Source organism: Schistocerca cancellata, chromosome 2, assembly GCF_023864275.1.
Source record: "Schistocerca cancellata isolate TAMUIC-IGC-003103 chromosome 2, iqSchCanc2.1, whole genome shotgun sequence".
Taxonomy (NCBI): domain Eukaryota; kingdom Metazoa; phylum Arthropoda; class Insecta; order Orthoptera; family Acrididae; genus Schistocerca; species Schistocerca cancellata.
The window spans coordinates 961,137,693-961,209,781 of record NC_064627.1 but is presented as its reverse complement, the minus strand read 5'-3'; positions in this window follow the sequence as shown (position 1 = coordinate 961,209,781).

Below are 72,089 nucleotides of genomic sequence, written 5' to 3'. Positions count from 1 at the left end.
TTCCATGTATACAACCTTCTATCATTTGTAGAAAATAGAAATATTCCTTTTAATGGTTTTTATTCTTTAGTTAGAAAAACATTACAAATATCATACATTGACACTGTGTCCATGGATTTTCTCAACAATCAGGTTTATAGTTTTTAACAATATTTGTATTATCTTGTTCAGGTATATAAATATTAACAATATTTCCATAATTTTTACATTCATCAGTTACATCATTTCAATGATTTTAACTTATTTTAGACGTTTTACTTTTTGGAATATTTGTAATATTTCCAGATGTATTATTTTCACTTACTATAGGTATATTATTTCTAACAATATTTGGAAGATTACTAACAATTATTGAATGATTACTAATAATAAGAGTAATTAAATCAGCTTTACATAAACTTGAATATCCTCCTTAATTATTTATTCTACAAAATTCATGAAGTTTAGCAACATTTAATTTTTGGATTGATAGTTAATAATAAAGAATTATTATATTTAGTTAAAGCTTTCAAATTATAAATATATTCAACATTACATTTCTTATGTTTATTATTATGTTTATCTTTATGTATTGGATTTATAGAAAGACAATTAAAATCTTTAAGTTCTTGACAAAATCTTATATTTATTTTTTCTTCAGTTACAACTTCTTCATTATTCTTTGTAGATTCTTCTTCCATATATTTATGGTCTTCACTTGGATTTCGTATTAAATGTTCTTTAAAACATATTTAACAACACTTTTTCCACATACCTAAGGAATTGGATTTTTATTCTAATTTTTTACATGACATATTATTAAATATGGCCAACACATAATACTATAACCATCTTTTGTGTATTTTTGTATAGTAAAATTATCAATTGACTTCTCTGTAATACAAGTTTTACAAATTATAGTCTTTACAGGACAATCTTGTTGAACTTGCTCCATTTATATACAAAAAATATTATAATTGTAAAACAGTAAATTAATAATCATTACGATCACCATAAAATCAAACATAATATAAAGCATCAAATTTAGCATTAATATTAATTGTTTCTTATTTTTCTGGTAATTTTTTACAATAACAGTTCCACAAATTGGATAACTTTCCATTTTTAACCATTCATCAATACATTCTCTACTAAAATATAATTGCAATTTTGTTTTAACAAATTGATTATTATGTTCCTCACTTCAACCACTAGAAAAATCAATATATATTCACATCCCTCAATTAGTACATAAAGATCTTGCATTTCATTTTTGTTTCTGTTTTATAAGAAACAATTTTCATTATTTTTATGAAAAAGTTAATTTCAATTAAAATTATATTATACATACAAAATTTAAATTAATCATAAGTACAACCACAAATTTCACCTAATGTTTATTTCTTTCAGAACTAAAAAATAATGTTTCTCTTAAAAGAAACATTGTAATTGTCATCAACTACAAGCTTACTTACAACAATAAGCAAGTGTTTACGATTATTGTAGAAAAGAACAATCCATGGTTTTATGCAAATAAAGTTGCTGAACTTTTAGTATATAATCGACCTAGAGATGCAATTAAAGATCATGTTAAACAAAAACTAGGTAAAACATATGAGAATTTCTATAGCAGTATTCCACTGCTATTAGAAAATATTCACATCCACATACAAAATTCATCAATGAACTTAGTCTTTATTCTCTAGTTATGAAATCCAAAATGCCTTTTGCAGAAGAGTTTCAAGATTAGGGTTATGAAAAAGTTTTACCTCCAATTAGAAGACATTGAGAGTATAACATTAAAATTTTTACAAAGTTCAAGTAAAACATTTAATATAATTGTAAACAACAACTAAAAACATTAACTAAATTAAACACAGAAATAATTCAAATAAGAAATGGTCAAACTCAAAACTTGATAGAAACAGTTCATAGTGTTTCAGAATAATAGGTAAAAGAAATGAAGAAATAAATAGTTTGTTACCACATGTAGTTCCTAAAACAATTGATGACAGTTTAAGACCAACATTCTTTCTTTTAAAACTATTTGATATTGAATGTGAATATAACATTTATGTCATTAGAACACAACAAAAATTTTCAGAAACCACTATATAAAATCGAAGATAGTCATCCAAATTTTGAAGAAATGTTAAGATTGAATTATGATCCTAATTCTATAAATCTGTATCAAAGAACGACAGAAAATTTTAGGATTGTCAGTCATTAGAGCTATTTCAAAGTTTTGAATAACTGTACCAAAAAAATTGATTAATGATATAATTAGCCTTCATCAAATAGAACATTTATAAAATTACTTTATCTTTTTTCACCCAACTGTTATGTGAATTATTAAAACCTAACCATTTAACATAAGCTTTATCACCTTTCTTTCTTAAAACATTTTCAACTATGTATACATCAGATATTTTGTTTTTTCTAGTTCTTGTTCATAAAAATATCTTGTTCATAAAAATATCTTATAATTTATAAGTAATTTGATTAGCCTGAATAACATTTTCAATATAAAATATTTATTTTGACCAATTACCTTTATATCCTTTTTCCAAAAAGACCTTTAAGTTTACTAATTCTAACTTTATCACCTTTTATATATTTAGGAATTTCATTAGATGTAATACTTTTTTTTTTGAATTTTTTCAATTTCCTCTATTGGTTTTATTTTTTGTAAAATGTTTAGTATTATTATATTCATCAATTAGATCTTTAACTGAGTTTAATCATTTATAATTTCCTTGAAAAGCAAATTTCTTCCAAATTTTTTCTTAAAGTTTTCTTTTAAATTTTTCAACAATATATACTTTTAATTCTGAAAAATTTGAATAATGATTACTGATTTATTTCTTCAATAATTCTTTAATTCTTTGTTAGAGAATTCATTACCATTATTTTTGTAAATTAATTGTAAATTTTTTTTGAAAAGCATGAACTACATTCTTACTTGTTTTATCTTTGATAGTAACAGCAAATGCATATTTTGAAAAAACATCAATTATTGTTCATAAATATATATTTACCTTCGTTTTCTTTAGCAATTCCTCTTAAATTTCCAGATCCATCTCTACTAAATCAGATTGCCATAAATCACCTATACTAAAAGAAACTACAACCCATCTTTTAGAATTCTTTTTAATAGGTTTATGTAATTCATTAATTATTTCTTCACGAAAATTATTTTCATGAATATTATTTAGATCTTGACCAAAACTTACAAATTTATTAAAATGATTTTGTGCTTTTTAGATTTACGAATTGTACAAAAACCTTCAATTCTTTGTCATCGATTTTTAGTGGTTTCTGTATGTGGCTTATGTGTATTAGTAAACTATTAACACTTTAGACAATAAATATGATAGTTATGTGAAGTATGATTATCTGTATAAACAGATAAAAAATTTAAAATTTAAAATTTTATATTATATCACCAAAAACAATTATATTTACATCTACAGGAACAGTTTTAACAGAATTCTTTAATATTACAGTTATAAAATTTTATTTCTGTACCATTATTGATTGATTATTTATTATTATTATTCATTTGATATAGCTTATTAGCTACTCTTACTGTTATATCAATATCATCAAAGTTTAAATCTCTATTTATATTTTTACCAACCATAACAATCCCTATCAGTATGAAATCAATATATTACTTTACTTCATTCACCACATATCATAAAAGTAAAATCCTTTTTTTGTTTATTATAAACTGTTTCTGTAAGATTACTTAACTGTTTTAAGTATGGAGTTAAATCTGTTTTTAAAAAATAATCTGAAAAAGCCCTTTCTATTTCTTTCTTCATAACACAGTTATAAATTGAGTTAAAATGCTTGTGTATTCTGGTTTTGTACAATATTATTTATATAGTATTTATATTTTGTGAATTACATCTTTTGTATCAATTGGATCATTTACATTAGCAATTCTACTGCCTTTGAAACTAATATAACCTTGAGTTACTTAAAAAATAACATTAAATTCCTTCTGAAATTGATAATTCCATTAGTAAGCTTCAGATCAAATTGTTTAATCGTATTTTCTATATTATCCAAATCGTATGTAGATGTATTAACTATTTGTTCAGTTTGTTTAAATAAATGTATCTTATTTCCCAAAAAATTCACTTAATAAAATTATAATTTTCACAAAGCAATTTTAAAACAAGTAAACATAGATGGCACATATTACTTCATTAAAATTCTGTATTCTCTCTGTAGTGTAGTATAGTTCATTTCTTCCTAAATAGTTAATTATTGTTTTGGTATATTTTCACCAATGAATCAAATACAAATCTTTTTAATTATTTTTATAGCAACAAATCCAATTGTGTACCAGGATTATCAGATATATCTAAATTTACTATCCACATTCAACTTTAAATGGTTTATTTCGTAATTCATTAACCATATGGACACCATGAATGGTTTTAATTTTTAATTGTTTACTAAGTTCTTCCATATCAAAATACTTTATGCATTGGGTTATTTATCTATTTCTTTTTGGAAACTTTTTGTTTCCTTTAGTCCAGTTCCTGCTTTTTTCTCCATTTCTAAGTGATGTTTTATTTGCTCTTCTAATTCTTTATCAGCTTTCTTCTTGTTTATAGATGCAGGTGCAGTTGCCATAGATCCTCCAGCTAAGGAACCAATTGTTGCTAAATAAGGTAACACAGCTAATAATAATGTTAAAATCCGCCTTCATTTTATATTAGCCCCTCACCATCTTTCTTTTTTGTTAGAGATTCAATAATTTTTTTCATGACAGAATTGTAATAACTAAATTACCACCAACTTTCTTTTCATTTTTCATTTTTTGGACATCTGTTACAAAAGGTTCAATTGTATTGAATTGTTCATTATTTAACTTTAATTTAATTGACTTTGGTTTTGTTTTGCCACTAGGTAACAAAGTATAATCAATTGTAAAGTTATTCCTTTATATAGTTCTAAATTTAATAAAGATTTTTCAAACTTCAATTCTACATAACTCCATAAAAGCTTCATTCAGCAGCTTTTCTTAACTTCGTTTTATTTGCATTTATTTCTATTTTTTTTCATTTTTGCACCATCCTGGATCTTGCAAATGTTTATGATACTAATCTTTCCTAACTTTCCATTTTTTGTCTTGGTCTCTTGTTTTTTCGCGATTTTAAGAATATTCTAAAAGTATATTCAATAAAATTGACTTAGCATATTTCTATATTTCATTCTGCTCTTCAATTCTGAGTTCTTTTCTTGATGAAACTACAACTGTTTTTACATAAGCAATTCGAGAATTTTCAATTTCTAAATTTCTCATATGAATTGAAATATGTTATGGATGTCCATTTCTTGAATCACATCGGTGCCCTGTCATTTTGTAAACATAATTTTGCTGTTGTGCTACCAATGTATATTTTATTATCAATGCTGTATGTAATGTAGAAAACTGTACTTTGTAGCACTTTCATTTAAATACAGGAAATTTTATTGGAGAAAAATAACAACAAACGTTTCACAAACCCCAAACATTTTCAACAACATCAATTCCCATACCTAGTTTCCTTCTACAATACATAATACCTCTCACTGTTGTTGCTGCAATTTTCTCTTTCAAACTAGCATCACTTGCATGCATTCTTTCTTTTGTGTCTAAATTGTAAATCTTTATGATCTCCATATGCAATGTCATGTTGTTTGCAAGCTTCATCTAATGGATTAATTCCTGGATCACCAAATGAAAGTCTTTCTCAAGTTCAGTTAAGCGTCCACAGTAATTAAATCCTCGTAGATGCGTCTCAGGCATTTGAACATTATTCAAAACCCGATTTAGTAACCCTTTTCCATATCTATCACTTTTCCAAAATATATGTGGAAAATTATTCAAAAATCGAGTTACATATGGAATTCCTTTCGTATTATCGATTATGAAATCACTATATTTATTGGTTAACATTTGTGCAACACTAAGTTTTTCAGCTAATTCTTCACAATGCATTACTGCTTGTCTATCAATTCATTGTCTAACTTCATTCATCCAGACATATTAAATTACTTTATCTGTATATTTCTTAACTAATCCTTCACCTATTTTTTCGGGAGAACTAATATCTGAAGAATGTATAGTCGATTTTCTTCTTACATTTGTGGTAGAATCTTTAACAATTCGATTTATTGAATATAAATATTTATTAACTTTATTTGTTTTTATTTTATTTGGATAAGTATCAGAGTAGAATACTCCTGAATTTAATGAGATATTTGTATAATTTGTAAAAAATCTACACTACCAAACATTGTATTTAAATCATCTATAGTAATATGTTTTTCAACTAAAAATCTTCAACAGCTAATTTACCAACATTTTTAAACTTACAAACAGGTTTTAAACCAAGTACTTTATCTTCACTTTGATTAATATATTTTAAAATTCATTCAGTATTACTAATTTTTTAGTTATATTTATCTTTTTACTTCCTTTTTCTTCTTGATTTTCATTAAATGTATCTTTCATTTCTGATTCTCATAATGTATAATCATATTTTCCAGTAATATCAGCAGACCAATCTGCTAATTTTTTAATTGGTGATAAATCTTCAAAATCTTCTATATGTCGCTACAGAATCATTTGTTTTTCAACTTCTCTATTTTCTTCAACTGCTTTTAAAACATTATTACCTATATCTTCAATACCTTGTTTAACTTTTTCAATAGAATCAGTAACCATTTGATCTTCCTTTTCATATTTCTCATATTTTGCTCTTGGTAGCTTTTTCTGTAGCTTAAATTGCTCTCTTAATTCTTCAGCTTTCTTTTTATTTTTGTTAGCTTGTTTAACCAATTTTTCATTATACTTTGCAAAGGAAGAAAAAACTTTAGTTATGTTTAACATTTATGTTTATATTTATATTTATGTTTAATGTTTATTTTTATGTTAACATTTATGTTTATATTTAACATTTATGTTTATGTTTATGTCTATATTTTTAAGAAATTTTGTATTTTATTTCTAAACATGTTTAATTTTCAAGACATATCTATTGTGAAATATCCATGCTCATCATCCCAACATTTACTACACATTTCTTTAAAATCAACAAAATTTAAATCTCCATCCACAAATTCATGATAAATATCATTTAAATTAGAATCAACTTGTCAAAAGATATATAAAAAGTTTAGTTTATCTCTGGCTAACTGTTTTGGTATTTTTGAATAAGTTTGAGCTAAATAAAAGCAGTCCATACCTTTCTGTCTGCCTCTACTAAAATATTCTGTTACAATATCTAGAATTTCTAGAATGAAATCATCAAAAGCAGCAATTGAATTTGTTGCACATTCAGCTAAAGGAATAATTTCTTCATTGTTTTCTATAAAACTACCAATTTCTTTATTAATTTCATCCTCAATTTTCTTACATTGTTTTATAAATTCTTGATATTTTTGTAGATCTAAACTTTTTCAATAAACATTCATATGTTTAATTTTATTTCAGTTCATCCATCCTGGAGATAAAATATAATTATCAATCATTAATGTTGTTTGTCCACATCCACTTGGTCTAATTATGGTACATCTAATAATATTTGGTAAAAATTTACCATGTTTAGCTCATTTTCTGGAATTCTTACTTTTGGTTTCCAATCTGTTCCGTTTATTTAGTAATTTTTCAGAAGTAAAGGGGAAGATTATTTCATCCTAGTGATGAATATTCAATACTTAGCAAAAGATTAACTGTTCCAATACATCATAGTTATTATAAATTAGTTGGTTATTATTCAACTTTTTTAAATCCAAATATTACAACAAAAAGTAATAAACTTTATTGTGATGGAGAAACGATAGAAATTCCTATATGTCAATATATTTTAAAAATTTTAAAATCATTATGTATTCTAAAATGCCTAATATACATATTAAAGCACATGAAATTTTAAACAGAATTATTATTGAAAGTATAAGGTTATAATAATTTTTTTGGAAATTTACTTGTTTTTAGTAATCAAGTTGTTGAAATTACTGAAAAAGTTATAGCTAAAAATGTTCCCAAAATAATTCCTTTTTATTTAATCAATATAAATATTAATCCAGCTGATTGAATGTTAGTAAAACATAATTGTGATTGTCATAAAGAGACTAATAATATTGCTTCATTTAAACATAATGGAGACTTTGGTAGACCAATAATTTATGAACCAAAATATCCTGTAAATGTTCCTATTTTTGATACAATACTAGATTTATTTGTTACTATAACTGATGAAATTGATAATTTAATTGACTTTGGTGGACCAATAATTTATGAACCAAAATATCCTGTAAATGTTCCTAATTTTGATACAATTCAAGTTTCAGTAGTTAGTATAAAATATGAAAATGATGATATACTTGACTTTAATGGTGTTACGGTAACAGCTATTTTAGAAATATGTTAATATCTTACTAAATTTTTTCCTTAATAAATAACTAATTGCTAAAACACTCTTTAATAAAATTGAAAGTTATTAGTATTTCTTATTTCTAGTCAATGACAAAACAGAACATAATTTAAATGTTCCTAACAAAGATACATACAGAAATTGAATTAAATACTGGTGATGGTTGGCTTCATCCAAAACATGCACAATTGAAAATGTATTTTAGTATAATGGCAAATGATAGTATAGATTATCCAACTTATGATGGAAAATTAAAAAAAATTTTATTGATAATTTTGTAACAAAATTGTTTGACTTTGTAACAATAAGGAAAGGAAATAATATTCCACCTAGAATTGAACATCATTTTATTTCATCAACAGTTTTCTTATATTTAACTTCACCTGTCATTGTCGAAATAAGTTTGGAGAGACATATAATTAATACAGGAAAAACAAATAATAAAAGAAATAAAGTAATTTACCCATTGTCATTACTTGGGGGATTTATGTTTGAAGGAGACTTAAATGTAATTTTTACATGTAGTTCATCTTCTGGAGACATAATTCTTCGTTGGGCTGATAAAAATGATGCTGGAATTGAAAAAAAGATACTCTTCCTAAAGAAGGTAAAATTGTTATAGGATCTATGGCAATTTGTGGACCTGTTGTTAAATATGAACCAAATTATGAATTCGAACAATGTGAAAATATTCTTAAAAATCTGAAAATACCTATTTCTTTTTATGAACTTCAAACAGAAGCAGTTTTGAAACGTCCCCCCTAGAACAATTTATACAGGACTATGCTTAAACTGACACACAATATTTTTAGTGCAACGCAATCTGACTTTCAAAAATCCCTACAAAAGAATGGCCCTGACTAACATTAACCTATACCTTTCACAAATCACTTACCTCACCAAAAATCTTCGTTCCTCGAACTACTGCAATACAGCGAGCGCCACCACTGCTAGCTAAATAAAAGATTCAAGCTGCTCAACACTACAATGGCAGACAACAATGCTAACTAGCCACAAACTGCACACAGCACAGCCTGTGATTTTCATACAGAGCGCTACGTAACGTTGCCAATAAGAAAACATAAACAGCCTACTTACAGTTTGTAGTTTATCTAATAAAAACAGTTTTTAACTAGATATTACAAATTACTGTAACACAAGATAATTTCATATGAGATATTTTGTATTAGTTGTATTTCAAACATATCATAAAAATGATCAATTAGTTGATTCACCATTATTTGATTATGTTAAACTACAGAATATTTATTTAAAAATGGTAAAATTGAAGTTTTTTCTCAAGAAATGTGGAATATTAATCCGCAAATTAATTTCCTAAGAGCATATGATGTATTTTTAGATTTTATGCGAATTACGTTACTGAAATCAGGTACTGAAATACTTCTTTCAGTTTTATAAATAATTATGCACTTTATGTAATTAATAATGGAAAGAATGTTGTAACTACACAGAAAGCAACTATGAAACTTAGTGCAACTTTTAATGATAAAATTCCAAATTATACACTTGCTTATGTAATTATGTATCAAAAAAAGAATCTTACATATGATGCACAACACAGATTACTAACTGACAATTTTTAATTATTAATATTTTCTACCATATAAATGAATGAAAAACTTTAAAAAATTATAAAAGTATTAACTTCATGCTTATACACATTTCTGAAACATTTTAAGAGAGATAAGGAAAATAAAAACCGAAAATTTTAGTATTTTACTTGTTAAATGATTTCTGATTTTATTCATTATATTTTTGGGATAGCTCTTTTAATGTACATTGTATTAGCACTTTGAATTTTTAAAATCGGTTAGTATTTGACTGAGAAATCGTCACTTAATCTAAGGTCAAAAAGTGCTGAGTCAAGAAAATCGACTTTTTTGTTATAAAGTTATTTTCAGTAAATTCAAATTATTTCCTACTGTAGTTTCTGGTTGAATGTATTTAAAGAAAAACTTCTGTGTTTTTGCATTTTATAACGAAAAATTGGGTTTGTGGCATTTTATATGTTTCAAGCTATCCACTTGTTGCATTTTATATGTTTCAAGCTGTACTTTCAGAACAGTATAGACATCTATGATTGCTAGTGTGAATTAACTAGCTCCTGACTTCTGTCAACAGATGTCACTGAGGTAAGTTCCATTTACTTTAATGTGGGAACTTACTTTATACATAATTTTCTCTATTCCTGATTATAATTTTGTTGCTTAAAATCACGTTCATCAATTGTTCACGTTTGTTCTCCAATTTTAAAATAGAATAATGTAAATAAAATTCTGAATTTTAGGCTGAAATAAATTTATGAACAAGTTTTTAAAACATACTTTGTCAGTAGAACTCCAACTATATATACATTCTTCAGCCTCCTTTACTTCAGTCAAACTTCACACAATCGTTGACTAATGAGAGTGCACATATCAAAGGTCATTATAACGTATTTGTGTGAAGAGTGCTAGCCATTTAGCTACAACATCCAACACACTCGCCTATGTACTTAATAACAGCCTGAATAAAAGAAGCAGTTCTGTTAATTCAGAACTTAGTCTTCGTATAGTGCTGTGTACATAGGATCAGAGGAGTCAGAAACACAGAAAAATGTGTGTACGACATTGTGGGGTTGTTTTGCAGTTTTTTTTAAAATCAATAACATTTACTTTTATTAAGTAATACATTTTAATTATTTTCTTATGCTCACAATATGATGTTTTGGGGTAGCATAATGTGAGGCTAACGTACACCACGGGTGGTCATGGAAGGTGACGTCAGGGCTGTATGACATGTGAATGCCATCCTCTGACCGATAGTGCAACCATATCGGCAGCATATTGGCGGGGCATTCGTCTTCATGGACGACAATTGGCACCCTAATCGTGCACATCTTGTGAATGACTTCCTTCAGGATAATGACATCGCTCAACTATAATGGCCAGCATGCTCTCCAGACATGAACCCTATTGAACATGGCTGGAATAGATTGGAAATATTCGTTTATGGATGACGTGACCCACCAAAACCTCTGAGGGATCCAAACCGAATCGCCATTGGGGAATGGGACCATCTGGACCAACAGTGGCTTGCTGAACTTGTGGATAGTATGCCACGACGAACACAGGCATGCCTCAGTTCAAGAGGAGATGGTACAGGGTATCAGACTTACTGGTGTGTATGGCAATCTCGACCCGATGACGTGCTACTCGGTATTAGAGGTACCGGTGTGAACAGCAATGTAGACCACCAACTCTGAAGGTCTTGCTGTTTGATGGTACAATATGCAAGGGCGTAAAGGGTGTTTATGTTCATCTCTAGTCCAATTTCTTTACAAGTTCCGGAACTCTGGGAATCGAGGTGATGCAAAACATTTTTGATTGTGTAGAATCTTCTTAATCTGCAGTTCTCGTTTTTCTTTCGACTCAGAAGTGCGGGCCATGTCCAGTTGTGAGGACGATACAAAAATTATGAGTTTTATCGACATTCCGTGAGCAACTTTGGCCTTCTCAGCTTTCTCGGCAAGTTGCTGGTATGATTCAAGTACGACCTCGAAGTCCAGACGACAGGTATCCTTCATTCCAATGTACATCACTGTCTGTTGTTGGCTACACTTCGATCCCTCAGTTGCTGTCGGAACAGTCTCTCTAAAATGTTGAACGTTGATTAAGGCTTTACAATCCACATGTAAGAGGAGTTCATTCGCACCCCGTGCTGTGATTATTCACCGGACGTTTGAACTGCCTATGATTCAACACACCTGTTCCTCTGTGTTTGCCTGCATCTGACACAGAACTCAGAGTGGATCATAAGAAGTGAGGTGTGTGTCTCTCTGGCTCAGCTACAGGACTTCTTGACTATAGGGATGGGTGTGAGACAATTGTGACGGACATTATCTCTCACACAGAGCGTAAAATCTTGCATCCATAATGAAAAATTGTTATATGAGTCCAGATGAATGTATGTTATAATTTTTTCCTTCCTGGGAAGAATGGTGTAAACTGGAGTGGAGAACAGAGGCCCTGAACCACTGGAAGCATTTTTTTTCTTTCTTCTTTATTTTTAGTTCACAGGTGAACAGAACGAAGAAGTTGCCAGAAGCCTAGCTTGGAAGCATTGTTGCAATGAGTCACCTAATTTTAAGAAGAGAGCCAAGATTTGAAATCCTCATTGGAGAAGAGTAGGAGCAAGGGATAATATACAAATGAAAAGGCGGAGGAACCTTAGATGCAAGAAGAAGATCAACACACAAAGACAAAAGGAGACTGAAAAGAAAGTCAAGACATTGGAAGAATCAGAAATGTACGTAGTTTTCATCACTAAACGTGAGTGTTTGGTGCTTCAGTAGAGATTTTGTATGAAGTAGATTAAATTTCAAGGCGAAAGGATATCAGCGTTAAGATTCGCTGAATACATTGCTATCCTCAGCAAAAAAGAAGAGGATTTACAGAATGTAATGAATGGAATTAGCAGTCTAATGACTAATGTGTATGGACTGAGAATAAACTGAAGAAAGACGAAAGTAATGAGAAGTAGCAGAAATAAGAGGAGTGAGAAACTTAACACCATAACTGATGATCATGAAGTAGATGAAGTTAAAGAGTTCTGCTACATAGGCAGCAAAAAACCCATGACACAGAAGCAAGTAGGACATATTTCTTGATGGATAAAAATTTTATGAAACACAAATGTAGGTTATAACTAATAATTTACTAAAATATGTTCTTTGCAGCACTCAACATTGGACAAACACAGGGTGCACTCAGCCTCGTGATGCCAATGAGGATCTACTTGAGTGAGGAGTAGCAGCTGTAAGTTTAAGGAAGCCGATAACGGCCGAGGAGCGGTAAGCTTACCCTTTAACACAACAAAACAGCACCAAATAAATTTATTGCGTAATTAATTCGGTAACAATAATGTAACTGTGACATAATTTCTGTCATATGTACCTTTACTATTTTATTGTTGTCATCTAATAAAATTCCAAGAATTAATTCGAATGAATTAACTAAAAGAGGAAATTGTAATTATGTTTCAGTAGAAACACTGGCGTACTCAGGGAAACTTGCTACTGTATAGGGCCAAAGAATACGAGTATGTAAGGAACATTATCGCTGGGCGTGTAAGTGCGGAGTCGGGCAGACGTAGTTGACAGAAAGGAGTAGCCAGCGACAATTGGCCAAGTCCAAATTCAGTGCGCATAAAAGTGAGGAAAAAACTGAATATTTTTAATATATGGGCAGGGAAATCACATGGTTGTAAACGGACACAGTAAATTGTCAGCAAGAGAAGTTAATATTCAAGGACAGTACTTCGAGCCCAGACTTGTTATATGGAGTGATGATAAACAATAGCATATTGGGGGAGGAGATTAGTTTTTAGCGTCCTGTAGACAATGGGTTCATTAGAGACGTTTTTTGGACAACATGGTTGTGGAGTGAAGCAGCGTTTAGTATGATTAATCAATAATTCATAAACAGTCTTAATCTATGTCAGGTTGAAACCGGTTGGCGGTATAATAGTAATAATGAATGCAATTAAGACTGTTTATGAATTATTTATTTATTCATTAGGGACGGTTCCGAGAATATCACCAGTGAAAGAATAGGCAAACACTGAAAATGATAAGCTTAATTTATTTCGGTAACGAAGATAGAGGAGTCAAATTAACAAAACTCAAAACTATACAAAACTCTAATTTAACAGAAGTGAACTTCGTTGCTTTGTAGAACAATTAGTTAAGGAATAATTCCTAAGAGTAAAAGAGTAAAAACATAATTGAAATAAATATTGACAAAATAGTACTTCACAATAAAACATTTCATATGTTTTGTCTGCGTCGTGAACTCTGCTCAGTTTTGAAAAACACGTAACAGTGTATTATGAAATTACTCATACTTCGCTAAACGAAACATCATGAACTTTCCAGAAATAATTTGCTATAACAGAAAATTAGCATTTATGAACCTGCGCATTTCTAAAATCAGTAACAGTTAACATTACAGTGAGCAACGCAAATCTGTTTATTAAGAGAACTGTTTTGCGAACAGTTAACTTTTACGTGCATGTGTTCAACACAAATTATTGTGCTGGTTTTCTGATTAAATTTAATTCACGCTGCTAGCTGTGTTTTTACGTTTTAGCTCGAGTCAGTGCCTTTGGTTCCGTTCTCGCCTGATTACAATTCAATAATAAGTTCGTAATCACAGTTTATAAACAATCAATAATCATATAATAATTTTTGCTCACACAGTGAGCTGTTGACGGTTCCTAAGTAGTTAGCAAACTAAATTTGTAACAGAATCGGTTTATTTATTCCAAATTTTACTAACTTTTTTATTTTTACCTTTTTTCAAAATTTCTTTGGATCGTTATCGTGCGAAAATAGTCACCCGATAACGATTCAGTTGTAACTGCATCTGCACTTATTGGAATTTTCATTATTCTTCAGAACAGATGCCTTTCCAAAAAAAAAAAGAAAAAACTGGAAGTTTAGGTCTCCACATCCCTCCATACCACATCCCATGACGCCACTGACAGAGGATGACACGGCTGTCGGTCGGTCCCGATGGATCCACCAGGGGTAGAATGCGGAGCTTTGATGGTTTGTTTTTATGAGTCAGATTTCATAAATTTTAACTTAATGCTGAAGGCTGATTACTTGAATGATTCAGTACATGTAGATGACATTCGGAATCCCTCACAAACTGACAGTTTTGTATAAGTGCAAACCACGTTTATAAGATACAGATTGAACCAGTTTGCAATGCATACAGAAACAAAAGCAACTAGTGAAATACCAAAATTAAAAATGAAATAGAATTTTACTGCGGCGTATTTCAAACAATTCCATGTGGTCACTGGATTATGAGATTGAAACTGGATTTCATCTAACCAAGTATTATGAAATTTTCTCTATTGTTATTTTAATTAATTAATAATTAATAAAACATCCCTGTAAAAGAATCGAGGAATTATGACACTGAGCTTATGTTAGATTGAAATACATTATGGCCTTCAGGAAAAGTGTCAAAATAACATGAGCACTGCTCTCATCGAGCTTTGCTGGATTTGTTCACAAAAGTTATCTCCCACAACACCTATTATGACAAAGCGAATAAGATACTTTTCTGACTTCTAATAGATATTAGTAAAGCTTGAAAGATTGAAAGGCCTTTGGGATGCCTTTCTTGAACTTAATTATTGAATTCATAAAGACATATACAATTAGGATAGTCCTATCGAGTTCTGATGAACTGTGATCGATATAATGCTTATCTAGGAGGGCTGACAGTGTTTATGTACTACGTTCACTAGTAGCTTAATGCAGAGAGTAATTAGATGTGTAGGGTTTATATTCAGGTGGACAATTATGGCTGCGGTTAGGCGAAGAAAAGTTCACTACGTGTAGATGGCGAAAAACGCAGCTTTAATGATGTCATTTCGTGGAACAAGGAGGGGCACGGACGCAGGTATGTCGGATGGAATTGCCGCTTTCACGCAGTACAACTCGTGCTGGCGGGCACGGGCCATGCAGCCTCAGGGAGGGATGTGCTCTTAGCGGTCCACAAAGTGCAATGTCCCAGAGGCTTTTTAGCTGAGCTGAAGTAGCGCAGCCCATTGGTTGCTGGCCAGTGAGAGAACATTCTTCTGAGTCTCCAGGTGTGCGCCTGATCTTTCCTGTAGTTCTTCCTGCCGAGATGCATATTGTAACATTCTAATGAACCCCAAAACTCAATTAGGAAAAACCATCGTGATGTAAAGTAGGGAAAAGTTATCCTGACAGGTACGACAACTTCGCCGATGATATAACACCAGAAAGTCTTGATAAACACCAACATTAAGCATTACAGAGTGTGTTTTGGTAGAAAGGAAGAAGAAAGAAAGGTCATCATTAGTTATTTGCCAAACATCTAAGTAATAATTGCAAATTAATACCATAGAAGTTAAGTCCTAAGAAATGTCGGTCAGAGATAACTTTTATGTGGAAGAGAGTAGTAAACGCAACGAAGAAATTCAGTGTGTCACAATACTCATTCACGGAAAAAGTAAGTCGCTTCCTAGCTAACGGGATGTCAAGTCATACGAGAGCAGCTCTTGCCATAGTTGAGCGAACGGAGCGCGACGAGATTGTTTCACTTTCACTAGTCGTTGTTGCGTGACGTAGACGCAAGGATTTTGTGAACTCATATTCGGACTAGAGACTTGAACCGGGATAGTATGCTGACTGTGTATACCGAGTTGTTGGATTTTGTTAACGGAAGTAGGCAATATTGGACTCAACATTCATATAAGTGAACTTATAGGAAGGAATGGACAAAGTTTTAAAAGACTATAACAAATGTTTAGTCTCGAGTAGGAGACATTGACACGAATGCATGAAGAAGATACAATTACGCCGAGGGTTAAAGCTGTCGTAATTGTCACGATACTTGAAACTAACAGAACTGCCAGTGCTAATTAACCGTGTGAGCGTGTGGCGTGATGTTTATAAAGTATTTAACGAAAAGAAACAATAAAATTGTTCATAAAACATGGAAATTCAACGTGTCGCCTCCATCATTCTATGATTATTTGGTAACTGCTCATCAAAAGTTAATGAACAGTGACTATTTAACTTGGAAGTAAATTCGTGGACTGTTAGTTGTGACAAGGAGGGTTTGGACATACATAATATTACGACGCAAGATAATTAAGACATTGTTAAAGAGTATCTGTGGATCTCGCGTCATACAGAGCGAACAATTTTATTTATCAACGAACAAACAACGACCAGTACTATCTGCAATTGAACTTTTTCCTCGCTTTTGGTGATGTGGACGATGCGCATGAGGGAACATTCATCAATTACTGCACTAACAATCAGAGTGCGCAGTTCGCATTAATAAGGAAACTGTGCGGACTCGCAATCAAACTTTAATCATTACGCGAGGAACGATTTCTTAAGAGCTTTTCAGATCTTGTCTCTCGTTAACCGACGGAGACATTCATTATCACGCATCGCGTGTCGACTCCACCGACCGAGTTGTAGAAGTAACAGCTCCACGGCATCGACAACACCAGCACGCGGCGGAGAGGGGCTGTCACAATATCCGCTAGGATCGTCAAATATATTTCTCCATAGTGGCTGAAATGGGCCGGCATGGCAGGACGCCCGTCACAATGTCACCAGGACAGCTCTCCCGTTTTTAGAGTTATGAAGCTACCCTCGTCAAACTGCTCACCACATGCGCAGAGAAACAGTTTCTTGATTGAGACGACGACTATGACGCCAGAGGACGTGCCTGTGGTTGCCTGTTACTCGTCATGTACGGTGAAAGGATTGGAGGAAGAGAATTCGTCTGTCTTCAGGAGGGAGACTGAATTCGAGCGGGAAACTTGGGAATTTGGAAATTTGTGGTAAGGTCTTATGGCACCAAACTGCTGAGGTCATCGGTCCTTAAGCCTAAACACTACTTAAACACACCCATGCCCGAGGGAGGGCTCAAACCTCAGACGGGGAGAGCGGCATGGACCATGACAAGGTGCCCGAGACCGCGCGGCTACCCCACGCGGCGGGAAACTTGTCCATTGGTGTATTGGTCGTTTTACACTGAAGAGCTAAAGAAACTGGCACACCTGCCTAATATCGTGTAGGGCTCGGCGAGCACACAGAAGTGCCACAACACGTCGTGACATGGACTCGACTAATGACTGACGTAGTGCCGGAGGGAACTGACACCTTGAATCCTGCAGGGCTGTCCATAAATCCGTACGTATATGAGGGGTGGATATATCTCCTGAACAGCAAGATGCAAGGCATCCCAGATATGCTCAATGGGGAGTCAGTGGCCATCGGAAGTGCGTAAACTCAGAAGAGCCAATCTGTAGCAATTAAGGAAATGAGGAGTGTCGCATTGTGTTGCTGGAATTGCCGAAGTCCTTCGGGATGCACAATGGACATGAATGGATGCAGGTAATCAGACAGGATGCTTAAGTGTGTGTCAACTGCCAGAGGCATATCTAGATGTATCAGGAGCCCCATATCACTTCAATTGCACACGCCCCACACCCTTACAGAGCCTCCATCAGCTTGAACAGTCCTATGCTGACATACAGGGTCCTTGGATTCATGAGGCTGTCTCCATGCCTGTACACATCTATCCGCTCAATGTTTGATACAATTTGAAACGAGACTCGTCCGAACAGGCAACATATTTGAAGTCATCAATAGTCCAACGTCAGTTTTGACGGGCCCCGGCGAGGCGTAAAGCCTTGTGTCGTGCACTAATCAATGGTACACAAGTGAGCCTTCGGCTCCAAACGCCCATATCGGTGATGTTTCGTTGAATGTTCCGCACGCTGACACTTGTTGATGGCCCAGCATTAAAATCTGCAGCAATTTGAAGGATTGCACTCCTGTCACGTTAAACGATTCACTTCAGTCGTCGTCGGTCTCGTATTTGCAGGATTTTTTTCCGGCCGTAGCGGTGTCGAAGATTTGATGTTTTACCGGATTCCTGATATTTACGGTACACTCTTGAAGTGGTCGTACAGGAAAATCCCCACTTCATCACTGCCTCGGAGATGCTGTGTGCCATCGCTCTTGCGCCGACTATAGCACCACATTCTAACTCACTCAAATCTTGATAATCTGCCATTGTAGCAGCAGTAACCGATATAACAAATGTGCCAGACGTTGTCGTACAATGGCGTTGCCGACCACAGCCTGTTTAAATATCTCTGTATTTGAATACACATGTCAATACAAGCTTCTTTGGCGCTTCAGTGTAGGTTTTTGAGAGCACTCTGTGTGTTAGTAAATCATAGTGAGGGGTGGGTTATTCAGGTGGAACTATGGTACGAGTAAGATTCAGGCCTGTGCATGGGGCCTCCCAGTCAACAATGTCATACGATCATTTCATTTCATTTCACCATAATGGGCGTTAGAGCAAGGTTTCGGGACTTTGAGACGGAGAACAAGACGGAGTTCCGCTGTTCGAATCGACACAGAGGTGCGATGTTCTCCACATTGCTGACTACAGGTGCTGCATTGTGAGCATTCCGCAGCTTCGGCACATTAGGAATTTTTAAGGTGAATCTTCATCGTTCATGACGAGCACTTTAAAACAGCAACAGTTGCTTTCAAATTTGTGTTCCGTGGTAGCTGGCAGCTTTGCAGTTCACAATCACTCTCAATGAATTAGTTTCAATCAGAAAGCACTATCATAGTTAACGTGAGTAGGAGTTAAATTGCCACCCACTCCCGAGCTCTGTCACAAAATTCATTTCATTATACAAGAACATTGATGGAATTAATGTTGTTTACGTCAGCTCATGTCCAATTTCATTCTCTGTGGGTGTAATAAACTTATAGTTAATTGAAATCTCGTCTGTTATTTCAGAAGATGTTTTTACCGTATTCATTTTTTCATGTCATTCATTCAGGAGAGACTTGATAGAATTTATTTAGGAATATTAAGCTTTGTGTCAACTTCGGCTTCACAATTCAGGGCCATAGTCAGTCATTTGCATGTAAACTTTCCGTTGCCTTACGTTTCGCAGTAGCGTAACTCAAGGTTGGTTCTGTCCCGTAGGATATCGTGGTGCAGAAGTGCAGTAGAGGTTCAGCAACATACTTTCCACCAAAACAAAGGCATTGTGCGCTGGTTGTAATTTCTAAAGGATAAATGAGGCACTAAAGCATGAACTACATAAAGAAAGCTGATAAAGTAAATGCACGTAAACAAAGATATATTTTCAAGCAATTTTAGGGACTTGGCGAGAGAGTATGTTATGTTATACCACAACCTGTTTTTCATATAAAGCAATGGATTATGTGATATAGAGGGAGTGAAAAGAGCTACGTTTACAAAATTTTACAGTGTGTAGATGAGATAAAAAGAAATACTTTTTTCTTTCCCCTTTGGGGCCCGAGGAAGGTTTTGACTCTAGTGATTCTTGGAGACAGTTTTCAGACTATCGTGTCATGAATATTGCTTCGCACATTTTGCTGACAGTGGTGTACGTTTACATTAATGAACAACCGACCCCTGCATGCAAACGGTTGCGTAACACTCTCGAAAAAACCAGATATTTCACGAATAACTTCTGCAGCTTCAGTAGCACGACCAATAATCCCTTCTGTAGAGTCTGTCGGTGTCTCGACAGAAAACACTTCATCTGCTCTTAGAAAAAGAAATCCATAGGAAGTCAGCAATATGTTTACAACAGTAGCCATCACACGTCAATTATAGCACCATCCCTGAACATCACTAGCGCCAGAGACCGCTAGCAGGGAAACCGTGCACATGTTACATATTTCTCATATAAAAAAATATATTGCTTTTTATTTTCTCTTCATCGAGAAGCTTGTGTTCATGAATCAGCACGGTTTTACAAACCATCGCTCTTGCGGAACTAATGTTGCCCTTTTCTCACAGGAAATACTGCGAACCATGGATGAAGGGCAACAGTCACACTCAATATATCTAGGTTTCCGAAAAGCATTCGACACATTGCTCAACTGTAGACTCTTAGCGGACGTACAAGCATATGGAACTGATTCCCAGATATGTAGGCTCCTCGAAGACTTCTTAAGCAACAGAACCCCGTACGTTGTCCCTGACGAGTGTTCATCAGAGACAGGGGTATCGTCAGCAGTGCTTCAGAAAAATGTAATAAGACCTCTATCATTTTCTGTATATATAGACTATCTGGCGGGCACGGTAAGCAGCCATTTACTGCTGTATGATGATGACGCTGTGGTATACGAGAAGGTGTCGAAGTTGAGTGGTTTTAGGAGGATATAACGTGACTTAGACACGATTTCTGGTTTGTGTCATGAATGAAAGCTCGCTCTAGATGTAGAAAATTTTAAGTTAAGGCGGATGAGTAGGTGAAACAAATCCTTAATATTCGGATACGGCTTCACACATTCACGTCGTTCAAATAGAACGAACATGTGAGCATAGTTGTAGGAACAGTGAACTGTCGACTTCGGTTTACCGGGTGAATTTTGGTAAAGTATAGTTCATCTTTAAAGGAGACCACATCTCACATCTAGGACGCTAGTGCGACCTATTTTTGAGTCTTGCTCGAGTGTCAGTGATACGCACCAGGTCGGCTTAAAGGAAGACATCAAAACAATTCAAAGGCGGGCTGTTAGATTTGTTACAGGTGGGTTCGCACAACACGCTAGTATTAGGGAGATGCTTCAGCAATTAAGATGGGAATCTCTCTGGAGGCAGGTCACGTTATTTTCGAGGAACACTGCTGCTGAAAATTTAGAGAAACGGCGTTTGAAACTGAATGGAGAATGATTCTACTGCTGCCAACGTACATTTTGCGTATGAATCACGAACATATGACAAATTAGGGCGCATACGTTGGCATACTGAGAGACGTTTACCCCTGGCTCTGTTTGCGAGTGGAACAGGAGAGAAAATGACTAGCCGTGGGGCAGGGTAGCCTCCGCCACGCACTGTACGTTGGCTTGCAGATTATTTACGTAGATGTAGACGTGAGAGGTTACATGACCTCTTTTGCATGTCTCTTCTCATTTTCATAAATTTTATTAATGTTCTATGTCATTGCATGGTAGTAACAGACCGAATAAGGTTATTGTAATGAGAGTATTTGTACTGAGAGCTCAAAAAAATACTTTACACTTGATTCCTAAACATGTCGTTTTACTTTCACGGGTAGCGTGGGCGAGGCGAGCATCGTAAGACGCGGCACACACTGCGTTTCCTGTTGGGAACTGCACTTCCCTGAAATCTAAGGGGTTTGTAGAATAGGCTTAAGCGGCCGGTGGAACGGATGACGTCGGTCGAGTTTCACGTATTGTATGCAGACGACCTGCGAGACGTCTGAGTGTCGCCACAGTTTATGTGTTTACCGTTCCGGCGCGTCCGGAACGGAGATTCCTGACACCGGCTGACTGAATTGTCCGCATGATTCTGAGAATACTTGTGGAATGTGCCCTGCTGGGTGCGACTGTCTGGCACCGGATGGCTGGTGGTCTAGTTAGGTTGTTTTCGTAGCCGGTCAAAGTTCAGTGCCCTTAGCTGAATAGCAGAGGCATGATTGGTCAACTTAAACTGAGGCTAGTTGACGTCATAAAGCCCTGCTCGAAATTGGAGGGAACGGTCGCTATTGGTGCGAATGACGTTCTGAGACAGTGTGGGGGAATTTTGGAATCAGAACTGAATGCTGATTCGCGAGTAGGGAGTTTAGCAATACTGGCTTCGTTCTTGCATCACATCACAGAGGGGATTCTGGAGCTGATCTTCATCGGAGTCGGGCAGGCTTGCGACTTGGTTTTCGGTAGAACTTAGAATTCTCGGACAGCCTTCGCGGCCACGGGTTGACACAGAGTTGCTGCATGGCAGAAGTCGGCGCCTACGTCATCAGGACGCTGCCTACTGACGACGTGCTGCAGATTTCAGTACTGGTACAGTATTTTGCGGCTCTGGCCTTGTAGGACCTTATCAATTTTATACTGAATCCCTCAGCAGCACGTGCGCTCGCTTTGCTACAAGTCCACCTTGCTTGTTTCTCCATGTGATCCCATTTGTGCTTTCACTACTAATAGCGATACTGCCATATAGTCGGGAGATTAATATTTGATTAATTAGGACCTCCAGTCATTATCGTCAATCGTTTGCATCACAGAGAGTAGGAGCCCCTTGTTCTTGAGCCAACTCTTATTCTCATAATATTTCAGTATACCCTTTCCTTTAACCGACTGTTTGTGTCGATAATCGTGTACATTTATCCAGAATGAGATTTCCACTCTGCAGCGGAGTGTGCGCTGATATGAAACTTCCTGGCAGATCAAAACTGTGTGCCGGACCGAGACTCGAATTCGAGACCTTTGCCTTTCGCGGGCAAGTGCTCTACCAACTGAGCTACCCAAGCACGACTGACGCCCCGTCCTCACAGCTTTACTTCTGCCAGTACCTCGCCTCCTACCTTCCAAACTTTACAGAAGCTCTCCTGCGAACCTTGCAGAGCTAGCACTCCTGAACATTTATGTTCTGATGTATAATATATCTCATTGTAATATTTAATCCACGTATCATTTCGTAGGTATATGCAGAATCCCATTTCCTGTTGTTTATTATGATAAAGTTCTTTTTCGTGAGTAGATTACGATTTTTATTAAATTATTGTGAGTGTGCACTCCTTATTTTACCAAGTAGCAGGGTCCACCATCATTTCCTTCCGTTACCCTTGCGCGCATAATTAATTAGCTGGTAGATGAGGAGGGGGTCGAGTGCATGTCTCGTTCTCATGCAAAATTCGTCTGAATTAAAGAGGTACAAACTCTTCTCCACCCCGGCAACTCGCAGAAGTAAACACTGAAATTTTGTGTGTACAATTTCTTATTTCACTTAGTGGCGAGTTCCATATAAACACCTGACAGTGTCCGCTACACTCTTTACTGCGTGCCACTAGACGTGGTGGTCACGTGCCCAGCAGACCGGACGTATCTCTCTCTCGCCGCCCACGCGCTCGGCCACGGTGTTTGCCGGCCGCAGACGGGCGCGCTACTTTGTGGTTCCGCGGGGCCAGCGCCGGGCCGCCGCCGTCCGTCTGGCGCCACCTGCCGGCCCTTCATTACGACCTCCTCAGACTCTCGCCACGGCGGCACGCCCTTATCGGAAACCGATCGCCGCTCCCGCGGCAGCCGTCGCTGTCGGCGTCCGAGTCGCCCCCGCTTCGGGCTGGCCCGGCAGTAAACAATACTCTGCGAGGCGCGCGCCCGCTGCGACCCCTATTTCCGAGTCGTACGGCCGCACTGCGGCGGCGCCGGCGTCGTTCGCCGCGTCCGCACGACCGCTTTGTCATTCCGCTTAAGAGCCGCTGTTGCGTGTTTCAGTTCCGCCTCCTCCCAGCCGCTGGGAGTCCCCACTGGAACCAGCTCCGCCTGTATGTCTCTTACTGCGACAGCTCGTTAACAGACCGCGGCCTATGCCGAGTCCATGGTCTAACAACCCTACCATAACACAGGTCAAAAATTAGTTATGATTGTAGTGTTGCTCACGCTGCTAAATATTGCATTTTCGGCCAACAGCAAAGTTATATTATGTGGCGGGTTTCATTAGAGCACAGTTAATAAAGTCATTTCTTGAAATAATGGATAAACTAGGCACTCATCTTTTCGTGTTTCCCACGCTGGTCTCGTTGTGAACTCATGGCTCAATCGTCGAAAATCTAGGTAGTGATGATTCCAAGCTCGGATGCAAAGACGCCTAGGTGTTATTCTGCGAAATTCAAAAGTTTTATAGATGCGTTTCATAAACAATTCTTGAAGATTAAACTTTTGCAAGTTAGGACAATGGTGACGTAAAAAAGTAATCAGCACTCCGAATTTAAGTTACACTTCTTTTTTATTACTTTTGTTACAATATCACGTAACTCGTTCCAAAACATCACTTCACAATATAAAACACACTTGAAAATATCTTCCTCACTGTTAAAGTTCACATTGCCTAAAGTGACTAAAATTTGCGTCTTTTTAACATGACGACCAAAGCTTGACTCTCTAATAACCGCTTACGCGCCCAAAAATCAGAGTTACAAGTACTTCAAAGATCATAGTGACAAAAGAAAGAATACACATAAGAATAATATCATTGCAATATATACATATCGATGTATCTAAGTACCTCTACATTAATGAAATCAAATCTGAATGTTGTCACAGAAATATGTTAACTATTTTACAGAAACACAGTAGAATATTGCTGATATCGAGAGGTTGAGGTGAGGTGCCGTAATGGTTACGTAATTCAAGTACCATTACTACGGGTACACACGCTTCTAGATATTTTGGACACGTCCACATCTACATGGATACTCTACAAATCACTCTTAAGTGCCCAGCAGAGGGTTCATCGAAACACCTTCACAATAACTCTCTATTATCCCAACCTCGAACAGCGCTCGTGAAAAAAGAAAACCTATGTGTCTCCGGGTGAGCTTTAATTTCCCTATTTTATTCAAAAATGGTTCAAATGGCTCTGAGCAATATGGGACTTAACATCTGAGGTCATTAAAAAAAAGTGGTTCAAAAGGCTCTGAGCACTATGGGACTTAACATCTGTGGTCATCAGTCGCCTAGAACTTAGAACTACTTGAACCTAACAAACCTAAGGACATCACACACATCCATGCCCGAGACAGGATTTTAACCTGCGAACGTAGCGGTCACGCGGCTCCAAACTGAAGCGCCTAGAACCGCACGGCCACACCGGCCGGCTAACCTAACGACATCTCAAACATCCATGTCGGAGGCAGGATTCGAACCTGCGACCGTAGCAGCAGCGCGGTTCCGGACTGAAGCGCGTACAACCGCTCGGCCACAACGGCCGGCCCTATTTTATTATGATGATCATTTCTCACTGTGAAGGTCGGCGCCGATTAATATTTTCGCATTCGAAGGAGAAATTTGGTGATTGAAATTTCGTGAGAAGATTCCGCCGCAACGGAAAACGCCTTTGTTTTAATGATTTCCAACCCAAATTCCGTATCAAGTCAGTGCCAATCTTCAAACAAATGTTCAAATGTGTGTGAAATATTATGGTACTTAGCTGCTAAGGTTATCAGTCCCCAAGCTTACACAGTACTTAACCTAAATTATCCAAATGACAAACACACACACCCATGCCCGAGGGAGGACTCGAACCTCCGCAGGGACCAGCCGCACAGTCCATGACTGCAGCGCCTGAGACCGCTCGGCTACTCCCGCGCGGCTTTCGTCAGAAACTTGGATGCATGAGCTGTTAAGCTGGTTGTGCGCTAATTCTGACACTTGTCGCCTCTTGCTGTATTCAGAATCGTGTGGAAGATGTTTTTCCTAAAGGCTGATAGTATAGTGCCAGTCTCGTACGTTCTACACATCGACGTGAATAATTATTAAAATTGTAATTTTTGAGTCTGTGCGGATGATATTTTTCCAGAAGTATGATAGTGTATTGCAGTTCTCATGGATTCCACATACCTACGTAAATATTCGTTACTAAAATCAGTCAGCGGCAGTGACGCTCTCTCCCCTACTTCGCGATAATACAAAGTGCGCTGCTCTTCTTTGAACTTTCTCTTAGTACACCGTTAATACTATCTGCTAAGAAACCCAGAAGGTGCAGTTCTATTCCAAAAGAGGATGGACAAGCGTAGCATAAGAAATCTCTTTAGCAGATCTGTTACATTTTCTATCAATAATATGCAGTCTTCGTTTTGTGTTCACCACATGACTTTCTATGTGTTCTTTCCAATTTAAGTTGTTCGTTATTGTAATTTCTAGGTATGTAGTTCAATTTACAACCTTCCGATTTAACTGATTTATCGTGTAACCGAAGTTTAGCACTCATATGGATAACCTCATACTTTTCATTGTTTAGGGACAATTGCCAATTTTCGCGCCATAAAGATATCTTTTCTAAATTGTTTTGCCATTTGGTTTCATGTTCTGATGAGTTTTCTAGACGATAAAGGATAGCAAACAAGCTAAGACGGCTACTGAGATTGTCTCCTAAATCGTTTGCATAGATAAGGAACAGCAAAGGGCCTACAACACTGCCTTGGGGAACGCCAGAAATCACTTCCGTTTACTCGATAACGTTCTATCAATTGCTAGGACTTGTGATGTTTTTGACAGGGTATCATGAATCGATAGACATAACTGAGACAATATTCAATGAGCACACAATTTCACTATTAGCCGCTTGTGTGGTACAGTGTCAAAAGTCTTCTGGTAGTCTACAAATACGTAATCAACTCGAAATCCCTTGTCAGTAGCACTCAGCACTTCATGTGGATAAAGAGCTAGTTATGTTTCACTAGAACAATATTTTCTAAATCCGTGTTGAGTTTCTGCCAATAGAGCGTTCCCTTCGACGTAATTCACAATGTTGGAACATATTATATGTTCCAAATCCTGTTGTATATCGGCGTTAATGATATCGGCCGACAATCCTACTACCTTTCTAATCCTGCTACCTTTCTTGAACATTAGTGTGACATGTGTAGCTTTCCAGTCTTTGGGTACGGATCTTTCGTTGAGCGAACGGTTGTATATGGTTATTAGGTGTGATGCTATTGTATCAGCATACTCTGAAAGGAACGTAATTGATATAAGGTCTGGACCATAAGACTTGCTTTTAAGTGACTAATTTGTTTCATTACCCACACATGTTAAGGAAGCGATTAATTCTCCTCTAAGGGAATTTTGTACAACTATTCGTGAAGTATCTGCCTCCGTAAACGAATAACATATATATATATTCAGAGTTGTATCTTCACAGTGCCTTATTGTATTCTTTACCTGAGATATGTCAGCCACATAATACATCACAGTGCCTATGACTGTTTTCAGGGTCGAGTCATATTGACGTGGCCACCGTTTATGTTCGACGTCAACTTACAAAAACAACTCGCAGACAGCAAGTGGCAGTACTAGCAGTTGAGGGTACACAAAGCTTGTCGTGAGATGCCAAAAACAGAGCACTGTCGTAATGCAGAAGCGGAGTAATTTATCTGGCTTCCAAAAGCGCATGATTACTGGATTCCGGACCAGGGGTGGAACCATTTGCGAAACGGCTAAGTCTGTAACTGTTCACGTGCTGCTGCAGTTAAAGTACACCATGGGTAGCAAAATGGCGCTATTCAAAACCGGTGCTGAGGAAACTGTGGCGCAGCACTAATCATAAATAATAATGAGCGTATGGCATTGGTGGCCGGGAGACCCCTCGCGGGGCGGTTCGGCCGCCACTCCACAAATTCTTTAACGCCACTACGGCGACTTGCGAGTGAATAAGGATGAAATGATGATGAAAGAACACACAACACCCAGTCATCTCGAGGTAGAGAAAATCCCTGACCCCGTCGGGAATCGACACCGGGACCCCGTGTGCGGGAAGCGAGAACGTTACCGCAAGGCCACGAGCCGCGGAATCTAATCATAGATGACAGCGGTCAACAATGGCTGCGAAAATGTGTACGGGCCATTAGACGGGGAACGTTTGAGCAAATGACCGCCCACGTCAACCAAGGGGCTACCAGCACTGTCTCCTGAACGACCACTGAGCGAATGTTGCTACCTTTGGGTCTCCGCAGCGATCCCCTGGTTCATCCACTCAAGCTGACTGCCGTTCTTCGGCGTTAAAGCCTCAGATTTCCATGCCAGTACTACTGAGTGACTACAGGTGGCCTTTCCAAATGGTATCATGCTCCGTCGGACCGATGGCCGTTGGTATGTACAGCGCGAAATGTCTGAAAGAAACGTCTGCAAGTGCTATGATCTGGGAAATGTTACTGTGGCATTCCCTGGGTGAACTCGTCTTTCCGGAAGGCACAACGGAACAACACAAGTGTGCATCTGTCCTTGCGGGTCACGTCCATCTCCACCTGCAGTTGGTTTTTACTCGGCACAATGGCATCTACCAGTAGGACAATGCAACGTGTCACACAGCTCGCCGTCTACTAACTGGTTCTAAGAGCACCAGGATGAGTTTACCACACTCCCCTGAGCACCAGACTCCCGGAATTAAAACCCAGTCGAGAGTCATTGTGCACCACTTCAAGCGGGATGCTGGATCATAGATTCTCAACCGAGAAAGCAGCACAGCTGACCACGACAGTGGAGCTGGCAGTGCTCCATATTCCTGTCGGTACGGTCTTGAACCTCATCGATCATATGCCTGCACGTCTTGCAGCGGCCCATGCTGCAAAAGTTGGTCATTCAGGCATTTGACGGGGTGTCACGTTAGTATGACTTGACAGCGTATTTATGTCGCAGTGTTTACTCATTCAGTAATACGTTTTTCTCTTGCTTGAATAATGCTTTTATGTGTCTAAATTGCATATCAGTGGGCTATTTTAAATCCGACTCACTACATAGTCTCTGTTCTTTTCAACGTATTACCATGTAAGCTGGTAGGAACCATCCCCGCATTTTACTGGAGCGATTTGTGGAAATTATGGAAGACCTAAATGTGGAGAGCCGAACGCGGTTTTGTATCGTCGTCCTCCCAAATGCGAGTCAATTTTGTTAAACCTATGATTTTTCTTCCGTATATACCAAGTAAATTAGATGACTTTCTCGAAATGTGTATCGGTAAGTAGCATTGACGAACGATAACAATGTGAGTTTAGGAGATATATGTCGTTGCTGGCTGGCAAACAAGGGAATTTTGCGATATTAGCAATAGCTATATAGACTGTTTTCAAAGCAAGGCACGGAACGTGTACTAAATCCTTTTCGACATAAACCGATAATGTTCCGAAAGCTGCGACTTTTGAACAATGGGGAGAAATATTTCTCAAGGCACTGTTTTGACTCATAAGACGTGCTATGAACTAAAAGTGTGACTTTATGTAAGTGCTTCTCGTCACAAATATTCCAGGAAATATTAGAAAGCTACAGAGTGCTTACGAAGTGCAATGTAGTTGCCAAATAGTATGTTATCTGTGAACTGGAATTAAAGGTACTTCACAGTTCAAACTACGGAAATGAATGCGTAGTGACATTTATCAGATTCATCAAACTACGCCCTAGATTCAGAAATGTAATTACATTTATTTAAAATTTAGTTTAAAGACTGAGTATTATTACACAGAAACAATCGTTATATAGAGTTCATAGACTCTGGTTAACATGCACTTCTTAGAATACTTACTTAACCAAATGAAAAATATTTAACTTTTATACCGCATTACATCAACAACCTCATAAAAAGAAAAGGAAGCAACGTAGTCCCCTCAGTTTCACAATGCTTAAGCATTTTTGGGGCAGATGTTTCACACAGATGCTCAGCTCACATGCTACTAACTGGTCCCCTATGTAAATATATATGACAAATAATACTTCAGATGATGATGATGATGACGTTTGGTTTGTGGGGCGCTCAATTGTGCGGTCATAGCGCCCGTACAAAGTCCCAGTTTTTACACAGTCCAATTTTTTACACAATAAAATCTGACCATCGTCAACAATGATGAAGACGATAATGAAATTATGAGGACAACACAAACACCCAGTCCCCAGGCAGAGAAAATCCCCAACCCGGCTGGGAATCGAACACGGAACCCCGTAATGTAATACTTCAGAGGGCACACTTCCTTAATTATTAAGAAACCAAACGAAATCAAACATAGTACAATAAATTTTATTACATCAACTACTTCACGTAATTTATGATCGCCGGGACGGTGCTGCTTGTAGAATTCCAGAGCAATGCCTCCAGCGGGGTTCGTTTGCAGCCTTTCCTTGGAGCTCAATACTCATAAATCTGCAGGCAGCCGTTCTGTTTCACTCAAAATTACAACCTGCGATATTGCTGCCTTTCCTGTCTCGATGATCCAGACCAAGAACTAACATTCATGTGCTGCAGAGATATCCACCGCTTGCCAACTGGCTGCGTACGAGACCCCTTCTGCCGAAACACTCTACAGAAGAACCAGTGTTCCGACTGATCTGTACAGGCACACTATACATAATCCACTCTCCCATTCACATGTTCAGGAGAAATGTACATCCATTGTGTCAATCTCCTATTACAACTTTGATTTGCAGCATATTCACATTGCACATCTGTCCCCCAGTCTTACTTAGCTAAGCTTAGGACGACTGCAAGGCACACACCCATATACACCTGTGACTCAGTGAAAATAAGCACGTAATCACGTTATCTTGCCCTGACACATGGGTACTTCAGAGCAAACCTCTACTATTCACTAATGAGAATGTTCCTGTCCATTACCTACTGACTGAATGAGTCACCCCTATGTTTCCAGCAGTTTTTGGAAGCACAGTCTCAAATATACCATGTGATGAAATAAACCAAAAATAAAAGAAAGGCATTTTGGAAATTGTAGGAAATGGTGTAAGTGGGTATAAACCATACTATGTTATTTAAAGTAGTTCACAGATTTAGCAGCAGTGTGAAATTCAGAGGACAAAACCTTCCTAAAGGAGAAGAAGTATTGCGAAAAAAACACTCCATGCAAATTTCACAATCCTTGGACTGGAAAAGCGAACTGGACATGAAATCCTGCTGCTAATGCTAGATTAATGCTGGCACAGCATAATGCCTGACCCCAGTCTGGTGCAGTGGTATTTCCTCGTGCTATCGGCCAAGTACGTGCTGGCTTGGTTGCCCATGTCACTGAAAGCTATCATAACAAAAGCGAGCAGCCGGCCGAAGTGGCCGTGCGGTTAAAGGCGCTGCAGTCTGGAACCGCAAGACCGCTACGGCCGCAGGTTCGAATCCTGCCTCGGGCATGGATGTTTGTGATGTCCTTAGGTTAGTTAGGTTTAACTAGTTCTAAGTTCTAGGGGACTAATGACCTCAGAAGTTGAGTCCCATAGTGCTCAGAGCCAGCCAAAAGCGAGCAGATAATGTACAAATATTCTATGCGATTGCAGTCTTTCTCGGCGTATTCCACTGATGAATTCCTCTCGGGTTATCAGCCGCATGGTGGCGTCGTCTTGTCGCAACGTTTCAATGAGCTTTGTACCCATCATCTGGCGAAATGTCGGGATGCTGTGTTCTGCACATCTATATAGCTGCTTGGCCGTCGTCCGCTACTGTAGGCCAGCCAATTACGTTACTCCGGAAGGGGGTACCGGGTCGGAGGTGGCGGGGGGGGGGGGGGGGGGGAGCGGACCGACGTCGAGACCCGGTGGCTATCCAGTCTGTCTGCGGACACCGCTGCCTTCAGATCGGAGCGTTCCTGAACTATTTTTTCAATTGTGGGATTCCACGCTGCACTGAGCTGAAAACCGATATCCCCTGCACAACAATTTAGTAAAAAGGGATAGCGGTTTTCAGCTCAGTGCAGCGTGGAATCCCACGATTGACAAAATACGTAGGGAACGCTGTGATCTGAATGCAGCGGCATCCGCAGACAGCTTGGATAGCCACCGGGTCGCGACGCCGACGCCGACGCCGGGCCGCGACGCCCCCCCCACCTCCCCCCCCCCACTACCGATGGCGGCTCGAGGCAGCGTGACAGTCTTATACACTAGAGGACCTGATAAACCGGCAAACACCGCTCGTTAGTGGCAATAATGGTGAACTAGCATCCTCAGAATTACCGTGCTAGGGAACATATCTTTGACACACCTTCAAATCGGCCCAGCAATATTAGTTAGGAATACAAGTTCACTTACATAACACATATTTTCCTTAAATGTCCACATACCACGGAAATCCACTCTATATTCCCTTCGCTTCTTCGTAGGAACCAGTGGATAAAGAATTCCTCTTGTAGTTCCAAAACAGCGAACATTGCAAGCTTCTCACGTTATGAACGGACCTCCTGTCTGGGGCGTTGCAGCTTAGACCTCAGCACACACGTCCTTTGCTTTTGTCACTACGTGGTCCCTCACATCACACACAGCCATGCCAGAGGCAGGATTCGAACCTGCGACCGTAGCGGTCTCGCGGTTCCAGACTGTAGCGCCTAGAACCGCACGGCCACTCCGGCCGGCCCAAAGCTGATCGATTCATACTCACTATCGATTAGCAAACTCCCGCCAGCCGGCAGGGTTCCACAAGTTCGATCGTCAATAACGTATTTGCTGCCGCATCTTGATGAAAATGACATTCCAAGAGGGCAATTGCGGTTGCAGTTTTTACAAAGACTACGGCAGTGGACGGACTACCAGCCAACATGGAATAACGGTACGCCCTCTTCAACAGCTATATTTTTTACTTTGTTTAATATTGGATTCACTTAACGGTAGAAAACTGATTTCGTGATCTATCTGGAAAAAGTTAAGTTCCTTCCATGGACTTAAATTTACTTATTCTCATTGTCGTTACCTCTCTCCCATAACTTTGTCTTCAGAGTTCACTTGTAATATTTACAAGCCCATTACAGGTAAGCAAATAACTTTACTGTTGAAAACTTGTTCATTGTAGGCGTCGTCATATGTAATTCTTCGTTCGGTTGCAATTGAGAGCGGGTCAAGCACAGCAATATAAAATTTATTTGTGCACACTTAGCTTTTAATATTGAATTCATTCTTGTGGGATTGCCGTGTGTCACACATTCTTGACTCTCTGCAGTGTTGCGATTTCCAGTTCAGGTTCTCCTGTGACTACTTCTAATTATGAATGTATATTTACAGTTATTATTCGTTACTCCATTATTTTTGTGTTTATGAAACGTTCATGCCGATATTTAAGATATTTTGTGAAAAATGTTCACCAAATAAACTTGTCAAATAGGATCCGTCATTAGATCAACTGACTTCGACCAATCAAGAGACAGTAGGTGGATTTTGACTGGTGAAGATTATAGACCGGGAGAAAATTTTACTTTTTATTAATAAATGTTACCTGCAGAGATCGTTAAAGTTTTAGAATTCGCACTACTGCAGTATTCCGAGAGTCACTGTGGGAATTTTTGACTTTCTTTGGTCAGTACAACTAATAATTTCTGTCAGTACGAGTGTAATATTTCGTGAATTCTGGCAACAGATCTATGTTTTATTTTACAATTGTTGTCTTTTTATTTATAGCCACCGCGTTTTTTCCTCGTTTCAGTCCTTCCGAACAGCCCCAGGTTCACTCGGTCTACGAGTACCGAAGGTTTTTGCAGGGGGTAAAAGGTGGCTGGGGCTATGAGTACGTCAGCCCTTCCCTCCTAACGCCGCGGCGAAGGAAGACTGCACTCAGCGAATTGACAAGCCAGTTGCACAGTCACGGAACTGAGCCAGAGATTTAAACTTTATCCCAAGATAGTGTATCAGCAATGTTTCAGGCTTTTATTGTGGAGTGAGAACACGTAACTCTGTTGATGGCGATCCGTCCGTGGGAGGGACGGTAAAGCTTGGTGAACTCCTTATAAGTAAGCCACCATGTCGGAAAAGGCTATAAACTTCTCTCTACTCTGATCACCATGAAACACTAGTCCAACGTCAAACTATAAAAACACATTTTAGTAGAGAAAGACATTTGTAACTCTTTTCTCTAATATTCATCTTCAACAACGTTAGATTATTCGATTGACAATACATAAGAATCAGAAGTCCTGATGTTCATTGTCGACGCTCGTTAAACGAAGACAGAATAGACCTAGCGAAAAGTAACAAGAACTTTCAGGAGGTAATGTTTCTTCAGCGCTGAGTTCATTAGGTACGGAGAACAAGATCTATCTGGAAAATTATTCAAAAATTGAGTTGGCTGTGTCCTTTTCAAACAAACGGTCTTGGCAGTCGATCTTTTCTGTTTGATACATTTTTAACTGAAGGAAAATTTGTATCACTTAGCTGCTTTGGGCAGTGAAGTAATTCAACAGCTATATTTGAAAATTTCCCACAAGATGACGAACCTTGGTATGTACCCATACCGAAATACTGTGAAATGCCCGTCGAGGCATATCTACTCAATTATGTGTGTGGTGCCTGTTCTTTTGGACATGCGGAAATACACTGTGGCTACGAACAACAGGGAAATCGAACGGGGTCAGAACACAGGTGATTCGCAGCATTTGGGATTTTGAGTCGGATGTGAAGCGAGATCGTTCGCGATAAGCTGGAAGTCGGTTTCCAGTCCCGGTCTGGTCGCACTTTTCCAAATGCTGCTGTTGAAACATTTCATCGCCCAAATCAGCTACACTGTGTGATAAAAAGTATCCTGTTACCACCAAAAAAATACGGTTTTTGTATAGGTGCATTGAGCTGCCATCTACTGCTAGGTACTCCATATCAGCGACCTCAGTAGTCATTAGACATCGTGAGAGAGCAGAATGGTGCTCTCCGTGGAACTCACGGAATTGGAACATAGTCAGGTGATTGGGTGTCACTTGTGTCACACGTCTGTACGCGAGATTTCCACACCCCTAAACATCCCTAGGTCCACTGTTTGCGATGTGATGATGAAATGGAAACATAATGGGACACGTACAACACAAAAGCGTACACGCCGACCTCGTGTGTTGACTGAGAGAGACCGCCAACAGTGGAAGAGGATCGTAATGTTTAATAGGCAGACATCTATCCAGACCATCACACAGGAATTCCAAACTGCATCAGGATCCGCTGCAAGTACTATGACACTTAGGTGGCAGGTGAGAAAACTTGGATTTCGTGGTCAAGCTGCTGCTCATAAGCTACGCATAACGCAGGTAAATGCCAAACGACGCCTCACTTGATGTAAGGAGCGTAAACAATGGACGATTCAACAGTGGAAAATCGTTGTGTGTAGTGAAGAATCACGGTACACAATTTGGCGATCCGATGGCAGGGTGTGGGTACGGCGAATGTCCGGTGAACGTCATCTGCCAGCGTATGTAGTGCCAACAGTAAAATTCGGCGGCGGTGGTGTTATGGTGTGGTCGTGTTTTTCATGGAGGGGCACGCACCCCTTATTGTTTTGCGTGTCACTATCACAGCACAGGCCTACATTGATGTTTTAAGTACCTTCTTGTTCCCCACCGTTGAACAGCAATTGGAGGATGGGGATTGCATCTTTCAACATGACCTAGCACCTGTTCATAATGCACGGCCTGTGGCGGAGTGGTTACACGACGGTATCATCCCTGTAATGGACTGGCCTGCATAGAATCCTGACGTGAATCCTATAGTTCACGTTTGGGATGTTTTGGAACGCCGACTTCGTACCAGGCATTACCGACCGACATCGATACCTCTCCTCAGTGCAGCACTCCGTGAAGAATGGGCTGCCATTCCCCAAAAAACCTTCCAGCACCTGATAGAAAGTATGCCTGTGAGAGTAGAAGCTATCATCAAGGCTAACGGTGAGCCATCACTATATTGAATACCAGCATTACCGCTGGAGGGCGCAACGAATTTGTAATTTTCAAACAGGTGCCTGAATACTTTTGATCACATAGTGTAAGTCAAGCAAATTTCCCTTTTGGACACTCTCTCTCGCTGACTCCTCGTAGGGCGCCTCTACTCCTTAATTAATCGATCTCATATTTAACATCCTTGTGTAACAATAGATTTCGAACGATTCTAATCGTGTCGTTTCCGTCTTCGCTATGACACTCATGCAGAGCTATGTTTCAACCATATGTTTTCATTATTCTTTTTCTGGTCGCAAGGTTTACATTACTGGACGATACCAGTTCTTTCATTTTAGAGAGAGAGCACTTTTGCCCTGTGGAAACTTTTGCATTATGTCTTTCTTGCGTCTTCAGTTATGTTACCAAATTTCTGTCAGTGAGCGAGTTCTCTTACAGTTGGAGATGTTACATTTTAGCCTAACTCTCTTCGGGCCAGGGCCACGGTGGACTTCCTCCGCGAGCTCATCCAGCCCTCGTTTGTGAACCGTCTGTAATGACTTCGTTGTCGACGTCATGTGAAACTCTGAACTTCCTACTGTAACAGATCTCCTCCAGCGGCCTTGATCTTACTAAAGCCCCAATCTGTGATACAGCTTACTAGGTACTGACTGCCACCCAAGCATCAATTTCCTTTCGTGCTTGCAGTCTTAGTTAAGCCTGGTCTTTCGCTTAATCGCTGCAGTTATGATCTAGCTTGTAACGCTCCAAATATATTGCGGTACATGAGCTTTTTATCCTAAGCTGAAACGTAACATTACTTAGAAATATTTTCTGAGTGGTGATGTAAAGTCCGCAAATGGGGGATAATCATGTTACTAATTGGATAACTGGGTAATTGGATTAACTGCTTGTCAAGGATAAGACTTGCTGATGAAATTACAATCGTCAATAAAGGTGAGGAAGAATTAAATAATGTCTTGAATGCAATGAACAATATAGAATACTGATTGATAGTAAATCGAGGAATGGCAAATGAGAACAGCGAGAAGCTTAACATAACAATTGGTGATTTCTAAGTCGATTCAGCTACCTAGGCAGCTGATTAACCCATGACGGAGGGATCAAGGAGGATATGAAACGCCGACTAGTAGTGACAAAACGGGCTTTGCTGGCCAGAGAAGTCTACCAGTGTCAAACACAGGCCTTAATTTGAGAAAGAATTTCCGAGAATGTACGTTCGGAGCACAGCACTGTATAGCAGTGAAACATGGACTATGGAAAAATCGGAACAGAAGAGATGTAGTGCTACAGAAGAATGTTAAAAATTAGGTGGACTGATACGATAAGGAAAGATGTGGCTCTTCGCAGATTCTGCGAGAAAAAGGATGTGTGACAATACTGGCAAGAAGGAACGAGATGATACGACGTCAGCTAGATCATCAGGAAATATCTTCCATGGTACTAGTGGGAGCTCTAGAGGATGGCAACTGTAGAGAAAGAAAGAGATTTCAATACATTCAGGAGGTAGTTGAGAACGTAGGTTGCAAGTGCTAGTCTGAGATGAAAGGGTAGGCACATGAGAGGAATTTGTAGCGAGCTGTGCCAAACACGTCAAAAGACTGATGACACAAAAAAAGTGTTTTACAAAATATGTTAATATTTTCGACGACTAAGAGCTACTGAGAACCTAATCAGCTACATCCGCCAGGGGCAGAGTAACTGGACGGAGAAGGAATGAATGGTGACGGCGACTATGACTAGGACAGCACAGAACATACATACGCTGTTACCGAGCACAAAGAAGATTTGAGCTGCTAGTAGATAGGAAAGTATCCGTCTTTGTCTCGTGTCCATTACACACGGACGTTAACTCTTCATGTGATCCAGGCTACTATAATACTGAATTTAATTTCAAGACAGATAGTTACACATTACAAGGACCTAGTAATTGTAAATGTATTTTCAGAATATACCTGTTTAGTGTGTAGCTATTCACTATTTCCCTTTGCAATGGAGTGAGGATTTGAGTGATAGTGTGGTGATGTAAAAATTAATTTATTTAACGGCAGTGCAGCTTTTCTCTTTATTTAATGAATATTTACGTTTTAGGAGAGAGGTATTTAATCTTTGTTTTTCTTGGATTATTGTTGGCATTTTGAAATGTCCGGAATGGTGGAACTTTGGTTATTGTAGGACGTAAGAGAATTCTCAGTCAGATCCAAATTTAGAACCTCAGTAAGACTTTGTTTTGGGTTCGTTCCTATAATGGGAAATTTTTTGTGTAGGTCCCTTTTCATGGATTGTTCGCACGAGAAAGATTAACAGAACTGATATTATCTTGAAGTGAGCCCTCTAGAACGTATTGTTGAACTTCTGTCAGCCAAACTCAATCTTCGGGGCTAATTAACAAGAAGCAGCGCGGCACGCTGTGAATAAAAATTAAACGCAGCTTAAGTAGATGCACTGTATAAAGCCTAAATTTGCTGATGAAAGACGCTAATCTAATCAATTAACGCGACAGTACTTGAACGTTTGGTAAGACTTGCCTAAATACGAATACTTTAACTTTTACAGCTTATTAGGGAGATTGCCAGTACTCGATCAACAAACGAAAATAACATAATAGGTACAGAAATATTTAAGAAGGCTGTATCCTTCCTCTTCCGCCATATACTGTAGATCGGTTTTGGAAATACAAAGGATGAAAACAATTAACTGTTTACAACGTGCCATAGTGGTATAGACAGATTCGAGACGAACAGTATGGTATAGAATACTTGTAGTCCATCAAGTCTGGAAACTACCTCAAACTGGCGTAAGAAAACCAACTGAGCTAATGATTTTCAATATTCTCTCGCACTCTTAGTGCAGACTGTGACTTCTATAGAAAAAATGAACAGCATTTTTTAATTTGTTGTTCGTGACATTCCCTACTACCCATAGACGATAATTTAATACTACACGAGTCATTTCCCCAACGTAACCTGTGTCGGTTTTCACTGGTAGGATCATTAGGCCACAGGCTTGGTATCGAACTTACAAAATTGCAGAACTAACGTATGTGTAAATTTTATCCCCCACTAATTTGAATTTTAACAGAATAAACTTAACCATTATGCCGTCTGGCAGTCTGGCGTTCGTATTACGAAACTATTGTGCTTGCAAGCGTTAGAGTAAGATGGAATTGTGAACGTAATAAGTTTTTGTGTAATGTTTCCAGAAGTCTTTTTCCTTTCGTCGACTAAGCCGGTAGCGTAACAGACCACTTGGTGAAGGATAAAAAAGATAGAATACGAGAAATAATTCATGCAGTCGCAAGTTCTTGTACAGTGATGGAGGGAGTGCCAAGAACAACGTATTAAATATCTTGTTCATCTTTCTCTCGGACTGATAAATTGCAAATAGGGAGCTAGAGAATAATGAAAATCCTTAGTTCGGTGGTTTTATACGCCAATTTAAGGTACTTTCTCGGCTTGATAGGCCACAAGTGACCTTTATCAAATTATTTGAGGCGACTTCCACACACCACTGTAGTACGTTGTAAACAGCTACCCTTTACACACTGTATACCAGTATGTTGATGTAGAGGGATTGTGTGATAGTCCGCTGTAAATTTAGTTGTTAGTAGGAAGACCAGCTTGTACTACTCATGTATGAGTTAGAAAAATATTTGCAGACAATTATCTCAAATAGTTTACCTGCAGTTTTTGTGAGTTTAACGAAAAACGATTTTTAAACTTATTTATTGCTGGGTACGTAAATCCGATATCTTGGATTCAACATTGAGCTCAAGTGTCTTACTTTAATCGATTAAAAAGTGCAAGACGGCGTTTTTACTTTAAGTCACTTTTATCAACATCGACACTTCGGTGCAGCTTCCTCCTTCCAACGTGCACTGCAGCAACTCTGACACTGATCTGAACGGGAGATATTCATGCTAGTTACCACACAATTTTCCAAAACCGTATCATTGGCCTGCTTTATTGATGCAAAGTGCTGCGATTTTACAATACTTTGTTACTTGTTGTGTTTGTTTTACTGTACTGCTAACGTAACATCGACAGAAAGCAGCCATTAATAACGGAGCGTCCGACAGACTATACATATCAAAGGTTTCGATACTGAAATTCTGCATTCCACCGATATTATTTCATCTTCCACAAAGGGTTTAATTAAAACACATTCTCGTTTGAACGGATCACTCGACAACACAATTCGGCACCTGCCATCAGTTGACCTTTGTGTGCAAACGGCAAACGATTTCCAACTAGAAATATGAAATTCATATGGACAGCGCGCGCGCGTCGATTACAGACATAAGCAAAATTAAAATGTAAATGTTTAATTAATTTTGTACAAGAGCTACTTACATACTTTGAACGTCGAATGCTATTGTCAGCATTATTGGCGCGTCGATTCACAGGTACCGTAATGTATAATTGTTTCGCTCCAACGGAAGTAAATGATTCCGAACGATTTGTCAACAAGGAATTGTCCATCTTCGTGAGATGAAGTCTCATATGGAGTATTCCTACAACGTCAACAGTAAAGAAATGGTAAGTTACATTTACTTCGAGGATCATGAGCAATTCTTTTTGTTTCTTTTTTATTAGGTGTTTTTGTTCCGTCACTTGTATAGTACTGCTGCGATTAAACACTACTTAAGTTAATGGCAGTCATTTTATCCGTTTTCCGTCGTTCCTTAGTTGCTTCAAAAGGTATGGATGCCTATTCCATCTTTGAAACTAAATGAAAGACAGTTTGTTATTTGTCATACGCCTTTCATTTCTTTTATTTGTGAAACATTTTCAGTATCCCGTAATACATGTTTCTTTTATGTGTGTTGTTAATGTGTTATTTAATACAAATATCTTACTATATTACGTTTTCTCTTGTTGTTGTCTTGTTCTTCACGTTGGAGACAACTTCTGCAGCATAAATTTCGTGAGGTTAAATTAATACCAAATGATAATTTAACCCCAAGAAACTTGGGCTGCAAAAGTTTTTTTCTAATCTTAAAAGTAAGTGAACAGCAAGAGAAAGCATGATACAGTAGCATATTTGTAACTACTAGGTAAAGAATTGTTAAATATATAAAACAAAGATGTATTAGAGACCATTGAGATGCTTTACAAATAAAAGAAGTGTAACGTGTATGGTGAGAAACAAACTGCCTTTCACTTAATTGCAAAGACGGAATACATCTCCAAGAACAAGTGAATGACATCCTGAAAAATGTGAGGTAGGGTAAAAATTCTCGTTGTTAATTATGGGATATGTATTTGAATGAGGATGACAAATATATAGATTTTGTAACAAAAATAAAATACATTGGTGCAAAAATGTACTGTCAGTTGTGATGAGCACGTCAAGACACTGAAAACGAACGCCGTCAATATGTTAGGCTTATCGACTCTTGTCAATAGTCCTTGGATGCAGAATAGTTATATTGGGGACTAATTTCGCAAAAAATTGGCATACGTTTCCAAACACAGAAAAGACTACAGAAACAGTAGGTCAAAATAGTGATTAGCCTATCTGTAAAACTTGCTAGGAGATACTTTGAGAACTAGCAGTATTACATAAGTCTTAGTAATTATTGCCGTAACATGTCTATCAGTAAATGAAACACTAAAAGAAGTTTATGGAGGCGAAAAGATAAGTTCCTACTGATAGTGGTACTACAGATGTAAGGAAACGTGCGACTCGAATAGTTCTTAAAGAGCGGAATTGACATGCATGTTTTTGTGGATGTAAACTACTATTAAAGCTATTACTGACAAATCAAATTATATCAGCAAAATCTGACCCAATAACCTCGTGTAAACGTAGTAAGTGACAAAACATAAACAACAACACTAGTTCTCGGAATGTACGAGGGGCGTTTAGTAATAACGCAAAAAATTACTTTTTCTTGCAAATTTGAGTTGAAAAGAATTCGGAATTTTCTGTGGCACTGCGTGGAATATTTCCACTTCGGTCCCTATAGATTCACGAAGTTCCGATAGACGGAGGCTGTAATGGTTCTTTATTTACGTGATCATTACGGCGCTCCAACTACAGTTCTCGCTACCAGTAATATCGTACTACTTTTTTGCGATGTAACAGACATAATTTTGTGACAATATTCACATTTGGTTTTATTAATGTATAGGTACTCCGATGTATCGATGTAGTACAGTGATATGATTTTTGTGTGTATTCATTTCTGTGAGACTGTCATAATCTTTGACTTACTTGTAACCGTTCTGGCGCGAATGCGTACAGAGCAGTCTTTGTTTCACTTTGCAGAAGTTAAGTTGTTATTTCGCTTTGTAAAAGAACAGTCAAGTCTGGTGTTTGGTTAAAGTGGAAATTAAATATATGAAGATTGATACAAAACTGTTTTCTTGATGATGTGACAATTAAGAAGAAGTATATGTAAATTTACAAGAAGTCTAATAAAAATGTGGATCGTGAACACCAAGTCAAAAACTATTTCTACCATACCATTATTCTTATCTGGGATTGTTTTATCATTAAGAATTTCCTGAAAAACGCGTTTGTTAGGTCTTCAAATATAGCTAAAATACAGATCTGGACCTTCTAGCAGTCAAAGTGGAATCACCCTAGAATCAACAAGCTGAGCCATAACAACTTCGAAGAAATCTACGTGGGAATCCATTCAAGATAAGTGGCAAAATTAATGACTTTTTTACAGTGACTTCATTATTTCCATTCTGACGATACCATTCACAGTCAATAACTTTGTTGTTACCCGAGAAAGCAAACATATGCTGCGTGAGCAACATTATTAATCTGATTTCTAACCTACTTTGCAAGTGGTGGTATTGTTAGAAGGCGCTGTACATAGCCTTCAAAGTGATGCGTCCCAAGCAGAGAACTGTGTGTTTCTTTTGGCCTAAAACCAGAGCATCGGACATACGTTTAGGCACTTGCAGAATGTCTACTGAGACCTGGCAGTGAATGGAAGTATGGTGAATCGTTGGGCGAGGGGTCTGTCGTCATCACAACAAAATCTAACACACGAATCAGATCTCCCACGTGCCGCCCGGCAACACACAGCTCTGATTACTGCAGTGTTGGAACGTGCGGACACCCTTATTGGAGCCGATCGACGGATCACAGTTAAACACCTCGCAGCTGAACCGGACGTCTCTGCAGTGCTGACACATTTGTCCACCAATTGGTGTACTCAAAGCTGTGTACCGCCTGGGATCCACCGTACAGCCCAGATTTCACACCCTCCGACTTCCGACGGTTTAGCCCAATCAAGAATGCACTCCATGGGAAGCAGTACGTGGATGATGGGGAGGTTATTGGTGCAATAAGACGTTGGCTCCGACGTTTACCAGTAGAGTGGTACCATGCTGGTCAAACAGGCCATCGCTTTAAGCTGTCGTAAGGCCGTTGCATTGAACGGAGATCGAGTTGATAAATGTGAGTTTGTAGCCAAAACAGGGGAGCATAACATAGTGTACTGGAATGCTGAATAAAACCAACCGGTTTTTAGGGAAAAAAAAACGAATTGCAATACTTATTGAACATCCCTCGTATTTTCAGTCAGTAACAGAGTGACTCTAAACTGGGATCTTTGCCTTTCGCTGGTAAGTTCTCACAGCTTTACTTTCACCAGTATATCATCCCCCACCTTCCAAACTCCACATAATTTATCCTGCGCACCTTGCGAACTGGAACAATGGATATTGCGGGAACGTGACTTTCCCGCAGTCTCGGGAACTGTTGCTAGAATGAATGCAATGGAGTGTGGCGGATTAAAACTGTATGCCGAACCAGAACTGTCACCAGAAATGACTATGACACCCATTTCCCAACTTGACTACCTGCTCAGACATCTGCCTTTGTGATCAAGTTAAACCTGCCTGCCTTCTGTTTAAGGGGGGTAGGACGTCAAACGGGCCGACTTGGAGCAGGAGAGGCACCACGGGACATTTTAATCTTCACTGTCTATACTTTTACAAATAAATACATAAAACTTTAACAGCATGACCAGGAAGGATTCATGATTCATATTAATAGCAGTGGAAGCTCAAAAACATAAAAAACACGTTGTTTTACATGTAAAGTTTCATCATTTTTTCACTTACTACTGGCTGCATTTGTTGGTATAGGTACACTTTTCTTCCTAAGTTAGAGAGATTCTTCGATGACATCTGCACAGCATACAAACCATAGCTACAGGTGTATGAAACTCTAGAAGATATTTAATTAATGAAAAAAATGAATGAACTGTTACATATTAAACTTCATGTTTAGAAAAAACTGAAGTTTTATAGTAAATTATCTCAATTTTTTCCGCAGTTTTTTAATGGATTTGGAAAATTCTAGAGTTTCATACACCTGTAACTACTGTTTGTATTCTATGAAAAATTCATCGAAGAATCTCTCTTACTTAGGAAGAAAAGTGTACCTATAGCAACAAATGCAGCCAGTAATAAGAGAAAAAGTAATGACATTTCACATAGGTATTTTGCTAAATTTTTGAACTTCCACTGCGATGAGTGTGAGTCTTCAATCCTTCCTAGTCATGGTGATAATATTTTATGAATTTATTTGTAAAAGTATAGACAGTAGAAATTAAAATGTCCTGTGGTAACTCTCCTGCTCCAAGTTGGCCCATGTGACGTCCTATCCCCTTAGGGATAGAGGAACGACATAGGTGCACAAATAACAGGGTAAATATTGAGAATAAAACGACTCATTCCTTCTGAGAGACTTGCTACATTCGAAACAGGTAACGAATGGCAATGCAAAACAGTAATGTCCTACAACTGCCGAAATAAGCCTGTGCTGGATTTGTCAGTTGTAACTATCTGTTGTTGCTGTAAATTAAGCTGGTTTCCTGTTCTTAAATTTTCGTGTATGTATGTGTTGACTGTGAACCTGGCCAGTCCAAATGGTGTGCTTACGTAAACGCTGTCTGATAAAAAGAATACCCAAAACTATCTGAAACTGTAGAATCGTATTGCAATTAACTTTCACCAACAATAATTAGACAATGTAAAACTGTACATTAGAGGAACTGTACTGTGGAATTCTGTATCTTGTATTGCAGAGAACAGTGCTACAATGCATGAAATCACAGTAAATTACGTGAAGTTTGTTAACATAATAAAACTTCTTTATAAAATTACAAATCGAATTTTGAAAAACCAAATGTCCAAAATGCTTCTCTTAAAATTTCCTGTAACTATATGTACAAAACTTACTAAATGAGATTCAAAACACTAAATGAAACAGAAGCGAATGTAGCACTGTTCTGTAAGAATGAGACTATCTGCTTAAGAAATAAAATCTGATATAAACTTACTGGTCCTAACAAATTTTCAGGTCTTACATGTGGGAACGGAAACTAGGTACTGCTCGAAAATGAAACATCGAAATACAGCTCAGCAGCAAACTAAACAAAGGAAGCCATGTGCAAGTGCAGTGCAAGGACTTGAAACTACACTAAGCACATTAAGCTTTCAATTTAGCCATTATCTTCCGCGAAGCGCAATGCAGCGACACGGAATTACAAAACAAATTTTTGGTGAGGAGATAGTGATAAAGTTTGATCTTGCAGAATGATTGAAAAGAGTCTAACATTCAGACCTATTCTATGAATCTCATACCTTAAAAGTTACAAATATCGTCTTCTGGCCTGCGACCTAAATCGCTATATCGATTAGAAGTCATGGGTTTAGGGTGGATAACAAGCGCATGCAACTTTTGATTCGTGTTCCAGTACCAAAGAAGGAGTTAAAGTTTATAGTGTTTCCCACCAGATCTCTGTTAAGTAGAGAAAACAATGAGATTCCTCTCAGGAAATGGGGTATGAATCTCTCCAGTTGCTGCAATAGAGGCTTTGGTGCTTACTGCTCATATCTTATCCCGCAGATAAGAACCACCAATATTTTCGTTAGTTATTAGTTCACTGTCCGCCCCGATAGCTGAGTGATCAGCGCGGGCGGTCTGACACGCCAAGGGGCCCGTTTCGATTCCCGGCTGGGTCGGAGAGTTTCTCCGCTCAGGGACTGGGTATTGTGTTGTCCTCATTGTCATTTCATCATCATCAGTGGAACGTAGTGGGAAACCACCACCGGAATCACTTCCCTGGACGCTCATGCGGTGGACCGCTCTGACGAGGCTTCCCCCATTGCAAGACCTGCCGTAAGGCAGAACACAAAGTTTTAGTTTATTAGTTCTCTGATAAACGGTTGCAGTATATGTTTCACATATCTATAAAAAAGACACATTTTTATGTATAATATGTGTCCAATGACTTGTGAGACGTTAATTTGTACCACAAGTCAGTTTCCAAATATTGAAAAGGCTGTTCATCGAATTGGTGGGGACTTTAAGAACTCCAGCGTCGATTATTCACCGATGTTTCATCATAAAAGCTGATAATTTCTAGATCAACGTCTCCATAATTAACATAGGGTAATAGCCAATTTTAATACTGACGTCCGACAGTACATCCGAAGTGGTCGGTCGTTACGCTACTGTTATTTCCTAATGTTTCAGACTCAGTGAGTGCACAGCTTGGTGAGCTACTGCCAACCATTATAAGGTGCTAAACTGCGTGACGAATTTGTCGGACTTCCTTCTAAGGCACTCTTATTTCGCTTATTTCAGCTGCAGCCGAAACGATAAGCCCCAAAATATCAGAAACGGGTCGGTGCATAAGCGGCGATTGGAACGTGTTTGCATGGTATAGGTTCCCGCGCAGTGCCGCCCACAGGACTTGCGTGTGTATGGAATAACCTGTGTCTTGTCCCCTAGCTGTGTGCTGCAGTAGCTACATGCTCGGTGTACAAGACCCGACACACATGTCAAAAACAAAAAAGGGCATTGGCTGTAATAGGGAAGTGGTGATCGTCGAAGAGGGCACAGCGTACAAGAAATTTGCGACTGTCGCAGAAAACTGGGCTGTACTTTATTACGAGGGTTATTCGGAAAGTAAGGAACGATCAGTCGAGAAATGGAAAATACAGTGAAAATCTGATGAAGCTTCGCACAGAAGCGTTGGACACTGTGTCTAGTATGCCTGTCGATAGCATCATGTCCCTCATTTCAGTTCTGAGCTCACAGTGAGAACGTAAAGACGGCTATAAATTAGCTTCTCCCACCAAGTACGAGGGACTGGCGAAAGATTTCGCCTGAAGCTATGCAATCCACATAACGTAACTGTCATGTGGTTCGTTCTACATGAAAATTCTCGGCCTCACTCTGCAGGGGCAATGAAGATGCTCCTGCAGCTTATGCGATGGGAAGTGTTTGATCACCCACAATACAGCCCGTAATTGGCTACCGCTGAGGTTCATCTCTGCTCAAATGAACCGCTGGCTATGGAGACAATATTTTGACACAGACAACGAACAGCAGTCCAGAGTAGAAAATTATCGAAAAGCATTGGCAGCTGTCTTCTATGACGAGGGAATTGAAAAGTTTGTACAACGCTACGACAGATGTCTAAGTCTGAGCGGCGACTGTGTAGAGAAGAAGCTGGAAGTTGGAGCTAACCGTTGCAAATAAAACAGTTTTGATTTTCACTGTGGTTTCCATTTCGCGACCTATCGTTCCTTACTTTTTGAATAGCCCTTGTACATCAGTCCCTTATGGAATTCATGAAAATCGTTTCCTGCTTGACGCACCTTCATGCGCCGATGCATTTATTGTGTGCTCCCTGCAGAACGACGAAGTACAAAAAATGCATATTCGTAGTAATACAACCAAAATATTTCCTATAGTATCAACATCAACTGATCAATTGCGTGCGCGCACACACACACACACAAACACACACACACACACACACACACACACACACACACACACACACGCTAATGGTACATATGTTTATATATACCATCTCCTAATAAAACCAAAACAAAACCATTTTCCACACACATGCACACACAAACAGATCACAGATATCACAAAAACACATTCTGTAGTTGTGTGTAACATTCGATCGTTGGTAATAAGATTCGACAGTTCGCAACACCAACCAAACCATAACTTCAAGCAAGTGTTCTGCTCCTAGTGCTGTGGATTCTAAAAACAGAATTTCAAATGGTGATTACAACAAGAATAACAGTGCTAGCAATGGAACAGAACCACAACATGTAGAACAACATCCACGAAACCTGTACGTAAACCTTTAAAATATTACTACTTCACACAAAATCGGACTGTCAGAACTCTCTATAGCCTACATACATGACGAAACACCCACAACTTGCATCGCAAATATTGCTGGAATGAAAATTGCTATTGATGTGTAGTTTCATAGAATGGATTGGTAATCATGTGCTCGTATTTTTAGCGAATCAACAGATAGTAATACTAACTAGAAAGTGCATTTTTTGTGCAAAAGTACACTTTTGTAAATGGAACAATGCCTGGTGACATTAACGAACTAAAAATAGGGTAAATTAGAATATCGGTGGTGTACGTTGCAGGATTGTAGTGCGAGGCTTTTACGAGATACAGTATTTTGAAAAGTTCTCGCGTCGACACTTGTGCAATACCCGTGGTAGCACACACTAAAGAACAACACAAGTGCATGTATTAGTTATGTGGATTCTTAGGAGTAACGAGACAATTGACATCAAAGATTGTGTTCAAAATGACAATCGGCGGCGGCAATATACACATCCAATAATATGGAACGACTTCTGCACACGTGCCTGCATTTCAGTGGAGATGGCCGAGAAGAATGCAGTAATACGTTCTTGCGTATCATCGGATGTAATTGGTATCTCCTTGTTGACACCGTCTTTCAGCTTTCCCAACAGGCAAAAGTCTGTAGTTGTTGTTGTTGTCTTGAGTCATGAGACTGGTTTGATGCAGCTCTCTATGCTACTCTATCCCGTGCAAGCTTCTTCGTCTCCCAGTGGTCACTGCAAACTACATCCTTCTGAATCTGCTTAGATTATTCATCTCTTGGTCTCCCTCTACGATTTTTACCCTCCACGCTGCCCTCCAATGCTAAATTTGTGATCCCTTGATGCCTCAGAACATGTGCTACCAACCGGTGCCTTCTTCTTGTCAAGTTGTGCCACAAACTCCTCTTCTCCCCAATTCTGTTCAATACCTCCTCATTAGTTATGTGATCTACCCATCTAATCTTCAGCATTCTTCTGTAGCACCACATTTCGAAAGCTTCTATCTCTTCTTGTCCAAACTATTTATCGTCCACGTTTCACTTCCACACATGGCTACACTCCATACAAATACTTTCAGAAACGACTTCCTGACACTTAAATCTATACTCGATGTTAACAAATTTCTCTTTTTTAGGAAAGTTTTCCTTGCCATTGCCAGTCTACATTTCATATCCTCTCTACTTCGACCATCATCAGTTATTTTGCTCCCCAAATAGCAAAACTCCTTTACTACTTTAAGTGTCTCATTTCCTAATCTAATTCCCTCAGCATCACCCGACTTAATTCGACCACATTCCATTATCCTCGTTTTCCTTTTGTTGATGTTCATCTTATATCCTCATTTCAAGACACTGTCCATTCCGTTCAAGTGCTCTTCCAAGTCCTTTGGTGTCCCTGACAGAATTACAATGTCATCGGCGAACCTCAACGTTTTTATTTCTTCTCCATGGACTTTAATACCTACACCGAATTTTTCTTTTGTTTCCTTTACTACTTCATCAATTTACAGATTGAATAACATCATGGACAGGCTACAACCCTGTCTCACTCCCTTCCCAACCGCTGCTTCCCTTTCATGCCCCTCGACTCTTATAACTGCCATCTGGTTTCTGTACAAATTGTAAATAGCCTTTCGCTCCCTGTATTTTACCCCTGCCACCTTCAGAATTTAAAAGAGGGTATTCCAGTCAACATTGTCAAAAGCTTTTTCTAAGTCTACAAATGCTAGAAACGTAGGTTTGCCTTTCCTTGACCTATTTTCTAAGATAAGTCGTAGGGTCAGTATTGCCTCACGTATTCCAACATTTCTGCGGAATCCAAACTGATCTTCGCCGATGTCAGCTTCTACCAGTTTTTCCATTCGCCTGTAAGGAATTCGCGTTAGTATTTTGCAGCTGTGACTTATTAAAATGATAGTTCGGTAATTTTCACATCTGGCAACACCTGCTTTCTTTGGGATTGGAATTATTATATTCTTCTTGAAGTTTGACGGTATTTCGCCCGTATCATACATCTTGCTCACCAGATGGTAGAGTTTTGTCTGGACTGGCTGTCCCAAGGCCGTCAGTAGTTCCAATGGAATGTTGTCTACTCCCGGGACCTTGTTTCGACTCAGGTCTTTCAGTGCTCTGTCAAACTCTTCACGCAGTATCGTATCTCCCATTTCATCTTCATCTACATCCTCTTCCATTTCCATAATATTGTGCTCATGTACATCGCTCTTGTATAGACCCTCTATATACTCCTTCCACCTTTCTGCCTTCCTTTCTTTGCTTATAACTTGGTTTCCATCTGCGTTCTTGATATTCATACAAGTGGTTCTCTTTTCTCCAAAGGTCTCTTTAATTTTCCTGTAGGCAGTATCTATCTTACCCCTATTGAGATAAGCCTCTACATCCTTACATTTGTCCTCTAGCCATCCCTGCTTAGCCATTTTGCACCTTCTGTCGATCTCATTTTTGAGACGTTTGTATTCTTGTTTTCCTGATTCATTTACTGCGTTTTTATATTTTCTCCTTTCATCAGTTAAATTCAATATTTCTTCTGTTACCCAAGGATTTGTACTAGCCCTCGTATTTTTACCTACTTCATCCTCTGCTGCCTTCACTACTTCATCCCTCAGAGCTACCCATTCTTCTTCTATTGTATTTCTTTCCCCCCTTCCTGTCAATTGTTCCCTTATGCTCTCCCTGAAACTGTACAACCTCTGGTTTAGTCAGTTTATCCAGGTCCCATCTCCTTAAATTCCCACCTTATTGCAGTTTCTTCAGTTTTAATCTACAGTTCATAACCAATAGATTGTGGTCAGAGTCCACATCTGCCCCTGGAAATGTTCTACAATTTAAAACCTGCTTCCTAAATATCTGTCTTACCATTATGTAATCTATTTGATACCTTCTAGTAACTCCAGGATTCTTCCATGTGTACAACATTCTTTTATGATTCTTGAACCAAGTGTTAGCTATGATATGATTAAGTTATGCTCTGTGAAAAATTCTACCAGGTGGCTTCCTCTTTCATTTCTCTCCCCCAATCCATATTCACCCACTATGTTTCCTTCTCTCCCTTTTCCTACTCTCGAATTCCAGTCACCCATCACTATTAAATTTTCTTCTCCCTTCACTACCCGAATAATTTCTTTCATCTCATCATACATTTCATCAATTTCTTCATCATCTGCAGAGCTAGTTGGCATATAAACTAGTACTACTGTGGTAGACGTGGGCTTCGTGTCTATCTTGGCCACAATAATGCGTTCACTGTGCTGTTTGTAGTAGCTTACCCGCACCCCAATTTTTTAATCATTATTAAACCTACTCCTGCATTACCTCTATTTGGTTTTGTACTTATAACCCTGTATTCACCTGACCATTCACTGTGCTGTTTGTAGTAGCTTACCCGCACCCCTATTTTTTAATCATTATTAAACCTACTCCTGCATTACCCCTATTTGGTTTTGTACTTATAACCCTGTATTCACCTGACCAAAAGTCTTGTTGCTCCTGCCACCGAACTTCACTAATTCCCACTATTTCTAACTTAAACCTATCCATTTCCCTTTTTAAATTTTCTAACCTAAATGCCCGATTAAGGAATCTGAGATTCCACGCTCTGATCCGTAGAACGCCAGTTTTCTTTCTCCTAATAACGACGTCTTCCTCAGTAGTCCCCACCCGGAGATCCGAATGGGGGACTATTTTACCTCCGGAATATTTTACCCAAGAGGACGCATCATCATTTAACCATACAATAAAGCTGCATGCCCTCGGGAAAAATTACAGCTGTAGTTTCCCATTGCTTTCAGCCGTTCGCAGTACCAACACAGCAAGTCCGTTTTGGTTAGTGTTACAAGGCCAGGTCAATCAATCATCCAGACTGTTGCCTCTGCAACTACTGAAAAGGCTGCTGCCCCTCTTCAGGAGCCACACGTTTGTCGGGCCTCTCAACAGATACCCCTCCGTTGAGGTTGCACCTACGGTACGGCCATCTGTATCACTGAGGCGCGCAAGCCTCCCCTCCAACGGCAAGGTCCATGGTTCATAAAAGTCTACAGGTGTCAAATCCGTGGAATGGTCCTCCCAAGGCACAGGTCCTCTGCTTCCGATCATTCTTGTATGTATGCTGTAGTCCTTCGTCCACTATGGGCTGGACAGCCATCATGTTGTTACCACAGGTTCCTCCTTTTCTGCAGAAGAACGTTTCCCAGCATCCGTGAATGATGGTACGGATAGTCAAGACATATCGGTATGTCAGAATACTGAAATTTCTTCGAAATAATATCGATACATTTCGGAGGCATTTAAACTATCGATATATCAGTAAATCGATACTTGATACTGACTATCGGAAGCGATATTTTTATGGTCTGTTGATTCGTAGGAACTGCAGTTCTCATCACCAGATTTATTGTCCATTCCAACTACTACCAATTTTTGTAATCTGATTGTAAATGTCTTACAACGAGCTCATTTTATTTTCATTTGAATTTGAATGTATGTATACCACATATTCGTGAAAGCTAGTTACTTCTGTGTGTCATTACCACCACTGATAGTCGTAGGTACAAGTTGCAAAATGCGCACATTTGGTGACAGCACTGTAAGAGAATGGTGGGAATTACTACTCCCTGCTCCCAACTATGAGGCAGAATGTTCGGATCTCTTAGCCTCCCCCCCCCCCCCCCCCCCCTAACTGCCTGGATCAAGAAAAGATAGACGTACTGGAAAAGTAATGCATATTTGGCAGAAAAATCTCACACATTACTGGACAGGTATTCCATGAAAAATGGGTCCCGTTGTCTGAAATGTTTAGTCATCATGTCACATCTGTTTTGACAGAAACTGCTCAAAAATAATATACCGAGCCTATTCTACTGAGTCCAGAAGAGTCGCTTCCTTCGTAAAGTTGGTTGTGCTAGACAACAGAAGCAGACTGACAGGGGAACATACTAAACAAAGAATTCTATTAGTGTCTATCTTTGATGATTAATGGTTTCATTAATTATTTTTTTGTAAATAAGTGATTTTATAGTACATTGTATGTCTTTTATTGGTCAACGTTTGTTATAAAGAAGTATTTGCCGAATCTTAAAGCTTTCTTAATCATTTTTGTGACTTCGAACATTTTTTTAAATTCCTGTAAATATTGAAAGTATCGACTGATGTATCGAATTGTCGTTATCATTTTCCCGAGAACATCGAAATCTTTCGTAAATATCAATAAAAAATACATCAATATTTTTAGAAATTTGCCCATCCCTAGAAAACGGTCTGTTAGGAAACTGCGATACTTGTGAGCTCCGTCTTCGAAAAATGGGGCTATGAGCTGATGGCTCACTGACCCACGCCACACGTTTACACGCCATTTGTTCTGACCTTCCACCTGACGAAGCCAACGGGGATTGTTGCAAGACCAATAGTGCCTGTTTTGGTTGTTTATCTGGCCATGATTGGTAAATGGGGTTTCAACACTAAACAAGACACATGATACGCCACTAAACAAGATACATGATCATCTTAAGTATCCTGTCTTACTGCCCACATACAAAAGTGAACTCTATTCTCATAACCCTTACCATGCAGCTCTTCATGGAGAGAGAGGTGACAGGGATAGAACCTATGTCGGTGGAGAAAGGGTAGGGCACTTACCTGACTCATGCTGTTCTCGTGCGATTGCGCGGAAACTAACGTGCGGATCGACTGCAACTGCACCAACAACATTAATTTCCGCTCTTCCGTCGTCACTTGTTTACTTCTGTTACTTTGTCGATGTGTTACACTACTATGTTACACTACCACTTTCACGTAATTGGGAGAAGAGGTTGATACATGACTGCCGATATGGTTGACGTCTATTGGGATATCTTGCCACATACACAGTAGAAGAACGAAAGGTATTTTTCCTACACTCCCAGCACGTTATGGGCATATCAGCTTTTTCTGCATTGGTAAATCCCGTCGTCGCTCATTACTTTACTGTCACACACTAATTGACTAACAAGTCACAATGCGTTCAAGGAAAGCACAAGCGCACTATAAGAAAAATAACAACATCGCACCTAACAATTATGCAGGTTCAATGGCACAAAAAAGTGCCCATGTGGAAACTTCTCAAAATACGATATCTCATAAACTACTCGCAGTAGAATCCTGCATCAAAATACCACTGGCAATCTAATTTACCGTACATTTAATCTGTCAATATCAATAGGCATTGTTCCATTTAAAAAAAGTGTATGTCTGCACAAAAAGTATACTTTCTAAATATTATTACATTCTGTTGATTGGCTAAAAATACGAACCACTGGCCATCAATCCGTTCTGTGAAAACCATACGTGAACAACACATTCCGTTTTCACAACACATTTTCTGTTCAAGTTTTAGGTGCTTCACCCTCTATACAACGTCATAAATGTAAACTAAATAATATAAACAAAAATATGTACATATTCCAGGCCGCTGAAGATGCCTTCTAAATAATAAAGGCGAAACGCTTGTGGCATAAAATTGTGTTTCATGCAGTTGTAATTGGACGGTTCAAAAGTAAAAATTATCAACACAGCATAATTTCCGATATTCATACAACTAACTTAGTTTTAGCTAACTGTTATTATATGATGTTGAAATAAAAAATGGTTCAAATGGCTCTGAGCACTATGGGACTTAACATCTATGGCCATCAGTCCCCTAGAACTTAGAACTACTTAAACCTAACTAACCTAAGGACAGCACACAACAGCCAGCCATCAGATGCTGAAATAGATCAACCATGGCTACATACCCTCAGCACACTCTTCATGAAACAAGGACCCCGCGACCAGATTCGTACCGGACCTTCTATGAAGACGAATACGAATATGGTCGTTATATACTTAGTAGTTTTCATGGTTTTCCCCTACAAGACACGTTACTCGATTACAGAATGTTCTCTGTTTTTCTTATTTTTCTGTCAACAGTACTGTTTCTTAGAGAAATGCGCACAAATCCGCGACCTAATATTTTCACAGCCTTCCGAATCACGCCGTTTACGTGGCAAGTGTTGCCATTCGTAGTTAAGCGTTTAAAACAATCATCCAGAATATAATGTTAAATTGTGTGAATTACAGGGTATCAAACCCATGAGATGGACGAGAGAGAGGAACGGAGCAGGTAGCAATTAGATTTCACTGAGAACCTGATTTTTCAGTAACAAGACACTTAAAAAATCAGAAACACATCCTCTTTCAGAAACCGTTGGTGAACACCGAGTCGATTGCTTATTCCAAACCGTAGTGACTTCGTTCACAAACAAGTTGGACTGACGTCTCCATCTCATGATGTGTCGTTGCGGTTAGTGATGAAACGATCATAACTATAATCGAACTTGTTCATCAGACTTTTTCTCCTCTTCTAATTTTTGTTCTGATACACAGCATTCAGTAGCACCGAACTCGCATTTTCTTGCTGGAAAGTAAGACTCAGCGTTGAACCTTCCATCCTTACTATCAGATGAAATTTCCTACTTCTGAAATTAAAAATGTACCAGAACCGCTCATGATCGATTCACAAGCCTGTGGCCAACTCAAAACAGTCTGAAACAAGTCTTCTCAGAGTCCATGAGATAAATGGAAACTCCTGCTGAGCAGTGTGTCGCATCAAATCGATAGTACCTTGAGTGAATAAACAGCAGAAATCTACGTAATGTGAATTTTAAATTTTTCACTGCCGTTGTTTGAGAATCGTATGGACTCAGGAATGTATGAGAAGCAATTTGCTGAATATGTACTGAGTGAAAGTCACAACTGCGAGTCGAGGTCCCACTATACAAAAAAGTCTTTGTTCTTTCATCATTCTCTAAATTTAATAGATTTTCAAGCTATTCCCCATTATTCTTGTCTTGTACTTACTTTATATTTATTGAAATTGTTAATTTAAACTAATTCACACACACACACTATATATATTGGAACTGAAATTGTGGAAAGTATTTATTCACAACCGATACAAAAGACTTACATGTTTGTACCTGGTACTGCTCTGCAAAGTATTCACCAGCGTTGTGTAGAAACCATTGCCAGCGACGTGGAAGGCGTAGTATACCGTTAGCAGAGCCTGTTCTGTTGATGGTGAGAATGGAGCGGTGTGCTGTCTGTCGAATCTCTGGAACAGTTCTGAAGCGAATGCCACGAAGTGGTTCCTCCATCTTCAAAATCAAATAAAAGTCACAAGGACTTAAGTTCGGGGAGTATGGTGATGGTACAGTACTTCTAAGTCCCATCGGCCGACCAGAGCAGCTACAGCTTGCGCTTTATGCGCCCGCTCATTGCCGTGCAAAATGATGGGCGGGTTGCGCAGAAAGTGTCGCCGCTTCTTTTGCTAAGCTGGTCGCAGGTGATGTTCCAAAAACGAACAGTAATACTGTGCATTGACAGTCTATATATATATATATATATATATATATATATATATATATATATATATATATATATATATATATATATATATACAGCACAAACTGTTATTGAAACAAACCAGGGTTTTGGTGAGATAAAAAAGAATTGGAATTGTGAACAAGATAGTATTTTGTTACTTATTCCCAATGAAATCGTTTTTCGTTTTCGGTGAGTGGGTCATACTACATACTTGACGTGACGGAGAACTGTAGAAATAATTCTGATACAAGAAAAAAGTTGAGCATTTATAGTGTATCTATAATGTTACTTGACGCAGAATCATTACTTTTGGGAAAAATAATCCCTGATTTTAAAATTAAGCTTAAGATTTCATTTTTGGTAAATCCACACGGGGCAGATTTCAAAAGGACATTTTAATGGATTCGTCTTTCATGTGAAGAAAATAAGGTCTGGAAAGCTTCTGTCAACAAAAATTACTTAATTTAAACTGACCACTTTGAATATTAGTTGCCGTAACAAATTAAATGAAATGTCTCGGAGCATTATGGGACTTAACATCTGAGGTCTTCAGTCCCTTAGAACTTAGAACTATTTAAACCTAACTAACTTAAGGTCATCACACAAAACCATGCCCGAGGTAGGATTCAAACCTGCGACGGTAGCAGTCGCGCGGTTCCGGTCTGAAGCGCCTAGAATCGCTCGGCCACAACGGCCGGCTCAAATTAAATACATACCTTTGATAATAAAAGTAGTGAAACCTGCTAAACTTCTAAAGTAATTCATTGGAATAATCTCATAATATAAAGAGTGCGGTCTTCCGTAATTTAAAGTTCAAACACAAAACAAATGGATCAAAATAAAGAACCTGTATTACAGTGAATGATATCGATGGAGTGGGAGAATTTGTTTACATTGTAAAACTTCAAGGAATGTGGTGACATAGTTGAAAAAAGTAGAGAAGATGAGGAAGATAACGCAGTGTTAGAGCTCCAGAAATCATTAATGCAGTGAGGTGTTCTTTTCGGCTGTCTCCAAAGAAACACTCTGGAAAACATGTTAGAGTACTTCAGTTATCTGATCGGAGTATGCGTCGAATTTAGAAGCAGGATTTCCGATTTCATGCATACAAGATGGTCATTGTTCAAAAATTGTTTGAACTTGATTACAAAAATTGTATGATGTCATGTGCAAACATCCTTGAAAATGTGCTTGAAGGTATTATGGTTGTTAGCAGTGGTGAACCACGCATTCCGTTACCTGAATGCGTTAGTCATCAAAATTTTCGATACTGGAGTTGACAGAAACCTCGTGAACTTCATGAAAACCACTACAATACGACCGTGTTAACATAAGGTGCAGGTCTGGAGGAATTGGGAAAATTAGTCCTTACGTTTTCGAAGAGGCTGGTACTATTGTGTTTATTAAATTCTCAACGAGACACTCACACGATAAACGTTTTCACCAAGACTCCGAATACTGAAGATTGAACAAGTATTATTTCAGCAGTAAGGAGCCACCGTTCAAACATCTTAGATTTCTCTCCATGTGTTGAGACAGATGTTTCTTGTATTGTTACTTTCTTCACAGTTCGAAGTCCCCTGGTAGGCATAATCATTTGATCTTCCTTACACCCTGAGATTTTTGCTATGTCGGCATCTTAAGGCTGAGGCGTGCAAAAATAGGCCGCGTGGTGCCAGCCCCGAAAATTTTAATACAGGACGAAATTGTTCTTAGTCCTCAAGAAATGATCGTTAGAATGATACAGAATTTCTGATATCGCTTTCAGCAAAGCACTGTTAGCGAGGGCAGCAATTGTGTGACATATTTCCTAAAAATGAAAATTCCCACTGTGCGAATATATCTGCATAAATACAGTGTGTTTATTTCGACTCATCTGTTTTTATTTGAACTTTAAATTAGGGTGGACATTTCGCAGTACCCTGTGTTAGGTTGTAACGGAGATTTACAGAACTCTGAAAGTTGAGGCAATTAAAAAGGGCAACCAGGAAGACAGAAGAAACATCCAGAGAAGTCTTACAGTGTTAATAATCCTCACAGGAACTACAGAGGTAACCAGTAAACTACCTAAAGGAATTTGAAATTTGATTTTGCAACTAGGACAGGGACTAATAGTAGTGCGGATACCAGCTGTTACATGCGTAGAAACAACTCTGGAAAATGGAAGAAGAGGTCAGAAATCCTCAAGATTGAGGACATATTTCTAGGGCAGGAAAACAAAGCTAACTCACTGGCGAAGAATCTACTGTAATTTAATTTGTGTAGTCTGACAAGGAACCCCTTGAGCGCGAAGTCGCAACTTCAGTCTTTTAGTAAGGCTCATTTCAAAGTGTTGCTTTAACAATTATGACAGGAAAAGCATTAGCTGCTAATGACTCTCCAACTGCATGAGGAGGGAGACAGAAAATGAGTGTCCGGGAGGCGCAGAGATCAACCTTCTGTGTAATGTGTGAACTACACTTCACAAAATGGACATCACACAAAATGGACATAGTCGACATTCAAGGAATGTTCAAAACAAATTATTACCTACACCATCAACACCGAATGAAAAGTGGCGCGCCACAGTGGTCATAAGGTTCGCACTATCAAAGTCGAAACGAACTCCTTGGAAGGTACTAACCGTGCGGGATATTCAGCTAGGTATCCACTCTTGAAGAATGTATAGAGAATCATGATGGTTTAACGGTTTGATGGGAACTGATTGAATGTGGTGACATGGAACTGAATACGAAACATTCTGTCGTGTAAACGGCTATTCCATAAGGTGTAGCTGGCGGGAGTACGACAGTATGGCTTATCGGAATGGGAGAAAAACGTACATCTATAGAGTGAAAATGTCCAGTGGTTCCATATTTTATGAACTACAGTGTCACACGCTTTTGAGGGGGTATAGTTTGCTCGAAAGGAGTAGGATTTTAGTACACCGACCAGGAATCAAGCAACAGCACGTTATTTTGACCACCTATAGGCCAAAATCAGTGTTCATGCCATAGCTGTAGTCCTCTTAGGTCCATTTTCTGACTCTTGCATGCTGTGACGTAAATATTCCTTACAGCCCCTGCCACATCACGCACACGAGAAAGGGTAGCAGGGGGCAGAGCACCTCCAGCTTCTCGCAGCACAGCTCATTTTAATCCAGATTGACTGTCGGCATAATTGTATACTAATGCGTTAAGGCATTGATGTACCTCTTTTCCAGAGTTCCTTTCAAATGCATTTCCTCTTCAAATACCGCTCGGTCGGTGTTGGAAACAAATTCCTTATTAAACGATGGGATAAATTGGTTTATCTCATCGTCAGGTTTTTTAGACGGCTCTGCAGTTTGCTGTGCATTGTCAGGTTGACGCTTTCTTTGAAATCTCGATATCCTACGTCTTCCAATTCTCTATTGCTGTTTGAAGTTATGCAGCCATTCACTTCTTTTATTGAAATCACTGTAATCTATCTCGCGCGCAATTTGAAACTCATAACGTAACGGTCACTATCACGCCCATCATGTAAATTGTATGGAGCACCCATGAAATACACGAACACCAGTTTTTTGTAACAAGTGCATTTTGTCCTTTGTTGAAAATCCGTAGTTTTTGTTATACTCTACATGGTCATAATGCTGCGGACTTATTCGAAATCTGTTCATAGTTGTGTCTTACTATGCTGCAGATGATCTTCCATGTATGTAATTGTGTTTAGTACCCGCGCCTTAGACTGCGATTGTCCTTTTCCACGTTGATAGCTTAGCCCTATTTTTCTCAGAATTTCCAACATCTTGCACCATTTTACGTTGTCGAACGCTTTTTGTAGATTGACAAATGCTATAAACGTGTCTTGATCTTTCTTTAGTCTTGCTTACATTATTAACTCAACGTCAGAATGTACTCTCTCGTGCCTTTATTCTTTCCTAAAGCTAAACTGGTCGTCATCTAACACATAAATTTCTTTTCCAATCTTCGGTACATTATTCTTGTCAGCATCTTGGATGTATGAGCTGTTAAGCTGATCGCGCGTTGATTCCCACACTTGTCAGCTCTTACAGTCTTCGGAATTGTGTGGATTATAATTTTCCGGAAGTCAGACGGTATACATTCTACACACCAACGTGAATACTCGTGTCGTTGCCACTTTCCCTAATGATTTTAGATTTTTTTTTTATTGTGATTTTAAACACCTTATACAAAGGCAGGCTGGCGGCAGCACAATACGCCGCTATTCAGCCTCGAGTTTGACAACAAGTAGCACAATAAGGTGGCACAGAGAAGACAGCAAAACGGTGGGCAAAAGATGTAGACACTAAAAATCGAAAAAACATGGAGCCGTTCACGCTGGACGAGAAACAGCACTAACACAAGGCGACACGGTGCACAGAACATGGACGATGGCGACGGCATGTGAACGGTGGTGGCGTGACGGCGAACAACACTACACACAAATGAAGGCACACACACGAAACACTGACGGCGACGATCTCCGGCGCGCGAATGTTCACTGAGCGTGTACGAGTCCGGGGACCTGCCAAGTGGGTAGGAGGAGGAGGAGGAGGAGGAGGGGAATGGGAGAGGGGAGATCAGAGATGCCATGGGCAGAGGAGAGCGGGGGAGGGAGGAATGGGGAGGGGAAGCCCAGGGGAAGAGGGGAGGAGGAAGGGGGGAAAGGAAAGAGAAGGGAAGGGAAGGGAGGGTACCTAAAGGAAAGGACACAGGAAGGGGGGGAGGATCAAAGTTGATATGAGGGGTAGATGGAGGGCAGGAGGACATCATCAGGGAGGGGGAGCTGGCGGAAGCCACCTTGGGAGAGGGTAAGGAGGGTGGAGATATGGAGACCGGGTGGGACGTGGGAATACAGGCACGGCAGCGGGCGGATGTGGGAGAGGATCAGGGAGATGAGCGGGTGAGGAGGATCGAGTTTACGGGAGGTGTACAGGATCCGTATCCTTTCAAGGAAAAGGAGGAGGTTGGGGAAGGGGGTGAGATCGTACAGGAGCCGTGTAGGGGAGGGGAGACAGATGCGATAGGCGAGGCGGAGAGCATGGCATTCAAGGATTTGGAGGGATTTGTAAAAAGTAGGGGGGGGGCAGAGATCCAAGCCGGATGGGCATAACAAAGGATAGGGTGGATGAGGGATTTATAGGTGTGGAGAATGGTGGAGGGGTCCAGACCCCACGTACGGCCGGAGAGGAGCTGGAGGAGACTGAGTCGGGAGCGTGCCTTGGCTTGGATTGTCCAGAGGTGGGGAGTCCAGGAGAGGCGACAGTCGAGAGTGGCGCCAAGGTACTTCAGGGTGGGAGTGAGGGCGATAGGACGGCCAGAGATGGTGAGATAGAAATCAAGGAGGCGGAAGGAAGGGGTGGTTTTGCCTACAATGATCGCCTGGGTTTTGGAGGGATTGACCTTGAGCAGCCCCTGGTTGCACCATGTGGTGAACCAGTCAATATGGGATTGGAGAAGGTGTTGGGAGCGCTGTAGCGTGGGGGCAAGGGCAAGGAAGGTGGTGTCATCGGCAAACTGCAGAATGTGGACGGGGGCTGAAGGCGGCGGCATGTCCGCCGTGTACAAAAGGTACAGAAGGGGGGAGAGGACGGAGCCTTGGGGCACACTGGCGGAGGGGAAAAGGTGTAGGAATCTGTATTATGGATGGTGACATAGGAAGGACGGCGGGAGTGAAGGGAGCCGATCAGACGGACGGAGTTAATGGGAAGGGCGAAGGTTTGGAGCTTGAAGAGGAGACCAGAATGCCATACGCGGTCATAAGCACGTTCGAGGTCCAGGGAGAGGAATATTGCGGAGCGACGGGAATTAAGCTGTTCGGAAAGGAGATGAGTGAGGTGAAGGAGAAGGTTCTCGGAAGAGAAGGCCGGCCGAAAACCACACTGGGTAACGGGAAGGAGGCGGTGCTGGCGGAGATGCTGGTGGATGCGTCGGGTGAGGATAGATTCCAGGACCTTGCTGAAGACCGAGGTAAGGCTGATGGGGCGGTAGGAGGAGACGGCGGACGGTGGTTTGCCAGGTTTAAGGAACATGAGGATACAGGAGGTTTTCCACAGGTTGGGGTAGTAACCGGTGGACAGGACTACATTGTAGAGCCTGGCCATGGAGGAAAGAGACAGGAGCTTCACGAAGGTGACGGTAGGTGACACGATCGTGACCAGGAGCGGTGTTGCGTTTTGTGTGTAGTGTATCAATGAGATCCTGTGTAGTGATGGGGGCATTGAGTTCCGTGTGTGAAATGTTGTCCAAGTACTGGAAACCAGGAGCGAGGGGAGTGACAGAGGTGTCAGTTCGATCGCGGACATCCGGGAAGAGGGAGTAATCGAACTGGGGATCATCGGGGATGGAAAATACATCGGAGAGGTAGGAGGCAAAGTGATTGGCCTTACTAAGGGTGTCAGGGAAAGGGTGATCATCATGGAGAAGAGGATAATAGGGGAAGGGTTTAGTTCTGGTAAGGCGACGGAAGGCCGACCAGAAATTGGACTAGTTGATTGGGAGGGTAGCATTTAAATGGGTGCATGTCTGTCGCCAGTCCCGGCGTTTCTTTCCCGCGAGCAAATTACGAATGTGTCGCTGGAGTTGCCGGTGGCGTCGTAGTGTGTCCGGGTCACGCGTGCGGAGGAAGGCACAGTAGAGACGGCGGGATTCACGGAGGAGGAGGACGGCCTGTTGGGGTAAGGTAGGATGGTGGGGGTGGACGGCGACAGTAGGGACGTGGGCCTCCACGGCCTCAGACAAGGTCTGCTGGAGAAAGGAGGCGGCATGGCTGACATCGTCAGGGTGGTGGTAGGTGAAGGGGTGGCTATCGACCTAGGTGGAAAGGGTATCCCGGTAGGCATTCCAGTTTGCACGGAAATAGTCATGGACGTACTTAGGGGGAGGGTCATTACGAGGGTCGGGGCGGGGGCGACGACCGTCTGAAATGGTGAGGAGGACAGGGAGATGGTCGCTACCAATAGGCTCCAGGACATCCACCATTATGCGGCCACGGAGGTTGGGGGAGGAGAGGATAACATCAGGCGTGGAGTTGGATTTGGGACGGGTGTGCTGGGGGATGGGGATGAGGTCGCCTTGAAGGGAGGAGAGGAACCGATGCCACCGCCGTAACTGGGCAGCGGAACGACTATGGATGTTGAGGTCGGCGGCGATCACGTAGGAGGAGAAGGTACGGTCGATGTGGGAGAGGAAGTCGAAAGGAATAGGGGCGTTGGGGCGGACATAGATGGTGGCGCAGGTAATGGTAAGGCCGGGGAAGAAGAGACTAAGGATCAGGTGTTCGGTGGGGTCGGGAAGGAGTGGTTGGAGCTGAACGGGGATCTGGCGGTGGTGACCAATGGCAACTCCGCCACGCTCAATTGGGAGGGGATTATCGGAGCGGTGGAGGAGATAGGGTGAGGTGTGGATGGAGTGGTGGGGTTGGAGGAAGGTTTCATTGAGGAGGAAGGCATCCACGCGGTGGGTGGCAATGGTGTGCAGGAAGAGGTTCTTGTTGGCGGGAAGGGAGCGGATATTGTTGAAAAGGATACGTTGCTGTCGCGCCATGACAGGGATTTAGACGAGTGTGTCAAGACGTGAGAAGATGAAATGGGCCTGGTTGTTGGAGTAGGTTGCGTACATTTTGAGGTGGAAAATGGAACAGGCGGCGAGGGAGATCTGTTGGAGGGTGTGGGGGCGCTGAAAGGGATGAACATTCTGAAGGACGATGGTGAAGAACCTGATGATGTCCTCAGCGGCGGGGTGGGGGGGGGGGGGGACGAAGGGAATTGCCAGGAGGGGTGGGGGCGTCCAGAGGACGGACAGGTACGGTGAGTTAAATGATTTTAGAAATTCAAATGGAATGTTATCTGTCCCGTTTGCCTTACTTGATCTTAAGTCCTCCAACCGCCGTAACTTTTCTGTAGTGTAGTACAATCGCCTTTTGCGACCAAGCAAGTCCGCTATTGCCAAAAACTGGGAGTACGATAAAACTATGATTCTGAACTGGGCTACATATTTTTGGGGCTCTATTACTATAGCACCCGTGGGAATACGCCTGGCGGCGAGCGTTTATGCAGAAGACAGTTGAGTACCGCGGTTCCACTAGAGAGGGCGCTAACCGCCGGGAAGTGCGGCCCGTCTGTCAACTTCGACGCATGCGCGGAATACAGGCAGCACTCTATGTGGTGCGGAACGGAGTTAAGTCTTACTCACGTTTCGTCTCCGTGACTTCTACCAGTCCTATTACGACCGTGCCTTGCAGATAACTCACTAAAATACCTTGGACTAACCTTTGACCGGCAACTAACTTGGAACTCTCACCCACTAACCATCCAACAGAAAACCCAGAACAGACTGAAAGTACTAACCGGCCGAACATGGGGATTGCATCCCTTCACTGTCCTTCCCACGTACAAATCCTTTAATATTCTACCTTTTGCTACGCGAATGTTGCATGGATATTCACCTCTCTGTTCTGTGAGTCCCTCCGGAACCTCGAACGCCATGCTCTATGCCTCGCATTTTCGCATCCGCTTATTCTCCCCCACGAGCATCATTCACCTGCTCATCAAAATCCCACCGCTTCTCACTAACACTGAACATATCTGAATAACTTAAACCATCAGTAAACACGACTCCAACAATTCTATTGTTCCCCATCTCCTTTCAAACCTAGTGTGCTGCCACGCCTCTATCTACACATCACACTAACTTTTCACCTGGACGTCCTCCAAGCTCTCTCCTAAAGAAATTTCAACCGATTCCCTCTCCTGTACTACGAAATCTGCGCCGACACATACACATCCTACCAACTCTGAATCTACACTTACCCTATTCCCCCCCCCCCCCCCCACAAGGGCTCACTCTTTCTTCTCTCCACAACCACATTTCCTCCTTATCCCGTTCCCTATCCCCTCACCCCCCACCCACCGTCCGCCGCCCAATACCAGCTATCCCTCTCTCCTTATCCTGAAAGCCACCCACGTTTCCTCACTGCCTCTTAAGTCTTCAGCCCCCAATACTACCACTCTTTATCTCCCTCCATACCCACCATCCTTTTCATCTGCAACTCACTGTCCGAGAGCAGATCCTTTTCCAGTTTTAGTGAAAGTGCGCAATGTTCCGTCTTTAGTGGTCAGTGTATCTCATGCCGAGTTCAATGCTTTTTCAAGTGTTCTTTTTTCAAGTGTTTAGAGCTCCTCAAATTTTTTTAAGTGGTTCATATTTCTCTCGTTCATGTCACCTTTCCAAACTTTTTTAACTTCATGTTACATATGTCTCCTTACTGTGTTGTTTTAGCGGATAATTTAGCGCTAGGTTCTGTTGGCTGAAGACTGGGTTATTTGTACCGCTGCCAGCGCTCCCGCCAGCCCCCCCCCCCTTTCTCTCTGCCCACACAGGACTAGGGAGGATGAAATAACAGAGAAAGAAAAAGGCCTTCCTCAATCGTCAAGGACTCATCAGATGATAATTGTCAGGGCCCAGTGGAAACATCATGAGATGCATTAAACGACGACAGCCTGTAAGCTCGAAATTTGTTTGAATATACTGTAGTACCTATTTCTATGTTTCATCGAGTTACGTTACTTGGCAGTGACGCATGCGAATATTAATTTCGTCCTTACGTTTTGCACCCCAGTGTAGAGAAGAGGAAGCTATTGCACTGACGAAAGTATCTACGCTCTACCGTAAGTTGAATCAGTGGGTTATTTCTCAAGTCTTGTTTGCAATGAATATCTTCAAAAGTTTAGAATGTCTCTGCAGAGTGGCCGCTCACACATATTGCTCTGTTTTTTAACATTGTTCACAACCTGGATTTTAGTTTCTGTGTTTTACCCACCTTTTCCTATCACTACACCGGGAAAATTCTTACAGATGTGATTCGCTATAGCTTGCGAAATTTCATTATTATCGCAGGAAGTTATGTTTCTGATCTGTCTTTTGGGCCATACAAACATCGAACGACATCCTCGGATCTCGTACAGTTTTCTGTATTTCGTCAAAAGCATTAAACTTACTGAATATCTTCAAGGCCTCATTTTAAGGAAGATCAATACCACAACTATAGTGCTAACGCATTTACTGTCGGTATAGCAGATGGTGGAAAAAGGAAAATTCAGTTGTATCAAGGAGCCCATAAAGTTTGGTTCTACCACAGTGTCCATTCTTGTTGACTTAATGACATTGTTGGATACAATTCTAACTAGCGTGTGGCAGCATGAGGGACAGAAGTAGAATTAAATGATTTCAGGTGCATTTTATATCAAATTTATATCAAATTATGCAAAGTAATTAATGACCAATTAATTGCCCCTTCCACTGATTACATAATAGGTTTTCTTGGCTGGAACATGCACCTTCCTCCAACAGCCCTCTGGGAAGTCCCTAGACCTCCCCTCCACCCTCCCCTAACCCAGAGAAAATGGCGGGAAATTCATATTTTCTTGGGGAAATATGGGAATTGGGCCGCCTTCACTAAGCCAACTCTCCCTCAATCCTACGATGTCACCCAGCATGGACCACCCCACTGCCCCTATGAACGACGACAAACGGGTAGTCTCTGTCCAGCTGCAGGTGAGGACCGTTAGTTTAGTTTACTTTATTTATTTTTGGTTGGAATCTGAAGTAAAGATTGGCCCTAGTTACATAATTCGTCATAAAGATCTGTCTTAACTACACATCAACATACATAGTGCTACACAACGAGCCCCTAAAATCATAACGTAGTTCAAAATTGAAGATTTCACACACAACTGATGTTATCCCACTGGAAAAAAAGATCACAGTACCATCTAAACTAGTTGCAAGCGGATAAATCGTAACTTAACATAGAGCAATCCCTTCACCAACGATTCGAAATAAATACATAAATAAATATTTCTGTAACTCTAGATAGGACTCTCACTTCACCTACAAGTCGACATAAATGAAGCAAATGGGATTAGTTTATTTTTCAGTCCGGGGTTGGTATGGCAATTTTTTTTTATTTTCCTCGCTTTTCTAAGCGTGAGAAACCCACAGTGGAGTCTAAAAGCAGACAGGAAAATTAGAACAATTACATATCTAAAACGTCATGACATATTTCCATAGCCACAGCGGACTGAAAAAAAAACACACACACACACAGCAGGTCGGATGTCTAGGAGATTGTCGTAGAATTCGAGTCACAGTCCTATACACACGAAAAAAATGGCTGGAATTTTCGATGTCCTACAACTGCTGGTCTGGAGATGATCGAAAGCCGCAATGGCGAATTGGGGGAAAGCATCGCAGCTGTCCGAAGTAGAGGAGGCTGGTCTGCCAGGACCTGTTTCTTAACACTCTGACGCCATGGAACTAGTTTTTCCCTTGTCTTGTTCTAACTAGTCGGTAGAGACTCCTGGGTACCACACAAAGCAAGTCTCGTGTGTCTCTGACGTCATGGAACGCCCTGTGAATGGAGTATTCTGATTGGTTATTCTGAATTTAGCCAACAAATTGCTACTGCGGGTATGGGATCGCATTCCGCCACTTTCTACAGATAGGAAAATTACGAGAATTTCAACGAAAAACCATTTTTTGCACATCGAAAGAAAGAAACAGAAACATACAGCAGTCATATTGCACTGACCCTGAAAAAGTGGTCCACAGAACGTGAAATACGGAAACTATTGCCCAACACACCTAGTTAGTCACACTGCTGTGCTACTGGCGATAGTAACTTAAATTTTTCGATCTGAGACTGATCTCCAAGCAGGCTACATCACGACAAGCGATTGTACCACCATCCCATGTCACGACGTCGCTATAGAAAACACAATTCGTATCCTGCACCATTTAAATCATCACTTTTGCTTTCTGCATACATTCATCGACCGCCAGACACTTATAGATATAACGCGAAGACACACAGCTCCCAAAAACAGAAGCACATGCGCCGTATATTGTCGCAGCACTAGATATTCCCCACGACGAAAGCACCTCACTCGCAAGTTAGTAGGTCATCTACCGTGGCCAACGGTCGCGAGGCAACTGGCCCGGTCCGCGCTCGCCTGATGCGCTATCAGGGAGCCCTCAGCGGTCAATGCTCGATCTCTGAACGGGTGTACAAAGGCTAGGCTGTTTGCTCCTCCACAAAGGCGTCCGCTAACAGTATTGTCTCCAGCCAGGCATGCTTGCTGCCATGGTTTCTGCAATGAGTTACGACGATCCCCAGACTCGAGGATTACAAGAATATATACCTTCTGAGCTCTGTCGATGAGAAATTCCTGCGTCAGTTACGAACAATTTACCGATATCACATAAAATACGTGATTTTAAAAGCCGAAAAACGAAGATATTTGTTACACATTTATGCTGAAATCATCGAGTACCATACGAAAATTTCCAGAATTTTGTATATTTGTACATGGTTTGCGGGAATATCACACCATTTACGCGACTGTTCTCGATATCATCCACATAGCAGTCCGCTGCCGATCGCTTGCTCCGTATAATTCCGAAGATAGAGTGGAAAATGTATTTCCAGGAGGTCAAAACTTCTGCGAAGTCATTACGTGGTACGTGCTGGAAACTATTAAGTAACTACGAACTCACAGGAACCTATCTGCGAAGATTAATACTTGAAAATTCGAAAATAGATCAAACTGGTAGTTCCATTCGTATATTTTAACGAATAAAGATGTCAATGATATAAAAAGTTCCATGTCACCCTTGTAATTTTACAAGTCATTTAAGGTTTTAATACACATAACAGTATGCGTTTCTCATGTCTAGAGAACTAGCAAATATCTCTTCCACCTGTGCTTTACCATCTCGATGCAAACAACATTTCACAATCGATGTTAAAAAAGACGGGAAGTTTATAGAATGACAGAGTATCTCATAGTTGAACGAGAGGCTTCTGGAGCTCTCGAACTGCCGGATCGGCGACGCAAAGAGAGAGAGACTTGTGACACACCACTTCACAGTTGAACAAGGGTTTCTCCAACTTTCATTCTGTGGTATCGATAGCTACGATGCCACGGCGTAGGTGCAAGTTCTTAGGCTGGCACTATGACTGCGACTCAGACGACAGTGCCCTCTATCCGGCGTTTTGCAACTCTACGAGCGCCACTGCAGAAGCAGCGCATTTGATTCTAAGGAGACGACCTAGGAACTTTGTTTCTATTTCATAGTGGGCGAGCCATGACAGATTTTGCCAGTGTAACTTGACTGATGTGCAGCTTGGCACCTACGTGCTCTTTTCAGCCAAAGTTACGTAAGCCTAATGTATTCATCTTCTTGCTAAATAAAGTAAAGGTGATTTAAATTCAGTACCGAGAGTTATACCTCACTTGCTCCTCCTAGTTCCTACATTCAGCCTACCCTTCAGTTTACAGAAGCAAATGATTCAAATGGCTCTGAGCACTACGGGACTTAACTTCTGAGATCATCAGCCCCCTAGAACTTAGAACTACTTAAACCTAACTAACCTAAGGACATCACACACATCCATACCCGAGGCAGGATTCTAACCTGCGACCGAAGCGGTCGCGCGGTTCCAGACTATAGCGCCTAGAACCGCTCGGCCACTCCGGACGGCTTACAGAAGCAGACCCACGCGCCGCCTACCAGGCGGGATACAAAAAGTGACGACGAGCAGGGATTAAATTTTTTCTCTCTCCGACCATTTCTTTTTTGCTCGGTACTTCTTTATCTTTTTTGTGCTATCCCCGTGTGACTGAGCGAATGTGCGTTGCCACCTTTCGCTCTAAGACTTTCATTTGTGTTAACCATGGCTTCGCCACAGGAACAGGCTTCACTGTCCGATCTTGTACGTATTCAGGCTCAGCAAATGACGCAGCTGCTGGCTGCCATAAATGGACTGGTCACACTACAAACTGCAGCAACTATGGCGCCTGCGAAGCCGCCGCTGGTACCACTGCCGACTGCCACGGCGTCATCATTTCATGCATTCAATCCTGACGTGCTACATCACCCAGCTCGAGGCACACTTCGCAGCATCCAACATACGACATGCCAGGTACAGAGCGCCTTGCTTTCTCCATTACCAAAGCGAGTGTTGTGTTATACCGTGCGCTCGTAAATTTTTTCCCACCACCCGCCCAGAAAATAAAACTTACGACGAAGTGAGTGATGCTTTGAACTCCCACTTCCGTGACAGTGTAAATGTGGTAGCTGAACGTTACAAATTCTTTCGTCTCCGGCGTGGCCCTACTCAGTCCAACAAATCTTGGTTAGCGAACCTTCAGGGACTAACTTCTGATTGTGACTTTAATTTCTCATGTGAATGCTCATATGCGGATATAATGATTAGAGACGCTATTGCGCAGAATGTGCGGATCGCCGTATCCGCGAGCAAATCCTCGAAGTTAAATACCCGTCTTTGCAGGAAGTAGTGGACTTGCTAGATAGACAAGATACTTTAGACATGTCTACTTCCGCGTTCGACGTGACCCCGGGTGTGTATACTGTTAGCGCGACACATCACGTGCCCTCCTGCCTGGCCCCAGCACTGCCAGACACGGCGCGCCACTAGCGCGCAAGTAAACACGTCTCAAACCAGGCACCCACTAAGAAACTGAAATCTTGTCCGAACTACTCTCGTGCCCACCCACGGGACAGTTGTCCGTCCCATCAAGCATAGTGCTATTTTCGTAATAAGAAAGGACATGTGCAAGCTGTGTGTTGTAAGAGAAACTCTAATTCCCAACTTATCTCCCGTTCGCGTGACTCGCGTGGGCATCTGTTCAACGGCAACCGCCTTGATCATGATTTACATCAGCCTCCGGACGTTAATGCCATTTATACAACGCCTGCTTCGCATGCTTCTACAGCTCGTCGTCTGAATCAGGTTTTGCCAGACACTTCCTCTCGCATTCAGTGCGACCAAATATTCGTGTCTGTATTTGTGCTGACTTTAAGTCTACAGTAAATCCCCAGACAGTGGTAGCTACGTTTCCCTTCATCCTGAAGACATTTTTAATAAGCTTGGTGCGGGAAAACTCTTTTCCACGATTGACTTGCGGGACGCATACTGTCAAATCCCACTCTATGAACAGTCGCAGTGCTATTGTTTGATCAACATCCACCTTGGATTGTTCACGTTTCGCCGCCTTCCATTCGGTTGTGCGTCGGCTCCTGCTATTTTTCAATCTTACTTGCAGCAGCTGTGTGCCACTATCCCTGGTTGCTCAAATTACCTGGACGATACAGTTGTGTCAGGTCGAACGCCTGGCGAACATCTGCTGAATTTACTGTACTTTTGCAGGCAGGAATAAAGTGCAACAGAGACAAGTGCCATTTGCTTTTTTTTTGTTTTTTTTTTTTTGTCCAAACTAAGATTCAGTATATAGGACATATTATTAACGGACAGGGTATCCA